Source organism: Gobio gobio (genome assembly GCF_949357685.1).
Source record: "Gobio gobio genome assembly, chromosome: 1".
Classification (NCBI taxonomy): domain Eukaryota; kingdom Metazoa; phylum Chordata; class Actinopteri; order Cypriniformes; family Gobionidae; genus Gobio; species Gobio gobio.
The window spans coordinates 13480686-13552774 of NC_137097.1; the positions used below are offsets into that span (position 1 = coordinate 13480686).

The 72089-nt window shown below is 39.8% G+C and overlaps 2 protein-coding genes across 2 annotated transcripts; both read left to right on the forward strand.

Annotated features, from left to right (window-relative positions):
- Positions 1-14832: 14832 nt before the first annotated feature.
- Positions 14833-30984, forward strand: LOC307124033 (uncharacterized protein). Its single transcript, XM_079812993.1, has 3 exons — positions 14833-14876; positions 20304-20451; positions 29167-30984. The coding sequence occupies exons 2-3, from the start codon at positions 20367-20369 to the stop codon at positions 30273-30275; spliced, it is 1194 nt and encodes a 397-aa protein (XP_079669119.1). The 5' UTR covers positions 14833-14876; positions 20304-20366; the 3' UTR covers positions 30276-30984.
- Positions 30985-45784: 14800 nt separating this feature from the next.
- LOC307131200 (uncharacterized protein) lies at positions 45785-60649 on the forward strand. The gene is made up of 3 exons (XM_079824714.1): positions 45785-45852; positions 49664-50034; positions 58629-60649. Exons 2-3 carry the CDS (start codon positions 49725-49727, stop codon positions 59930-59932), a joined length of 1614 nt encoding a protein of 537 aa, XP_079680840.1. The 5' UTR covers positions 45785-45852; positions 49664-49724; the 3' UTR covers positions 59933-60649.
- The last annotated feature ends 11440 nt before the right edge of the window (positions 60650-72089 follow it).

Here is a 72089-nt window from a genome sequence, read left to right on the forward strand (position 1 = left end):
TCGCGTGTGCGGCTTTAACATGTGCTTTTCCGAGTGCGCACACTAAACGCCTGTCAAACACGTGATTATTGAACTAAGTAGTCGTCTTACTGCGCTTATACTGTCAAATACACACAAGGTTAACATAAACACAGTCGGTTATGTCTAAAGTGAAAGTAAAATCGCATGTGTATGTATATTAGATGTGTGCAGGTCTTAAATTGACAGCAGCGCAGCCTATAGTGAACACGCTGTCCTTAAAGGGAAGTTCACCTCTAAAATAATGTCATTTACTCACTATAATATTGTTCCAAACCTGTATTCATTTCTTGATGACAGAATTTATATTTGAGCGAAATATCTCTTTAATGTTAATACAACAACAAAAGACAAAGAGAAAATCACTCACTGCTCTTGACTGATAAACTTTAATACAGTAGCTTTAATAAGAATCACTGTATATTTTATAGTGAAGTCTATGTAGCGTTTTATTTTTACATTTATTCATTCAGTGTCATATTTAAATGCTGCTGTACTGCTCTGAGCTGCCAGTGTACATTTTTATATATATTTATTTTATATTATACAATACACTATAAATGTGTACAAGGGTTTTTTTTTAAAGTAAAGTTTTAAGTTTAAGTAAGGTTTTTCAAGTCTTTTAAGTAAAATAAAGAAAGAGTATTGCAATAAAAAAGTATTTTTTCTCTTAACCTCTTGCTGTTCCTGTCGCCTAAGAATTGAATAGCAAAAAAAAAAGATGTGATAAGACATCAGAACCGAACCGAACCGAAAACTGTGGGTAAAAACGTTTTGTTTACTAACGTAACCTCGGTTCCCTAAGATGAGGGAACGAGTATTGCGTTTTGCTAAAACGCATATGGGGGAATTCCTTTCCTCGAGATATTGAAGCAAATTTTTATCCAAAAATACCTTTTATACGCAGTGCAGCTGCACAACTCTCAGCAGGAAGCAGCTGCGTGCTGATTGGTTGTGCCGCTGCAACTGCAGCAACCTATAGCAAGACCGTGGGGCGGGACGGACCAATCAGGTCCTTCCAAATTCCCGCCACAAGGGGCAACAGCATTTGCATAGCCTAGGGTATATAAGACCCACTCTCGCAAGGTTAGTCAGGTTAATCGACTGAAGCGACTCCTGAGCAAGTGAGCAAACACGGCAAGCAAAACGCAATACTCATTCCCTCATCTTAGGGAACCGAGGTTACGTTAGTAACCGAAACGTTCCCTTACGAGAGTACTCTCGTATTGCGTTTTGCTAAAACGCTATGGGGGACCAATGCAAAACGCTGTGCTTGCTTAACGGCTCTAAAGCCGACGACACCAAACCCAGGCCAACCTAAGTGGGCCCGTAGTATGATATCAATAATTCAGAATGAGCCAGACCTAAGTCGGGCCCTAATGAGAATGAACACGATATTCGTGCAATAAAGTATAGACCAGACATAACCGGGTCAGGAATAATGAGTGGCCAGATACTTCGGGCCGTATAAGGAATATGCTTATGACTTAAACAATATCCAACTCAGGCCGGACTTATCGGGCCTTAAGGGGTTAAATCTGTTCATACAGCAAGAAGCCCAGCTTGTAAAGCCGGAACATCTAAATTATAGAACCTGATAAAAGTGGACGGGGAGGCCCAGCCTGCCGCCGCACAGATATCATTCAGAGAAATGCCAGTAGACCAAGCCCACGAAGAGGCCATGCCTCTAGTAGAATGGGCTTTAATGCCTAAGGGGCAACTGAGATCTTTAGACTCATAAGCCAGTGATATAGCATCCACTATCCACCGTGACAGGGTCTGCTTTGTAACCGCGTACCCTCGGGTGCGGCCGCCAAAGCATACAAAGAGCTGTTCAGTTTGCCTGTAAGCAGCGGAACGCTCTATGTATATTCTCAGCGCTCTGACAGGACAGAGCAAATTAGCATCTATTTCATCTGACTGCGACGAAAGTGCCGAAAGTGAAATGATCTGTGCTCTGAACGGAGTTGAAAGCACTTAGGTACATATCCATGTCTTGGTTTGAGGACGACTTTGGAGTCGTTTGGCCCAAATTCCAGACACGAGGCGCTCACAGAGAGCGCGTGCAGATCACCCACTCGCTTAACTGATGCAATCGCTAGCAGAAAAGCAGTCTTTAGTGACAGGAGCTTTAAGCTCACAGAATGCAGAGGCTCAAATGCAGAGCTCTTCATGGCATCCAGGACCGTGGACAGGTCCCATATAGGGACTGAAGGGGGGCGAGGTGGGTGAAGCCTTCTAGCCCCTTTAAGGAAGCGAACAATGAGATCGCTCTTTCCTAGTGACAGTCCGTTCACTTGAATGTGATACGCTGCTATAGCAGCCACATAAACTTTGAGCGTGGAGGGGGAGCGACCCGCGTCCAGAAGCTCTTGTAAAAATGTAAGCACCTCTGACACTGCACAATCATGTGGGGTCAGATTTCGCGCTTTACACCAGTCTGAAAAGACTGACCATTTACCTGAATAGAGCCGCCTAGTTGTGGGGGCTCTAGCTTCAGTAATAGTGTTCATTACGCTTACAGAAAGGTTCTCATGTACCCGTTGATGGGCCAAACATGAAGCGGACGTCAACCCATAGATCGGGACGGGGATGCCAGATCTGCCGTTCCGCCTGCATGAGGAGGTCTCTCCTCAGCGGGATCGGCCACGGAGCTGCATCTGACATCTGACTCAGCAGTGAGAACCAAGGTTGATTTCTCCAAAGCGGGGCTATTAAAAGCACAGCGCATTTGCTCTCCCTGATCCTCTCTATGACTTGAGGTAACATTGAGATTGGGGGAAACGCATAAAGAGGAAGGTTGGGCCATTCGTGGGCCAACGCATCCTCGTGCTTGGAGAAATATATTCGGCATTGAGCATTGTCTTGTGAGGCGAAAAGATCCACTTTTGCCTCTCCAAACTTGCCCCAAATTATCTGAATTATATTTGGGTGAAGAGACCACTCTGCAGGGGACACTTTGCCCCTGGATAGCATGTCCGGGCCCAAATTCAGAATGCCTGGCACGTGAGTCGCTCTCAGCGAGTCAGATTGTGCTCTGCCCATATTAGGGCTTCTTCCTCCATTGAGTGCAGGTCGATAGATCTTAGACCGCCTTGGCGATTTATATAGGCTACCACCGATCTGCTGTCCGTTCGGATCAGGACATGGTGGTGTTTTATGTACGGAAGGAAAGCTCTTAGCGATATCGTGACCGCTTTCATCTCTAGACAGTTTATATGAAGGCACTTCTCCGAGTCTGACCGGAGATCGGCCTGCCCTCGTGAAGGGCTCCCCAACCTAGGTTGGATGCATCTGTCGAGATAACTTTCCACTTCGTAACAGTGCCCAAACTCACGCCCGTCTTGTACCAGACGGGATTTTTCCAAGGAGCCAGAGCCAGCACACAGCTGTGGTCTACCTTGATTTGCAATCTGCCCGAAAGCCATGCGTGAGCTGGAACGCGGCGATTCAGCCAGCGCTGTAGGGGGCGCATGTGCAACAGACCCAGTCTGAGAACTGGCGCCGCCGAGGCCATGACACCCAACATCCTCTGAAAGTGTTTGAGAGGAATGTGTGCACCGGACCTGAGGGAAACCGCTCGGTTCTGAGCAGAGAGCGCGCGCTGTGACGTCAGCCGCGCGCTCATCTGCAGCGAGTCCAATACTGTTCCCAGAAACGAAACTTTCTGTGTGGGAAACAATAAACTCTTTGCCACGTTGATTCTGAGTCCCAAGCATTGTAAATGGTTGAGAAGCCAAGATCTGAGGGGTTAATAGCTGTATCTCTGACTGAGCTATTATGAGCCAGTCGTCGAGATAGTTGAGAATTCTCATTCCCCGAAGTCTCAGCGGGGTTAGCGCCGCTTCCATGCACTTTGTAAACGTGCGAGGGGCTAGAGATAGACCAAAAGGTAGCACCTTGTATTGGTATGTTTTCCCCTCGAAGGCGAATCTCAAGAATGGCCTGTGATGGGGGGCTCCATTTGTATGTGGAAATAGGCATCCTCTAGATCCACAGTGAAAAACCAATCTCCCGGGCGAATGTGCGCGAGGATTTGTTTCATTCTCAACATTCTGAACGGGCGCTTCATAAGGGCTTTGTTCAAATGTCTGAGATCTAGGATGGGTCTGAGACCACCGTCCTTTTTTGGTACAAGGAAGTAACGGCTGTAAAAGCCCGACTCGCTCTGTGAGGGGTGTACGGCTTCCACCGCTCCCTTTATTAACAGTTTTGATATCTCGGTTCGAAGCACGTGACTTTTGTCGCTTCTCACCGTTGTCTCTTCCACGGCGCGAAAGCGCGGTGGTCTGCGAGCAAACTGTAGCGAGTAACCTCGTTCTATTATGTTCAACACCCATTTCGAAATGCCGGGAATGGCCCACCAGGCCTCGGCCTTCAAAGCCAGGGGCTGAATTAATCTGTGGGGCGAGTCGCTGAGTAACAGGGACTCGGTGGCCCGATAACCTTGCGCTAAGTTGGCGCTTATGAGGGAATTGTTTCCCGCCGCCTGAGTGCAGGGGGCCGGGGAAGATAAAGTATTGGTGCTTGTGTACAGGCGAGCACGCTTGAGTGCGGGCTCGTTGGCTGTGAGAATAGTGTTTCCAGCCATGAGTGCAGGGGGCTGGGGAACATGGGGAAGTGCTTGGGTGTAGGGGTACATGCTTTAATGCTGGCACACTGCCTACAGAGAAAAAGCTCTTTTTGTGACTCATATGGGTCGCCGTAAAAACGGCGTTTATGTACAGGCGAGCGCGCTTGCTTGCGGGCTCGTTGGCTGTGAATATGGCGTTCCCAGCCGCCTTGAAGGGAGCTGGGGGACGTTTTAAAAGAGAGCGAGGCGGTGCACCGGCCGAAGCGGGCACTATCCACCCTCTCTTCATACCTCTGGCTAGGACGGCTTCGGAGGCTCAGGTTTCGACACATTGCTGGGTCGTGGACCTCGACGCTCCGGCGGTCTGCTGCGGCTCGTAGAGCGGGAGCGCTGACCGGGCTTGGAAGCCGCGTGAGGCTGGCGAGCTGAAGGCGGCGCCTTGGTGGGCTGGGCTGGTCCAGCTTTAGATTGACGGCTAGCGGAGGAGCTGGAACGCTTGGGCAGGAAATGTCGCATTGCCTGCGAAGCCTTCTGTGCTTCAGTGAAGCGCTCCGTGAACCCAACCACGGCGGGACCAAACAATCCTGAAGGCGAAATGGGCGCGTCCAGGAAAGCGGTCTTGTCCATGTTCTTCATCTCCGTTAAGTTGAGCCACAAATGGAGCTCCAACACCGTCAGGCTGGCCATGCATCTGCCGATCGCCTGAGCATTGGCCTTGGTGGCGCGCAGGGCCAAGTCAGTGGCGCCGCGCAGATCCTTCAGAGCCTTGCTATCAGGAACAGACTCGTCCAAGGAACGGAGGAGTTTGGCCTGGAAGACCTGAAGCACCGCCATGGAGTGTAGCGCTGACGCCGCCTGGCCGGCGGAGGCGAATGCTCGACCGGCGAGGCTGGACGTAGTGCGGCAGGCTTTGGAAGGGTGCACGGTCTTTGACTGCCATCCTCTGGCGGAGGGCGGGCAAAGGTGTGCAGCGACAGCTCCCTCGAGGGGAGGAAGGGCTTGATATCCCTTTTCCTGAGCGCCATCGACTACCGAGAGCGCTGGAGAAAAAGAGGATTTGGCGCGAGAAGAATATGGCGCCTTCCACGATTTAGTTAGCTCCTCGTGGACTTCTGGAAAGAAGGGAGCGGGTCTTTGAGCGGTCGGTTGACGGCGGTTTTCGAAATACCACTCATCCAGTCGGCTTCTCGTGGGCTCCTCGGGCTGAGACCAGTCAATGCTGAGGTCGTCCACGGCCATGGTGAGCAAGCGCATAAGCTCAGAGTCGACTGAGGTTATGACGCCGCTAGCCGTCCGCGTCGAAGTGGCGTGCTCCGAGGCGGCGTCCGACCACCCGCTCCCGGATGCAGCAAGGGAAAGGCTGTCATCCTCTTCCTCCTCTGGTCCGCCGAACGAAACAGCAGCAGCCGCCCTGCGAGGGGAGCTGTGCTGCTCCTTGACGAACAACACGGGCGATGGCGAGGCACGCGGGGACATGCCCGGCGTGTGCTCGTGAGAGCGCTCCGGTGGCCTCTGGTCGCGACGTTTTTTCTTCCGTGGCTCCAGAGGCTGGGAACACGGGACGGGATCCGAGTCGAAGCTGGCGAGCCGAGCCCGAAGGGTCTGCAGCGCCAGCTCGTCACACTCAGGGCAGCCGCCCTGGTTGAGTGCAATCTGCGTGTGGTCTCGTCCGAGACATGACACGCAGATGATGTGCCGATCCTCGTCTGCGATGAAGCCTCTGCACGAGGCGCAGGAACGAGACATTTGAAACAACGTCTCGGCTCTTTTAGAATGTGAAACACAGAAAAGGTAATAAAGGATATGTGCCGGATGGCGCAGCTGGAAGGCAGGCTGAAGGCGGAGAATCCGACGTCCTCAGGCCGCGTGTTCCGCTGGGTGCGTGTCGACGGCAGGCTTCGATCCGGAGCTCAACGATAGCAAGTCGCTGAAGAAGAATTAATCTGACTAACCTTGCGAGAGCGGGTCTTATATACCCTAGGCTATGCAAATGCTGTTGCCCCTTGTGGCGGGAATTTGGAAGGACCTGATTGGTCCGTCCCGCCCCAGGGTCTCGCTATAGGTTGCTGCAGTTGCAGCGGCACAACCAATCAGCACGCAGCTGCTTCCTGCTGAGAGTTGTGCAGCTGCACTGCGTATAAAAGGTATTTTTGGATAAAAATTTGCTTCAATATCTCGAGGAAAGGAATTCCCCCATAGCGTTTTAGCAAAACGCAGTACGAGAGTACTCTCGTAAGGGAACCGAGGTATGTATTGAACCGTGGACTAACTGTATTGTTGCATCCCTAATTAAAATCTTGTTAACATTAGTTAATGAACTGTGAACTAACATGAACAAACCATGAAGGGCTGGATTTTTATGAACTAATGTTAACAAAGATGAACTAATGCTGAACAGAGGTGTTGTTCATGGTTAGTTCATGTTAACTAATGCATTAAATAATGTTAACTAATACAACCTTATTGTAAAGTGTTAAAGGTGGGGTAAGTGTTATTTCAAAACTGCTTTAGAAATGTGACTCTGGCCGAGTGCAATAACAAACTGATAGCCAATCAGCAGTAAGGGGCGTGTCTACTAATGACAGGGAAAAGAGAGTGCTCAGTGTCATTATTCAAAAGACACGACACACTGGATGGACATTAGCCAAGTGACGACAGAAAGAGAGAGATGGCAGATAAAAAAACAAATGTGGAAGATGTCTGTGGAACAAAAGAAGAAATCTCATCTTTCCAGCGCTGGAGAGAACTCAAGGAGCGAAGGCCGAGGTTGCTTTATGTCTTCTCGATAGGCGAGTAACATTGGTTTTGTTTTGTTTCACATAGGGCTGTGCAATATGGTCAGAATAATCATATTGCGATTTTTTTTTTTTTTTATGAATATTGCAATTGCGATTTTATTTGCAATTTTGCCAATTGTTTTTGTTTTTTTAAACATGCCAGTGCACAAGAAGTGCATAACAACACATTTCACAATGAAATAACACAGTATTAACAGCTTGATAAACAAAAATAGACAACATAAATTAAGGTTAACTAACCTAAATTCCAGTCATAACAATCAATAAACTTCAAAACCGTTACATTTATATCGTTCTGCTGGAACACATATCTGAAGTCGTGGCGTAGTAAATGTTTTTATTCACTAGTAACATTTGTTTAATAAAAAAACAAATAAATTACAGTGCATTGATTCTAAAATTGGTTGACAGATTATTTTTGACAGCATTAAAGTTGTGAAAATAATTTAAATATGTTGCTTTATATATTATATATATATATTATATTCATTGTGAAATGTGATAAATCTTAAATGAATTATTCATTATGCAAGTGGGTGGTAAAAAAAACTGAACATGAAATAAATATTTCCAGATAATTTTCTAAAGTTTGCTTTGGCATTAGTGGCAATATAAAAGCTAATTATTCAAGGGTGTAGTTTTGGCACAGTAGTCATTTCCCTTCAGAGATACATTAATAGAATTCAGACCTACTTTAATTCATATAGGCCGATTTCCCTCAGCCATTGCTCGTACAGGTTGTAAAACCTCTCAGTTCTTTCCGTAAAGAAACCTGCACTGTATGCTGTGTCTGCGTGAGACTGTTGCTTGCTTTCTACTTCAATAAGTCAAACTAACTTTACTTTTTTTTTTACTATAGCATGATCGGAACGGCTCGCGCAAATCTCATCACCCTTTTGGAGCACGCTGGTGAACGCGCGAAGAGTAGCCTATACGACGTTGATTCGCGCGCCACTAATAAACCAGGCTTCAGCCATGTTGCGCTGATAATCTGTCTTTTTAGTTAGCACGGGAACTTATAGCGATTATAAAAGCTCCGAACGCATGATGCATATAATTCATTAGTTAGCCTAATTCACTCACCACCATATTTGTTACGCTGTGTCCGTTCCACTGCAGTGAGAGAACTGCATGCGCTGAGTGATCTCTGATTGGTTAAAATCTTAAACGTGCACAAGAACGTTATAGTATTCTGAATTCAAATATAAATAAATAAATACAATCAGCCTTATGCGGCTTAGAAATCGCATGTGCTCAAAGCGCGATTGTTTTGCGATGGCGATTAATTGCACATCCCTAGTTTCACAGAACTAATATAAGCTGGCTTTTGCTTGAATATGCTCACGTGTAATGTTCGCTTGCTTGTCCATTTGAGATCGTATTGTCGTTCACTTCAGTGATGATAAAGACTCATTGATTTCCACACCGTATAAGCCTGGAGCGTCTAAACCTCCTCCACTGTCTGTTTCAAGCATCAGCTCACAAAGTGTGTCCGACAAGATAATATAATCCTAATATAAGTTTGTTTCCTCTTTTCATGATCGATATCCCTCTAATCTTGTCATAATTGTAATTTGTGTGTTAGTTAGACTGTCGTGCTCATGCCATCGAGTTGTTCATGAGAACTGTGTTTTTGGCATGGAAGGGATGACTTTTTTCATTGAACATTCGACCTGGATTACCACAGATTCGCCATAGTCATTGTATGTGTGGGGCGGAGCTTTCAAAATAGGGGCGTGTTTGTTTGGGTGATTTGAAATATCAACATCGGTTACCAGAAAGCACTTATCCCACCTTTAACCCAAACTAATTCAGATGGAGGATTAGAGACAAACAAACAGAGATCTAATCGATTGATTACTGCATTTTTCATTCATTAAATCAAGTTTATCTAAAAACAAATGTTTGGAGACTTAATTTTTTTTATTAAAAATAATTGCTCTGTTGAATATTTCCCCCTAATTATTTATTTAAACAATTTGGTGGTATATATTTTTTTTCTTAGGTGCAGTTTTGATATTAACAAAACACCTCTGAGATTATCTAATTTTAACTGGCAAGTCCTTTTGATGCAGAGTTTGGTTTTTATACTTCTCTCCTCACCCCTTTTTTAATTTGAAGTAATATCACACCAAAAAAAAAACGTTATTTTTTAGACATTAATTTGACTGTAATATATTATTAGTTGGTCAGTTGTTGAATTATGATGGTCAGCATATGAGTATTTATGAACTTTGTCTTAAATGTAAGTGTCATATTTCTGTTAAATAATATTGTATTCTATTCTATTTCTGCCCAATTATATCTCTATTCATCAGTCAGAGCAATAGTGAATGGACCTAAATGACCTGATTAGATAAAAAACACTCTAACACTACAGAGGAATATATTAATTAAAATTATACAGACCCTTGATATATTAGGCAGTTTATTTATTTAATAATTTGTAGACATCGAGATAGAAATAGAGCGATTTGAATCACTGAATCATTTGTTCAATTGACTCTGAGAGTCTAAAGCTCCGATTCTCTCTCCAGAGACTGAACTCATGTTTGAACTGATTCATGATAAAGAGAGAAATGAGCCGCTCCTTCTGTTACTCATGAGTTTATTCTGTTACTTTACTCACACAACACTGATAAATGTTAGATAAATCACTGAATCATTTGTTGTGAATCAGTCGGTTCAATTGACTCGGAGAGTCTAAAGCTCCGGTTCTCTCTCCAGAGACTGAACTCATGTTTGAACTGATTCACGATAAAGAGAGAAATGAGCCGCTCCATCTGTTACTCATGAGTTTATTCTGTTACTTTACTCACACAACGCTGATAAATGTTAGATAAAGCAATGCAATTGCATTTAATAATACATCATTCATTCTGTTTTGCTTTAAACACTTTAAAAGCTTAAAACTCAAACCTTCCTCCAGCAGAATCGCAACAGATGCAGGAGCGGCGCGGCCTTATGACATCACTCTTAGATACCAAAATAAAAGTCCCGTTCACTGCTGAGTCTAAAATCACAGAAGAGCATAGAAATTCACATAAAATGAAAAAAAAAAAAAAGTTTTAACATTTAATAACACAATGGTAATTTACATTTCTGTAACGTTGTAAGGACACATGGTAACTTGATCAAAACAAAAATACGTTTCTGCAATGTTGTGAAAAAACTTGTGAAAAAAGTTTTAATTTTAATACAGGGATTATCTGGTAAAATAGTAGACAGACATTTCTCTTGGTGTGGTGATGTGACATCTTAAAGAAATAATTACTTAGTAATAAGGAATAAGAGACAAAAACAAATTATTATGAATTTTTTGCACCGGACTGGATTATGTATAAGGATATAATCTAATAAATCTATGAATTCTTTAAATGAACTGAGGAGGGCAGCAATACGCCACTGATGCGTCTATTCTGCCGCAGAAGAAGAAGAAGAAGAAGAAGAGGACGTCATAAAGCTGCGCTCCTGCATCTGTTGTTTATTTTAAGATTTAATCTGTTTAAATTTATAGAAACCGTTCAATGTTTTACGGTTTTTACAAGCAATGTGAAATTATTTTATTTACTATTGAATGTAACATTGTAATGCTTTATCTAACTTTAATGAAGGATATTTTGAGTGAGTAAATCGCATCCACAGCAGTAACAAAAAAAGTCTAATTTCTCTCCCTCTATCGTGAATCAGTTCATCATAAACACGAGTTCAGTCTCTGGCGAGTAGAGATGGAGAAACTGAGCTTTTAGAATCTCTGAGTCTATTGAATCAAATACTTTACAAAATGATTCAGTGATTCTAATCGCGACTCGTGCTGCTCGTGTGGAACTACCCATCCCTACATACAGGTGCATCTCAATAAAGTACACTGTCATGGAAAAGTTCATTTATTTCAGTAATTCAACTCAAAAGGTGAAACTAATATATTAGTATAGCTACTCATAAAATGAGAATATTGTGAAAAGGTTCAGTATTGTGGGCTCAAAGTGTCACACACTCATCAGATAATTAATCCAAAACACCTGCAAAGGGTTCCTGAGCCTTTAACATTTACATTTACATTTAGTCATTTAGCAGACGCTTTTATCCAAAGCGACGTACAAATGAGAGCAATAGAAGCAACTAGAACAGTCAAGGGCAACAGTATGCAAGTGCTGTAACAAGTCTCAGTTAATCTAGCACAGAACACGCAACTATTATTATTATTTTTTTAAATAAATTAGACAGACAGAGAATGAATAGAGTGATAAGTGCTATTCTTGATTGGTCAGGTGCTGCTGGAAGAGACGTGTCTTTAGCCGTTTTTTGAAAATGGCTACAGACTCGGCTGCTCGAATTGCGATAGGCAGGTCATTCCACCAGGTGGGGGCGGTCCTTTAAAGAGTCATGAAACCCTAAACCACATTTATTGAGATTTTAACAAAAGTACCAAAACCTGGCTCAATGACCAAACTCGCCTGACCTGAACCCCATAAAGACATTGCCAAGAGAAAGATGAGAGACATGAACAATGCAGAAGAGCTGAATGCCGCTATTAAAGCATCCTGGTCTTCATAACACCTCTGCAGAGATTCATTTGACGATGCTGATTGATCTTCTCTACAGTGGACACACATATGCACATTTCATACTGATTACATAATCGGAGAATATTGTTTTCCACTTGAATTGTTAGAATGACAATGGACGTAGTGTAAGCATTTTAAACGGAGAGAGGTGCTACAGAGAGTTGTCTTATACAAATGCATTGATTTGCTTCAGAAGGCCTTTATTAATCCCCCAGAGCCGTGTGGAGCATCTTTATAACGGATGGATAAACTTTTATGGGCTTCAAGACAGAAACACCCATTCACTGCCATTATAAAGCTGGGAAGACCTAGGACATTTTATTAATAAAACTCCAAATGTCTGAAACTAGAATGTCATTTACACTAGGGTGACTTGAGGGTGATTCAATCATGGACTAATTTTTAATTTTGGGTAAACATTCCCTTTAAGCAAATTTACCTGCCATAAAATTGTATTTACCACCCATGAAAATGTTTTTGCAGAACAGGCAGTTATGACTTATACTTAAAAACACAAATTCTCCTTTGAGTAAAAGTTACTGTTGAACTGTTGCACTTAAAAGTACACTTTGTTTTACTTATATTTAAGCAGATGACAAATTTTATCTGCCCATTTCTGTCATATTTTCAGTGCTGTATATGTGTAACTACACCAACCTAAAGCAGTCAACTGGATTTTTAAAAATATGTAAATATCAAATCCAATATGCTGTGTTCTCAAATGCCATAGATAAAGAAAGGTTTAAAATATAAAAATGGTACATCTGGCTCTACAACACTACAACTATAAGCTGTAATGTTTCTTATTTCACTTGTTCTCCCGTCTTGATTCAAATAATGTCTTTCTTTGTGTTATTTCTTGCAGATTTCAGACCAATCTACATCCGTCTACAGTGTGAACGCCGCCAGTGCGCCGGTTACTGCATATGGAGCGGAATGAGAAGACAAAAACTGACCATAGCAGACAGCACAGGGACTATCCCAATCTCACTGTACACCCGCATATCATTCATCCTCCACAGAACCGTGAGCTACAACAGCCTCCTCTACTGATATAACTGCAGACGCTGAAGGAGCTGTGGGAAATATAACAGAGAGGGGCCCAAAATGCAACAGTCCACAAAACTTAGACCTCAAACAAACGTTCCATCGCTGCCAAGTGTGCAAGATTTTTTGAGTCCTGTATGTCCTACAAGGCCTTCTCGTTTAACTCTGCATGGAGGACACTTGGTATACAGCAGCCTACAGAGGGGTCCAACATAATTCAAGGCCAGACACAGATGATAATAAAAAAGTACTTTGAAATTAAAATGAATAAGAGTAAACCAGAACCAGAGTCCTGTGAACGCCTCACTTCAAACTGTAACGGTCTGTAATATATATATATATGTGTGTGTATCAAATGAAAGGGTGAAATGTTGATGAAGTGACTCTGAGAGCAGCTCTGCAGATGAAGTTCATGTGCTCATGTATAGCGAGACAGCAGACGCTGAAATCATCACGAGCTTCAGTTTGTGTAGTAGAAGACGAAACTGCAGCGCTCACTCACACAGACACAGCACAACATACAGACTTCAGATACAGTCTTTATGAGCTTTAATATTCACAGACACTAGTCCGTATCAATATCTGATTCATTGTACAGCCCTATGTGAGTTATTTATTGTTGTGTTATGAAGTTATTACATTAGTGTATGTGCAGTTAATAAAGGACTGCACTCAATACACTCTACACAGCTCTCTCTATGGCCACTGAACAAACACAGCAGCTGTTTCAGCAACGCACCGCTGTTTGAAAAACACGACGGTTTTGTTCAGTGTTCAGAAAATGTCCTTGTTTACAACCTCTTTTCATTCCAGTATTGTGCCGAATTCTGTGACCTTTAATTTAATTTTGTATTATTATTAATGAGATCTCTGATTGTAGTCCTTGAAAATAATCTTGAAAAGTCCTTGAAAGTCCTGGAATTTCATTTTACATGATCGAACAATGAAAAAGCTGTTATCATTGAGCACTTTTTTGTTATTTCAAACGTGTATGACTTTGTTAGACGTTGGGCGAACAGCAGATATTAATAATAATGTTCTTATTCACCTTTGAACCAAAGAAAGAATACGGTTAACATTAACACCCCCTTTGTGTTCAACAGAGGAAAGAAAGTCATACAGGTTTAGATTGGAATAATGTGAGGATGAGGAAACACATTAATACAATAAATTCAATAATTATTTATTTGTGTATCACATATAAGCAGGACATTTATTGAACTGGCAGATTTTTATATATATAATAGAAACTGGAGCAGGTGTGAAGGAGGTCTGTGTTCACTCATTAGTGGCGATTTCAGTCACTACATAGACAGCAACTCACACAAATGACCCTTGACTCTTGACTTATTGATTTCATTAAAATTCAATAAAATATTACATTTTGTATTTGGACTGAACCATTTAGCAATAATAGTTGGCATTTAAGAAATTACATTTACATTTATTACATTTTATTGCTTCTTTTTCTTATATTGCTTCTTGATATATAATTATTATTATTATTATTATTATTTTTACACATTTTTAGACTCAGATTAACTTTATTTGTCCATATTTTTAATATTGGCAAAACACACTGACTCTCATATGTTTCAACTCGGTATGATGTATGAACTTTGCTTTATTAACTCACACACTCTTTTTAACATGTTTGTTTTTATCACATTTCTTATTGTTTTACGTTTATTATTGTTTAACGTTTATAAATATAAGGATTATCTAGTAAAACAAATAGTAGACAGACATTTCTCTGCACATCTGTGATTATAAGACAGCTGAGTGTGAACGGGACTTTTATTTTGGTGCGGTGGCGTGACGTCATAACACTGCGCCGCGCTCCTGCATCTGTTATGATTCGGCTGATGAAAGGTTTGTTTCAAGCGTTTAATTTGTTTAAATCGTTATAACCCGTTCAATGTTTCACAGTTTTTTTACAAGCAATGTGTTATTCATTATTGAATGTAACATTGTAGTGCTTTAACTAACTTTAATGAAGGATATTTTGTGTGAGTAAGTCTCATTCACACCAGGAACAGAAAAGCTGCGTCTCATTTCTCTCTCTATCAGTGAATCAGTTCATCATAAACACAGAGTTCAGTCTCTGGCGAGTAGAGATGGAGAAACTGACACTTCGCAAAATGATTCAGTGATTCGATTCACGAGTCGAGCTGCTCAAACAGTCCTAAATGAGCACCAACACTAATGTGTCCTGACAGCAAACAAACTGCTAATGTTTTCATGAAAGTGTAAAATGCCATGATGTGTCTATATAGTATCTGTATCTGTAATCCATTACAGGGATAGTTCACCCAAAAATGAAAATTATCCCATGATTTACTCACTTTCAAGCCATCCTAGGTGTGTATGACATACTTCTTTCAGACATTTTTTTTCTTCTGTAAGTTCAGGGTTCCTACGGGGTTTGGAAAAGTATGGAATTTGATTTGAGTAATTTCCAGGTCTGGAAAAGTATGGAAAAAATAAATCAGAGTATGGAAAAATATTTATGTTTCCAGACTATTGTCCCTATTTCGTTTTCTAAATATAAAATTAAGAATTTCTAAATGTATATACCGTAATAAATATATAATATATACAATCGTTTTTTTTTTTTCATGGCGTTTGGATCAGTCTGCCAGCGCTGCCGATCGTTTTTACACTTGATCTGCTGGAGTTTAGGTCTGCAGTGATTGGTTGTTACGTTGTTAGGCGGCAGTTGCCATCACCTCGCCCCAGCCCCCCACCTCAAACTGCTTGACTAAAAACACCTGGAACCTGAGTTTTACATTTGTGTGGACTTCACGGAAAACAAAATGGGAAAATGCAAGTTTTCCGAGGGCTGGCTTGCAAATCCTAAATAGAAAGCCTGGTTAGCCAAAGATTTTAAATTTACAAAGAAAGCGATGTGCAAACTATGTGTCAAATCATTTGACATCTCCAACATGGGGGAGGCGGCAATTGTAAGCCATATGCTAGGCCAAAAGTATTGTCGTCTCATTACAGCATCCACCACACAATGTCTCACAACGTTTATGGCCCAGACCACATCAAGTCACGAAGCCCACAATGTAACGTTGCCGACTGATCAAAGGTGAGCATTTGAACTAGTCAGTCTAACGTTATCCTTTAATTAACTTAACTTACTATTTAACATTAGCAGGAAGTCTAGAAAGCTGACGATCTAAAGCTAACGTCTGCTTATCAATTCAGTAACACCAAGTTAAATTATGTGAATATAGTGTTGGTGAGAAGATAAAGGCCATTTCTAGAGGGAATTTGGAGCTGCAGAAGTAGTCACATCGGTCAATTTATGACTCTTATCAGGTGCGTTCACAAACAGAGTACAATTGCGTTTTCGCGTGACGCGGCGTGAGTGTTGTTTCTCTTTAACGTTACTGTTATATTTGATATTTTCTCAGTGTTACAAATTAAAGTTGTGTATTTCCATTTCGCAAAACTTCGATATTTACTAGAGTATCCAATCTGGGCCGTTGAATGAACATGTGCATCCATCAAATAAGCAAATAAGCAAAATATCGAGGGAGCACGCAATCATTAAGATTAGATTGTGTTTTGTTGTTAAGTGATCTATTATGACGAGGGAATTAATCTGTAGAAAGAATAAATATTTCTAATAAATAAATCATTTACTCACTGAGTTGGTTGCCGTTTTGGATGGCATTGGGGTGAGGAGTAAATGATTAGGACATTTTCATTTTGAGGCGAACTAATCCTTTAAATATCTTCATGTGTCCAAGATTAACAAAATTCTTATTAGTTTAGAATGACATGAGGGTAAGTAAATGATGATAGAAATTTATTTTTTGGGTAAATTAATTGCCCTTTAAAAAAAAATGTGACTGATTTTAGCATTTTGATCGTTAAAAAAGCAATATTTTAATATATGATTTCTAAGTATTTTATTTATAATTACAAGTCTTTACAAGTTTTCTGTACCTAACAGCCAATTAAGCACTGTCAATTGACTTTAGCTCTATTTTCTAATTTTCTGGTTAATTGTACATGAACGTCCCTTCTGTTTCTGTAGGGGTTTACAGTTATTTAAATGTACAAACTTACAAATATGAATAACATTGCACTGATTTAGCATTGCAGTTTGAATAAAATGCTGAGCTTTGACTGGGTTTGGTGTAGGGCTGCACGATTCTTGCTAAAATGTGAATCACGATTTTTCTCCATGGGAATTGAGATCACGATTCTCTTACACGATTCTCATTTTTTCTTATACTTAAATCTAAAAAAAATGAATCAAAATTTTAAATAAAAGTAATTAGTTACAATTAAATTAAATGTAGAAACAACAAATGTAGACAGACTAGATGTAAATCTATGCTTATTACTGTTTATTTCTATTTTTATGATTATTTAATATCTTGCCTTGTGGAGAGAGGGGTTTTGTTGTCTTATTTCGTTGTAAAAAAAGAAACCTATAAATAAAATATATTTTTAAAAAAATGTTATAAGAAAACGCTTAACATTGGTTAATGTACTAAGACAGTGTTATTAAGAGACCAAACTCAGGAAACATAAAAATACTGTTGGATAGAACTGCGTGTGCGTGGTTTGTTACCACAGTTATCTGCGAGCTTCCTCAGCGATGAAGTTCCACATTTGCGGCTATCTTTTCTTCAACTCCTCAGGATCCATCTCGACGACTGCAGGCAGATTGCGCTCGCGGTTGTGATTCTCCTGGGAGGGCGCGTGCGCACTAATAAACTAATATGGATTTGAAATTATTTTATCATCTTGAAATACAGGTGGAGAGAGCATTTTCTTGTGGTGCCCCCGTCAGCACTTGGTGCCCAACGCCCAGCGCGTGATGCGCGTAATGGGAGCGGCGGCACTGTACATGCATATATTTTTTATATTCGTTTGCACGTGACTGTTTAAAATCCGTGTTCTCCCTTGTCCGACCCGACCCGCATCCGACACAGTTGGGATGTTTTTCACCCGTTTCAGCAATATTCGCGGGTCCGCTCTGCATGGCACTTTAAATAAACTATCCGGTTTCTATAGTTCGATTACGGATATTTCACATCATGTTCGAAAAAGTGACAGCCCTAATGGCTTTTGTTATATCTTTGTGCCGCTGGGAACTTGGAGGGTATGGCAATGCTCCGTACTACAACTTCTGAGTTATGGAAGTTTGCGTGGTCTGGCGGCTGGTATTTTGTGGTGTGGCTCCCTTGTCTCTCATGGCTAACTCGTACTGTATTTTGTGGTGACGTTTGAGGTGATTGTATAGATTAGTGGTGTTACCTTGTGGTGCTGCGATGATGCAAAAGCACTATTTGCAAATAACTCTTTGTGCATCGTCTTCAGGTTTAAACCCGAAAAAGCTCCACACGGTGGAATGTGTGATTTGTGGAAGGATTTTTGGATAAAAGCGTCTGCCAAATTCATGAAATAAATTCATGAATGTGCTCCTTTTTTGTGTACCAATGTGGTTGTTACATCCTCACTCTCACCGTCGCCACAGGGATTTTCCTCACTGGGGTTCATTTTTACCTCTTACCGCTACAAATCTGACTCCGTTTAGGTCTGCCGCCTTGTTACACGTCAGTAACAGCGGAACATGGCCAATGAGGGAGAGGAGAGAAGTGGAGATTTATGATTGATTGGTTAGTGTTTTGTTATAGTGTGAGTGTGACAAGCTCTGGTGTGACCAATAACGCGTGAACGCAGCATGATCTGAGGGAAATACACGGAAGTGAATCGCCAACATTAAGAAATGAGATTGCATTTATGTTTGAATCGAGATCGTGATTTTTTTTCGATTAATCGTGCAGCCCTAGTTTGGTGTTAAATTGACTTGTACAAGCAACAGTAGCTACAATTTTCAAATGTACAAATTTAACATGATAGCCTACATAGAGGTTTTGACTCAGAGTGTAACAGACTTGCCGGTGCCGATAGCATTGTGGGTAAGTGCGGCGCCTTGTAGTGCTGTTGTGCTTCGGGAGAACCGAGTTCGAGTCCTGCCTCATGGACTTTTCCCAATCCCGCCCCCCTCTCTCTCCCACCTTACTTCCTGTCTAGCTACTTTCCTATCCTAACAAAAGGCAAAAACGCCAATACTAAATCTTTAGAATGTAACATACTTGTTAGCAGTTCGGTCTGGACTTGATCGGTAGAGGAGTAATTATGCCTGAACAGAAACTGTTCAGACCAATGAAATTGTCAGGGTGGGCTTTAGACGATGATGGACAGATGATAAACAGTAACGGAATCATCCACATCATCAAAGGCGCTTGGGTTGAATTTGTTCTAATCCTAAACGGAGAACTTGTTCGTATACATTTACCTTTACTATTTCTCTCAGAAATGATGATCGTGTTGGTTAGTACTCTGTGTATCCTTAAATTCTTTTTTTCGTTTACACTCATCTTTTTCTTCTAACGTTAGGCTACTTATTCCAGCGTGCCGGCAGACAGGGTTGTCAAGTTTTTACAACAAAACCCACCCAATTGCTAACGTTCCTCAAAACTAGCCAAAAACAAGCCCCAATAGCTTTCCAGGGGGGTTCTCCGGGCAACACTGTGTGCAGTTGAGTTCTGTTGACATTTGACAACTAACATTATGCGTCGCTCTGATTGGTTGTAGGTCTATCCAATTGAGGCCTTTCCTGGTTGGGTTGAAACACGCCCCATAATCACAGCCCAATAGAGCAGTATCAGACTCATATTCTGACTAGAATTGAGTATGACGACGTCAGGCTACAAAACAAGTTAAATATGGTTGGAAAAATCTGTAGGGAAGTCTGGAAATTTGAGTCTGGAAAAGTATGGAATTTTGAAATTAAAATTGTGTAGGAACCCTGTAAGTTGAATACAGAAGGCGATTCACCGGAAGCTAGACAATTTACTTTATAAAGTTTTAAATATGTATGTATGTATATATATATATATATATATATATATATTTATTTATTTATTTATTTTTTATTTATTTATTTATTTATTTATTTTTTACACAAAATTGACTTTTTTATGGACTTCAAAAATGACCCAACAGTCACTGCCATTATAAACCTGGGAAGAGCCAGGACTTTTTTAATATAACTCTGATTGTGTTCGTCTGAAAGAAGAATGTCATACACACCTAGATTAACTCACTCTCTCTCTCTCTCTCTCTCTCTCTCTCTCTGACTGACTGACTGACTGACTGACTGACTCTTTTACCTGAGACTGAACTTCTGAACTAGAGCTGATTGAGACTCTCAGAGATTTAGTTTTGAGTGTTTTTATTTTTGTTAATTATTCTCATCTTAAACAGGACAAACACACTGAAAAACTCCAGGAGAAGCAGCTGAGATCCACATGACACACTATTATAAAGATGGAGTTTATTAAAGAGGAGAGTGAAGAAATGAAGATTGAAGAACCATTGAGAGTGAAACATGAAGAAACTGAGGAACACACAGGTTGGTTTCATTCTCAAAGCTGAACTCAGTCATTTGATCATTATTAAAATCTCCAGCTCTACAGAAATGAGTGATATTTTTGAATAATCAGAATTGAAGCGCTTTTTTTGACATGGAACTGGTCAGACGTGTTGAGATCACATGACCAGATACATTTTTTTTCCAGGCACATTTGACCAATTCCAAACCACAGTAATACTAATAACTACTATTAAATTAGTATTTAATAATGTATAAGTGATATATAATTGCTCATGAAGGCTGGAAATGAAAAACACCTTGTATTCAGAATTATTAGGCATGTTTTCTTTTACAGATAAATTGAGCCAAAAAAGAGATTTAACTCAGACTGAAAAGTCAAAAAGTATTAAATGCCCATGAGAAGGATGTAATACTAATGCAAAACTAGACATTGCAGTTAAATACTGCAATTCACAATTTATATTGTGCAACTGGGGGAAATTAAACTGGGATATATATATATATATATGTATATATGTATGTGTGTGTGTGTGTGTGTGTATATATATATATATATATATATATATATATATATATATATATATATATATATATATATATATATATATATATATATATATATATATATATACTACGGGGCCGTTGAATGCTTGAATCTGATTGGCTGATGAACGTTCTGAGGTGTGCAATTATTTTCTGGGAGATGCACAGCGAACGTAGTTCCAGGCAGCTCTCTTGACCGCATTACAGTTCCATATCACTTTGCATAGTTAACTGTAATAACGGAAATTACAGGACTAAAAAACAACAATATGACAGACGATTTTCCTAAAGTAAATCTTAATATTTACGGTGAATATAAAACGTTTAACAACTGGGCGGCAGCAGTATTAGACAGTCCAGATGAAAACCAACAGACGGAAGCGGACATCAAAGGCAAGCTTTTCTGTCTCATTACTGAAATCACACATGCTCGCACACGCACTACAGTTTGCACAAAAAGGTGTCAGCGCTGCCCTGACCATTTGATCAGTTAGCCTATATAGTGGAGCAACTTAAAGGCTACACGTGACATTTTTTCACTAGCGAGGTAATAACAGCGCTGTTTAGAGATGCACAGAGGTAGCCTAATTCACACAAGCACTCGCGCTCTCTCTCTCTCTCTCTCTCTCGCTCTGTCTCTCTCTTTCTCTCGCTCTCTTTCTAATAACTTTATTAATAACTGCAGTAGAATGCTATCAACGGCTCAAGCCTTCGTTAACAGCTTTAAAATTACGTTTCAGAACTAGCAAAAGAGCCGTTGGATGAGACGCGGAAGAAATAGTACTACTCACAATAGCGATTTAAGTACAAAAACCGGACGAATCCCTTTAAATATTTCTTCGGATCGATGTCTTGAGGTGTGGTAATCGTAGTATAAGCGGAATAATTGACTCCGGGGCGTTCAATTATTAGAACTCCGCTTCGCGTCGTGACCGCATCACCACCTCGGGTGTGCATTATTGTTCTAATAATTGAAACTCCCGTCGTCAATTATTCCTTACACACATATATATATACACTCACCTAAAGGATTATTAGGAACACCATACTAATACTGTGTTTGACCCCCTTTCACCTTCAGAACTGCCTTAATTCTACGTGGCATTGATTCAACAAGGTGCTGAAAGCATTCTTTAGAAATGTTGGCCCATATTGATAGGATAGCATCTTGCAGTTGATGGAGATTTGTGGGATGCACATCCAGGGCATGAAGCTCCCATTCCACCACATCCCAAAGATGCTCTATTGGGTTGAGATCTGGTGACTGTGGGGGCCATTTTAATACATTAAACTCATTGTCATGTTCAACAAACCAATTTGAAATGATTGGAGCTTTGTGACATGGGGCATTATCCTGCTGGAAGTAGCCATCAGAAGATGGGTACATGGTGGTCATAAAGGGATGGACATGGTCAGAAACAATGCTCAGGTAGGCCGTGGCATTTAAACGATGCCCAATTGGCACTAAGGGGCCTAAAGTGTGTCAAGAAAACATCCCCCACACCATTACACCACCACCAGCCTGCACAGTGGTAACAAGGCATGATGGATCCATGTTCTCATTCTGTTTACGCCAAATTCTGACTCTACCATCTGAATGTCTCAACAGAAATAGAGAGACTCATCAGACCAGGCAACATTTTTCCAGTCTTCAACTGTCCAATTTTGGTGAGCTTGTGCAAATTGTAGCCTCTTTTTCTATTTGTAGTGGAGATGAGTGGTACCCGGTGGGGTCTTCTGCTGTTGTAGCCCATCCGCCTCAAGGTTGTGCGTGTTGTGGCTTCACAAATGCTTTGCTGCATACCTCGGTTGTAACAAGTGGTTATTTCAGTCAAAGTTGCTCTTCTATCAGCTTGAATCAGTCGGCCCATTCTCCTCTGACCTCTAGCATCAACAAGGCATTTTCACCCACAGGACTGCCGCATACTGGATGTTTTTCCCTTTTCACACCATTCTTTGTAAACCCTAGAAATGGTTGTGCGTGAAAATCCCAGTAACTGAGCAGATTGTGAAATACTCAGACCGGCCCATCTGGCACCAACAACAATGCCACACTCAAAATTGCTTAAATCACCTTTCTTTCCCATTCTGACATTCAGTTTGGAGTTCAGGAGATTGTCTTGACCAGGACCACACCCCTAAATGCATTGAAGCAACTGCCATGTGATTGGTTGATTAGATAATTGCATTAATGAGAAATTGAACAGGTGTTCCTAATAATCCTTTAGGTGAGTGTATGTATATATATATATATATATATATATATATATATATATATATATATATATATATATATATATATATATATATATATATATATAGCTAATAACACAAGTCTGTCAACTGTCTCTGGTTTAAGAGAAGCTCTGTGGCATGAAACTATGTTCCCACTGGCACTAAGAACCCTCTCAGATGGGGGGCTAGTTGCTGGAATTAATAGGTATTTCTTAGCTAATTTTGCACATTTGGGGAAATGTGCCTCATGGATGCTCCACCACATTAGTGGCTTTGTGTCACTGTCAGCATTTGCAGCGTGCAAGTAGCTTTCCAGTTCCTTTTCAATTGCCTCCCTCTGGGACAACCCTAAGAAGTAGAAGAGGATGTTGCCTGTTTGAAGAAGGTCCCCAATGTCTTCTTTTTTCGGGCTGGTGGCTCTGGTGGAGCTTCTGCACTTGCTGTTGAACTGGACTCCACAGTGTCAGACGCAGAATGCGTGCTAGCAAGTAGGGACTCGATCTCGTCAATAGCTTGGCTTTCACCTCCTGAATTTTGTTGTGTTCAATATAAGTGGTTTTAAACCTCGGATCAGTGAGGGAGCAAATGGTCTCAGGATCAGAATATTTGTCTTTGAAATACTCCAGAATTTAGCTTTTGATTGATTTTGTGAGGTCTGTATCTTCCTCTTGAGGTGCAAGGATGTCAGTGTTCAACAGAGAAAGCACTGGTTTGATACAAGGAACCGTGACATGATCCTCACCTGACAATGCGTCAGTGAAATCTAGAAGTGGCCGTAGTAGAGCTTTGTGAACAGACTCCAGGACCTAAAGATCATACCAGGTGGGCACCTTTTATCAGAGGCAAGGACTTTGCCTATGGCTGGCTCTTACTCCAGAACTCGAGCAATCATTTGTTCCCTGGATCCGCACCTGGTAGGCGACTTGGTAATAAGCTGGTGGTTTGGTAGATGGAGATCTCTCTGGACATTGGCAAGTTCTCTTCTCCTTCTCCAGCTGTGTGAGAAGCTGGCCACAATTTTCTTGCACACACCGATACTCATGTTCAATGCGGGCATCCCTCATGCTTCTCTCTGTGAAAAAAATTAAATAAATAATTAGCATACAATCCTTTAACCTAACATTAAAAGTCAAACTATTTCACAAATTATGGCATGCATGGCAACACTGCAGCCTTGTATATTTATTCAATTCAGTCGCTTTGACTATATTGCTCCCGTTATCTGTTGTGATGCAAACTTGTTGCTCCTCTCTCAAATTCCAAGACACAAGTGTGGCAGGTAATCCATCTGCGATGTTCTCTCTGGTGTGTGCATTTGGAAAGTAACTGGTTTGCAGACAAGCGGATTTCAGCTCCCAGCCATCAATAAAATGAATGGTAAGACTGATGTAGGTTTTGCAGGTTCGGCTCGTCCATAGAACTTTAAAATATGTTTTTTTGAAATGTAATTTCTTCCCGCTTTTTACTATTTCTCGCAAATAGCACACCACAAGAGAATGAATCGACCAGCTTTATTTGTTTAGAGACGACAGGCCTACCAGATTTCTCTGCAGATGAAGAGGGCGAGGCTAGTGTTACAACCCTGGCTCTAGGGATGCAACATAAAGGACACAAAGACAGAAATCTGCCAATCAAAGTGAATTTATTAAATATAAAAAGAAAAAAAGGGACTGTAGAGAAAAAAACAGTGCCACTGCTACTGCAGTGTTGGCTGCAAGACGAGAGATAGAGAGAGAGAAAGAGAGCATGTGTCCTAGGTTGAAATAGGCTCCCCTCAGTTGACACCAATTAACCAGTTGATTGCAGGTGAGCTACCAGGTAAACCGCAATGAAACGTAGATTAGAACACTCCCACATAACACTCCCACCCATAAAATGTTGCTATAGGATAACCTATGGCAAAATCAAAAAGTGCATGGGATAAACGAACACAACAACTTACGACCTTGACAGAGCATCCGCCAAAACATCCTTCCCACGAATGTGGCGGACTGTAAGGTCATATCTCTGCAAAAACAGACTCCATCGCATTAAGCGCTGGTTAGAGTTTCTCATGCTGTGGAGGAACACTAGAGGGTTATGTTCAGTGTACACAATAAGTGAAACACTGGATGAAACGTACACCTCAAAATGATTCAGAGCAAGGACAAGGGCCAAAGCTTCCTTTTCGATTGTAGAATAGTGTAATACGTAATATTGGGGAGTTTGGCGCATTCTTTGGGAAGGTATACTTGAATTTGAAATATTCGATATTCACAATATTTTTAAGTTTTACATCGTCGTCAAAATTCGCTAATATTCGATACATCGCCCAGCCCTAGTCAGATGTAATGTTTGTTCTGTACATCAGTGTCGGGGGAATATAATTTTCTGCTTTGTGGTAGAAAAGCTGCTTGCATGTACACAGGAAGGGAAACTATGACTCTTAATTAAATGTAAATGTAGCTTTTATCTCTCATACAGTTTTTCTGCATATATAGGCAACTGGTCCTGATAATAGTAACATACTACTTGTTCCTTTTCTGTAAGTCAGTTTTTGTGAAGGAATGATTCTCTCTTTCTTTTGCTCTGGATTTGTATCAGGTATCAGTGCTTTACTGCTATTCCTGCAGTTCCCATGTGTGCAAATGTTGAATAGTCTGTCAAAAAAGTGAATTTGTATAGCGAAATAAAGTGGAAGGAAAATTTCCTGTTAAATATTATAGGTTTTATTTTTAAACTCAGTTAATATGTTGCAAATTAAGTCTGCAAAAGTAATTATGAATGATTTTTTTTGTTAATGAAATTGCGTGTGAAAATGTTTTCAGTAGAAATATTCACAGCTTAAATACACAACCATTCAGAATTTTAGCCTGTAAAAATATAAAATTAAACATACTTTTGTGTTTCAAAGACATTTGTCATTATTTTACTTTGATACACAATCATATGGCAAAAGTAGGTCAGGCCATCCTTAAAAATATTTTGGTTTGCAGCAACAGTAAAAAAGAAAAGGGTCGGTAGGTAGGTCTATTTTTTTTTTTTTCAAGTTTCAATGTAAAAAAAAAAGTACAATTTTGGTGATGGTGATTACGTAGGTATGAATTTAAACAAATTAGCATATCATGACGTCACTGAGTCTACAACCTGTGCCTTCGGGCGCATGATTGCAAACCTCATTTTGATGCAGGCTATATTGACAACAAACAATTTGAAATCTTTGTCAATTTGTTTATTGCATGAATTTCAGGTGCATTCATTTGAAGAAATAAGAGGTAGAATCAAGATATAAAGAAGCCACTAGATTTTAATTAAAGTGCGAAAATAGAGGAATTATATAGGGGTAAATTTGACCCGCTGGCGCTTATAGGTTTAAATGCCCCGTTTTTAAATCTGGTTTTATCTAAACAATTTTTAACAACAAGGGATTGTAAATAACACAGTTTTAGTAAAGGTCAGTGACTGGGAGACTTGGATATTTTATTGAAAATCTTATGTACATTTGAAAAACAGCCATGGATAAATTTTACCCCGTGGCCGTTCTAGTGTTTAAGGCAATTTGAAAAAGGAAATTTTCGCAAAACTGCAATGTAAAAAGTTTTCGTATTTACAGGTCACCTGGTATGGTCACACATTGCTCCCACACAGGGCCTACATATTATTTTTTTTCCATTCAAGTATGTCTAATAACTAGATAGGCTATATTTTCTCCTAATAAGCAAAGTGGCGTAACTTTATAATGACGGACCCGGTGCAACCACAAATATCTTAACTATCTATAGGCCTACTGTAATTAAGACATATATTCAAGAAATGTGTTAAAACAGAAAGACGCTGTAGTTTCAGCCTTGCTCAAAGACTGAGGAAACAGGCCAGTTACGCATGTCAATCCATTCCCGACGATCTTGGTTTGCTTCTTATTTCTTAAATATACTGCCAAATAGTTGATTAAACATTGATCAAAATTAATTATACAAAACGAAATTCATTTTAAAGAAAGACTTTCTAGAAAACAAATTCAATGAAATGCTCAAAATCCATGTCTCCAGACATATGTGCATCTGATTATGTGCCTTACTAATGCTGCTCACTTTTCATAATCAACATATGAAATTAAAAGATTATAATATTTAGACATAGCCTAACTATATGGAACTAAATAGGCTACGTTTTCTTTAACCCTCTGTCCGGTGAAGTCGTCGGCGCCTTTTGATGGATTTTTTTTTCCTTATTCCAGCGGACACAACTCACAATACTCCATAATTTTTAGCCATACAGATCAGTGCAAGACATAATTATAAACAGTAAACGGTCTACTTTTATTTGTGTACACTCACAATAACAGCAAAGGCCGTGGACTCAGGGAACGGATTATTTTGCACTCCACTCCAAACGCTGTCTTCATTTCAAAAATATATTTTGTTTATTAAACGCAAAGTTTTCCATTTCAAAAGCATTTTTAAATTCAGTTCATATTTCCAACAAACGAAATTCCAAGCCAAAATAACGAAGTGGTAAAAAAAACCTTTGAGTTACCACCTTCAAATTAAATCTTTTCGCTCGTCTCTGTATGTGGCAATGCATCAAAATAACCTGACGTTTGTAAAAGTCGATCATTCTTTACAGATGATGGTATGTTTGAACAGAAGATGAGTTCTTTATTAAACTCTTAAAAAACAACAGAATATAAAATGTCACAATTTATCATAACACCTCATGTGTGCCGCTCAAGTATAAGGTGGTTTCCTTGTCATCAGTGCTTGGATAACACACACGTCTCTTACCATTAAAAATAATGGCGTGCAGTGGCTGGGATATAGGCTACATAAACCTAACCACATGTAGCATGATTTTTGGAATGATTTATCACGAAAATGTTTTAATCGCATAACATCAGTTAATGGAAACGCTGTCATTTCCCAATATTTTTTTATCGACTTTTAGAAAATATTGCAAAAGTTGAGCAAATCTGTAATGGAAACGCGGCTACTGTCTGAGTGACAAAAGACCACCTATGGAATATGACTACATGACGGAGTGCACATAACCTAAATGGACAGAGACATGCCTTCTACAGTCAACATGGAACCACAGCTGTAGTCATATTTGAAGAGCATTCTCTGGAGTGCCCGCTGAGCCCGAACTGTCAGCGACTTTCTGGCAAAGATGCAATGTGGTTCTGGGCACAGTTTTTCCAGAACTTCGTGCCAAGTTAAAGCGGTGTCGAGATTTTAGATGTATTATGGTGCCTGAACTAGTATGACTTTGAACGGTGACCACGAACATTTTGTTTACTGCAGCCGCAGCCATCATTACCAAGCGCGAACCGTTGACTCTGACAGTGAATGAGAGTATGAGACGAAGCGAACTCACAGGCCATAGTGTGACATCCGTTAACCAATAGTGTAAACATAGATGATGCCACGGGTTTTTATTTAAAAGAAAGAACGTAGCCTTCGTTTGTATGTAGGCCTAGGCAATTTATATATTTACAATACTTACTATAATATAATTAATATTATTTTATTGCTTTTGTATTAGTTGTTTGAAGAGTAAAGAAATTGATCGGTCTTAACGCAAATTTATAACCGGCAAGTCGGTCGGACTAAAAGCAAAAAAAAAAAAAAAAAATTTGAGTTGGTCCTAAATTGACAGGGTCGGTTGGGTTACGGCAAACAAGAATATTTTTAAGGATGGCCTCATTTGTATCTTCAACAAACCGTTTCTGTACAATGATGGGAATTCTTCACAAATACTGTTTCTCTGGGAAATTAAACATTAATAATAAATAAAACTCTGATATTTAAACATAAAATTATGTCTTGTGTTGTTTTTTACATATCGTTTTATTTTTATTTTGTTCTGCTGTGCTCTTTTGCTTGCAGTTGGTTTTGTTGCTTAACATGCATGTTTGGATGTCTGTTGCTTTGTGCTGTTAAATTGATGTTAACTTCTTTCTTTCTTTTTTTGCCTTAGACCTGATAGCACTGAAAGAGGAGAGCGAAGTGTTGAATGAAATGGAAAGGAAAGATCAATATAACAATCATGATTTCATTACTGGAGAAAAAACTTTTAGTCGCTCACAGACTGAAAACACTTCTTCACGAAAAATAGCTCAAATGACTGGAACTGGAAGTAATTTTGCCTGCCAACAGTGTGGAAAGACTTTCAGTAGAGAAGGAAACCTTATCAGTCACATGACAATTCATACTGGAGAGAAGCCGTTCACCTGCTGTCAGTGTGGAAAGAGTTTCAATCATAAAGGAGATTTTAAAAACCACTTGAGAATTCACACTGGAGAGAAGCCTTTCACCTGCCAACAGTGTGGAAAGAGTTTCAAACAACAAGGAAACCTTAAAGCCCACATGAGAATCCACTCTGGAGAGAAACCGTACACCTGCTCTCAGTGTGGAAAGAGTTTCACTTGTAAAGGAAGCCTTATCTATCACATGATAATTCATACTGGAAAGAAGCCTTTCACCTGCCAACAGTGTGGAAAGAGTTTCAATAGAGAAGGAAACCTTAAAGCCCACATGAGAATCCACTCTGGAGAGAAGCCTTTCAGCTGCTCTCAGTGTGGAAAGAGTTTCAATCGTAAAGGAGATTTTAAATACCACTTGAGAATTCACTCTGGAGAGAAGCCTTTCATCTGCTCTCAGTGTGGAAAGAGTTTCAATCATAAATTATATCTTAAATACCACTTGAGAATTCACTCTGGAGAGAAACCTTACACCTGCTCTCAGTGTGGAAAGAGTTTCAATCAGAAAGCAAATTTTAAATACCACTTGTCAGTCCACTCCAGAAAGAAACTCCACACATGCCCTCAGTGTGGAAAGAGTTTCAATCAAATAGAACATCTTAAAAACCATTTGATAATTCACTCTGGAGAGGGCCCCTACACATGCCTTCAGTGTGGAAAGAGTTTCAGTTTTAAAGGAAACTTTGAAGACCACTTGTCAATTCACTCTGGAGAGAAGCCCCACACATGCCCTCAGTGTGGAAAGAGTTTCAATCTGAAAGGACATCTTAAAAAACACTTGAGAATTCATGCTGGAGAGAAACCAGATTTAGAATGGAGTGAATGAGACTAGAAACATCATCTTCGCAGGAACTTTACTGATCAAAGTTTGATGAGAAACAAAACAACTGTATATGTTTAACAGGCAAAGAAATATAGAGGGCACAATCCCGACCGTTCCCAGCATTCTCTGCCGACCATCTCGCGCGCGGCTTCTCATGGGAAATGTAGTTTGTTTTAACATATTGTGAAGGTAAACAAACAAAACTATCATAAACATTAAAGCAATGATGATCATCTTTAACTTTATAAAGATTCAGCATTATTCAATATTGATAAACTGGAAATAATAAATTGCAACATCTGTATTTCCATCTCTTTGACAAGGTTTCTCTATTCTGAGCAGCTGGCGGAGGGTTAGATGGTCTTGGGTGGTAGTTACAGACCAGAAAATGAGCAGGTGTCATTGGCTGTGGTTCATTGGATTTGTTGTGAACTTTAGTTAGTTAGTCACTTTATTGTCCACAAGTGGAAATTTGTCTTTGGCTTCACCACAAAGAAACGCATTCAATATCATCACACAAATCAAATAAAAAGACATCAAGTAACACAATCCCCCTCACGCTCAGGTCCCAGTATTTAAAGTTCTGACTGCAGTGGGCACAAATGATATTTGATACACCCTTGTCCTTGCTTGAGGTTGCCTAAACCGTCTTTTTGATGGTAAAAGCTGAAATTTAATATTCAACAATCTTCAATAAAAATTCTGTGCTTTTTGTTTGACTCTGGTTTGATAAATTTCATTCAATTGTCTTTGTGGTTGTCCTCCAATTGCACTAGCAATTTTAAAGGGTTCATATAATGCCATTTTTGTACAAATTAATATGATTCTTTAGTGTCTGAATGAAAAGTTAGTCTCTCTGAGGACACATCTGTGCAACCGTATCAATTTGAACTGGAGTCGGACCCGGAACAAGATAACGTCCCCAACAAAGTTCGACGATTAAGGCTCGAACAGGACGTTTCTGAATGGTTGGTTAACGTAATGTCACTTTGATCTATCTTTGTACTGGCAGGGTAGCAGTAGGGCTGCAACAAATGATTATTTTGATAATCGATTAATCTGACGATTATCAAACCAATTAATCGACTAATCATCGATTATTGTCATCTGTTTGACGACTAATCAGTAAGTTTTGAACGATTATTCAGCTTTTTCGAATAGTTAAAACATTGAGTTATACATATTCTTACTATAATATAAAAAAAGAATCACTTCAGTTTTTGAAATGGTTGTTTAAATGAACCAATTGAGTAAACAGGTCATTCTCTTTAAGTTCTCAGGTTTCTGTCCAACTAAAATTACACACAAATGCTCTCTTTCAATTGACAAAAATAAACAAATTTATCAGCTGCATTACAGAAACGAAAAAAAAATGTATATATATATATATATATTATATATATATATAATATATATATATATATATATATACAGTGAGGAAAATAAGTATTTGAACACCCTGCTATTTTGCAAGTTCTGAAAATGGGTCTGAAATTGTCATCGTAGGTGCATGTCCACTGTGAGAGACATAATCACAAAAAAATATCCAGAAATCACAATATATGATTTTTTAACTATTTATTTGTATGATACAGCTGCAAATAAGTATTTGAACACCTGTCTATCAGCTAGAATTCTGACCCTCAAAGACCTGTTAGTCTGCCTTTAAAATGTCCACCTCCACTCCATTTATTATCCTAAATTAGATGCACCTGTTTGAGGTCGTTAGCTGCATAAAGACACCTGTCCACCCCATACAATCAGTAAGAATCCAACTTCTAACATGGCCAAGACCAAAGAGCTGTCCAAAGACACTAGAGACAAAATTGTACACCTCCACAAGGCTGGAAAGGGCTACGGAGAAATTGCCAAGCAGCTTGGTGAAAAAAGGTCAACTGTTGGAGCAATCATTAGAAAATGGAAGAAGCTAAACATGACTGTCAATCTCCCTCGGACTGGGACTCCATGCAAGATCTCACCTCGTGGGGTCTCAATAATCCTAAGAAAGGTGAGAAATCAGCCCAGAACTACACGGGATGAGCTGGTCAATGACCTGAAAAGAGCTGGGACCACCGTTTCCAAGGTTACTGTTGGTAATACACTAAGACAGTGGTTCCCAACCACGTTCCTGGAGGACCCCCAACAGTGCACATTTTGCATGTCTCCTCAATCAAACACACCTGATTCAGGTCATCAGCTCATTAGTAGCTACTCCAAGACCTGATGTGGGTGTGTCAGACAAAGGACACATCCAAAATGTGCACTGTTGGGGGTCCTCCAGGAACGTGGTTGGGAACCACTGCACTAAGACGTCATGGTTTGAAATCATGCATGGCACGGAAGGTTCCCCTGCTTAAACCAGCACATGTCAAGGCCCGTCTTAAGTTTCACCTGCTGTTGCACTTGTGCATATGGCTGTGTGACAATAAAGTGATTTGATTTGATTTTGATTGACATGCACCTACGATGACAATTTCAGACCCCTCCATGATTTCTAAGTGGGAGAACTTGCAAAATAGGAGGGTGTTCAAATACTTATTTTCCTCTCTGTATCTCAGTGAAATACAGCGCCATCGGAGATCCTGATTAATGGCGCTAATGCTGTGTGAGAGAGTACAAGCTGCCAATACAGAAGAGGAGCCGATGAGGCGAGCAGTTCACGGTATTTCTCATATTTACACACCATCGCACACACACTTTATACAGTTTGATGAAGCGACAGGCTAATTTTTGTATTGTTCTCAACTTGAGCGTCTTTTCTGGCATCTTCCTCCTGAAATAATAATTTAGTGCAGCAGCAGCAGCGTGAGAGGAACATGTGTTGAGTTCATTCAGACCTGATTGTTTCGATGTTTGGACTGAGAACTGTTACTGAGTGTCAAGTCAAAAGTCAAAGTTTGAGATCTGTGAGGGGAATGGATGGAAATCCATCTCAAGTGTTGCTGCTCACGTTTTATTTCTCCTCTTTTCACATCTTTGACTGATCAGACATGTTAGTTACATGACATTGTTAAAATATACTAAAACAGATAGCCTACTGCTAAATACATTCTATTGAGCCTATAATGAGCCACGTGAGACATTTAAAATCTAGATGTAAATGTATATAGATAAATATGAATAAAGTTTGATACAGGAAACATTACATATTTGTGCTGCTCTTTATTTTTTAAAGGTTTGTTTTAAAATCATTATCCGTTTGGATCTAATTCCATACAGTGATGTACTTATCATAAAATCAAACTAGATTCATATGGGCATATTATCCTGCTGTAGTTATTTATCTGAGTGTCATTGGTGTTTGTTTTTGTATTATTGGTGTTTTATCCATGTCGTATTGTGAGATATTACAGTATTGTCTTTCAATAGAGCAGTTTAATAGTATTTTGTCATATATCCTGACTGGAATAATGTGTCCGAAACAGTCCGAATAAAGTGAGATGATCTGCTGATGATCCTGAATGTCTTGTTGAATGAGTGTTGATAGTCTGAGGCGCATCAATATGAACAGAGCTGCTGAAAAGATTCTTTATTTCATCTCAATAGTTCCTGTTTTCACCTCATTTGTTATGATGTCTTCGGATCACCTGTGAAATGGCACTTAAAGCTCTTTTCATTGCTGTCAACAGACAACAGTGTGCATTTGTTTCTTTTTTGCTTTCAATTTTTCTTACCATTATTTATATTTGGAATTTAAATTAAGTTATTAATTATTTTCTGTATTTCTGCATATTGTATAATGTTTTTATTGAACTGAATTATGAACTGAATTGAGTGTAATCTATGAGAATATTACCAAAAAAAAATTATACCATTATATCTGGCTCAGGGCAGGGTGACTGGGATGAAATATGTACCTGCTTATGCGTCCCTGTTTCAGGCCAGGTTGGAAATGCTCAAATATGATGAAGCCGCTGTCTCATGGTATTGATTATGTATGTATATGTTAGAGACTGGACTCTTGAGTTACTTTTGCAAAAGCGCTCGTCTTTGTCAGATAATAATCTTTCTTGGATATTAATTTTTTTCTCTCTCTTCAAAACCCTAAGACTTCAAGAGTAAAAACTAACGTTTCAAAATATTTGAATGGAGTAGAATAATGTTATGGTTATGAGTTGAATTAGTAAGGCAGACATGCTTGGATGTGTCATTTAGGAAAAAAACTAACTCAACTGAAATATTTTTGATTTTTGACAGATTAGCTTTTCCCATGGCAATCACAGCACCAGTGAAGCTCCTCCCACATCAGTTGATCAATAAATGCTGGAATATTCCCATCAGGCTACAAGTGAAGACGAGCATCAAAGCATCAGGCAGAGCTGAAATCTGCAAAGCCTGAGGATAATGAGTACGCGAGTGATCCAGAACCTGCAGAATGAAACGCACTGAAGATCCTGAAGAACAAAGAGGTTGGTGTTTATTCTTCATTCATTCATGATGCTGAAGAACATTCATGTTAGAAAGATTCAAACACACAAGCACATCTAGAGAAGCATTTTAACTATCAAATGGGTACAAAAGTTTCATTTTTGGTTTTTAACAAATGTTCAGTAAATGGAGGTTTGAGAAAAGTTACAAAGACTGTGAACTGAATTGTGGAGTTAGATTGTTAAACAGTTTTTCACCAATTCTGTGTTCAGAATTTTTTGGGCGCCTCAACACTATAATAACTACAGCCGCTGTATTAGCATCAGTGGTTCACCCGCTCACTCGCGAGTTACTATTATAACCGTTAGTTACTACACCCTACATTTTGCTAGCTAAACAGCTTGGTCTCCTTATTTAAAGGGTTAGTTCATCCAATGAAAATTAAGCCGTCTGCCGGAAACTTGTTATTTTAGTTCGGTTTCGCGGTATATGACGGTATGACTGGGTGTTAAACACATTTTCTACTAATTGAGAGAGGATGCTGCAGTAGATTGACTAGAATTCCCTATTTATAACAAAGCCCCACAAAATGATGCTGTGTGGAGACAACAACAACCAATAAAACACATGCAACACACTCATTACAGACACATGCATGTTAAAATATGACCATGAAGAGAGAAAAAAATAGGGCACCTTAAGCATTTTAAAAAATCTAACCCTATATAACAACAAACTGACAAAACGAGGGAGAAACGCGGAAGAACATTTAAAAGGTCGAAGGATATTTGCAATGCATTTAAGAACACTACAGTCTCTGAACAAATGACACACGTCAGTTTAACACAGAAAGAATAAAGCAGTTACATTTTTGCCCACAAGTGGGTAATGTAGGGAATAATAGTGAATGAGGCTTTAGGGGGTGATTTCGGACTTACCATAGGCTGTGATGCGATCTCAGCTGTGCTCTCACTACAGTGAAACGTGAGCCCTCTCAAACAGTGACAAGCTGCGCCGCTTTCCGAACGCGACATATACCGGTATTGCGGTATCATCAAAATTCATATCATGACAAAAAATAAATTCCGGTATTCGGTATGAGCCGTTATACCGGCCAGCACTATTTTAAATATGGATATTTTTTTAGGGATGGGAATTTTTTTCAATTTCTCATTTCGATCATCGATAGGTCTCAAAAACGAGTACTCGAGTAATTGGGGGCGGGCTTGTGGGGGTGCAGGGCGTCTCCGTCATGGAGATATGAAACTATTTTAAGAGTGTTACGAAAAAAAATTATGTTGACAAATACAAACATCACATGTCTATGAAAACATGAACATATGACTAAAAAGAATAACTGCTAGATTATGATGCATAAATGGTTATTTTGTTTTTAGATGTTTTAAAAAAATAAACGTCTTAAATAACCCAATCAATCATATCATTGTAATTGAACTGAAACTGTAAATAAACAGCACCCTACATAGCTTTGCTAGCAGGATAATAAACTCAACCAAAGGCACCCTATATTAGATTAATCAGTGAACCACGTGCATCAGCACAAAAGGACGCGAATGCGCACGTGAACTTGGTCGTGCTAGTTTTTACACATTTTGAATGCGCTCTTCCCTTAACAACAACGCCGATACACGGGCAACTAAAGCACAGATAATTTACAAAACTATTACAATTGTGTTCTCATTATAATGTTATGTACATGACAGATTGGCTCTGCACATCTTGCACTAAATTTTATTTTTCCTGATCAAAGTGACAGGCATCACAACGCGTTTTTGAAGGCATAATGAGAAACAACTTTAAATAAAACAGGTCTACTGTTAAAAAATATGAGAACGAAATAACATTGCTGCATTAATATCATCAATGCTTTTGAAAGAGAAATAGCCTATATAAAAAGAATATAACCGTCTCCAATAACCCAGAGGCGATAATGTCGGGCATTGCATGTGAGCTGAAACTGAAGAGAATGAACACCAGTTGATAACAGCAGTGCTTTACTAGCTGGTTATTAAACTCAACCAAACGTGTCCATATGAGATTAATCAGATATAGACAACATAAAAGTAATCTTACTACTTGCATCTGCAGAAAAGGACGCGGACGCGCACATGAACTTCACCGCGCTTGTGGATTTCCTTTAACAGCTGATACACGGGGAACTAAAGCACAGATAATTTACAACATTCTATTACAATCTTGTTTTCATTATAATGCGATGTATATGACAGATTAGCGCTGTACATCTTGCACTTAACTGTAACTGCAGCAGTGCGCGCTTCAGTTTCACTTGTCTAACTCTAACCAATCAGACCTCAGTTACCGGCAAAAATGCCACAATAACCAATCAGAAAAATAGACAAATATATTTTTTAAAGTCAGGGCGATCATCGTTTTCATGATCGATCTTCACTGTCCCGTTCGAGTACTCGATCACTGTTGCCCATCCCTAATATTTTTCTCACTCAAATGCATCTCTTAATTTCAGAAGGCCTTTATTAACCCCCCAGAGCTATGTGGATCACTTTTATGATGGATGGATGCACTTTTATGGACTTCATAAAAGATGCAACAATCACTGCTATTATAAAACTTGGATTAGCCTGGACATTTTTTTAATATGACTCCCATTGTATGCGTCTGAAAGAAGAATGTCATATACAGCTAGGATGACTTGGACGAGTAAATCATTGGGTCTACAATGATTATTTTACACTGGATAGTTTTACAAACTTTCATCAGAGACAACTGGGATTCACTGATAATCCTCTGTTACATTTGAGAGACGGCATCTTTCCCGCAAGTGGGCGTGGTTTCAGCACAGACAGCGGACAGGTCCCCAGCATTTGAGAGCAGGGTATACTGCTTATTTTTTTTAAATATTTTGATAACTTATTTATTACTCAATTTTTCTGGGTGGTTAATAATTATCTGTGGTGTGACAAACTCAGAACAAATATTTTAATATGGCTTTACAGGGACTTTAATGAAAAACACAACAAAAAAACAGTAAACTAACAAACACGCTTAAATATGGGCTTTTACATTTTGCTTTGAAACTGAATCTTTTGCTGTCGTCTTGTCAGTCAGCTCCTGACTCTCGTGATGAATGAGATCTGACTCCTGCTGCTGGTCATTGAGCAGACATGGTCAGTTTTTAATTGTAGTGTCTGTTACATTTTTTCCCTTCATTTCAGACCTGATGGAGGGGAACGAGGAGAGTGAAAAACTAAAAATAAATTTTTAAAGAAAAGAAGATCCAAGAAATCCACAACCTACACTCAGTGTGGAAAGAGTTTCACAAACAAACAATGTCTTCGGCGTCACATGAGAGTTCACACTGGAGAGAAGCCGTACTCATGTGATCAGTGTGGAAAGAGTTTCACAAGGAAACAATGTCTAGAGATTCACATGAGGATCCACACTGGAGAGAAGCTGTTGACATGTGATCAATGCAGGAAGAGTTTCACAAACAAACATAATCTTGAGGTTCACATAAGAGTTCACACTGGATAGAAGCCGTTCACATGTGATCAGTGCGGGAAGAGCTTCACACAAAGACCAAATCTTTGGCGACACATGAGGATCCACACTGGAGAGAAACCACACACATGTGATCAGTATGGGAAAAGTTTTGCACAATCAGCACACCTTAAAGTTCACATGAGGATCCACACCGGAGAGAAGCTGTTCACATGTGATAAGTGCGGCAAAACATTTCTTAGGGCATCAAACCTGAAGACACACCTGACAGTTCATACGAAAGAGAAGTCACATTCGTGTTCTGTGTGTGGAAAGAGTTTTTCGCTGCTGTACAGTTTACAACTACATCAGAAAATACACACTGGTGTGAGAGAGTACATGTGCTTTGAGTGTGGCAAGACTTTTACTTTAGCAAACAGTTTAAAACTCCACCAGAGAATTCACACTGGAGAAAAACCTTACAAGTGTTCACACTGTGACGAGATTCAATCAATCGTCATATCTGAAAACATGAGAGGATTCACACTAGAGAGAAGCCGCACACGTGTGATCAGTGCAGAAAGAGTTTCTCTACTAAAAGTTACCTGAAGATACACATGAAGATCCATGCAGTGGAGAAACAACATCACCACAATCCATGTGGGGAGAGTTTCGCTCGGTTGTCTCCTTTATTCACTCGTACAAAGAACAATCACGGTCTGAAATCACAGTGAGTACTTCATCTTTATTTGTTGAGAAACAGTCTTTTCTGTGTAAGTTAGTTTCTTCAGTCACGATGAACGACAGGACATTTTGTTGGTTGATCTTATTTAATGTCTGCTGGAAATTAAACTTGTTTGTTTTGGGCAGAACTATCAGAAAGCATCTGGAAGGAGAGGACAGAGAGAATGCCAGTGATCCAGAACCTGCAAAATGAAACATCATGAGACTGAAGAACAAAGGGGTTGGTGTTTATTCTTCATTCCTCATTCATTAATCATGAGACTGAACAACATGCTGATGCTCACCAGATTTACATTGTTTCAGGTCAATAATTAAAGTACATACAACCCAAATCATTTTTTTTTTTCTAGAACTGCATTTTGGACCAGCTGCAGTTTATTTATTAAGCGAGCAGGGCAACCACCCAGTAGAGCAATACAATAATCTAGCCTTGAGGTCATGAACACATGAACTAACGGATCAGCATTTTGCATTGAGAACAATTTAGATATATTTTTAAGATGGTAGAATGCAGTTTTACAGATGCTAGAAACGTGGCTTTCAAACGAAAGATCGGTATCAAAGAGCACACCCAGGTTCCTCACTGACCACGAGGACTTGACAGAGCAGCCACCAGAGCAGAAAGAAATTTCCCTTGTGGTTATTATGGGTGGCACAATAGCGTGATATACAGTTTTACCGGCTCTTTTTTTTTTTTACAAATCTAATTTATCCAGATTTTTCTGCATTTTTCCCATTTAAAAAATCAAAGAAATCAAAGAATTCTAAAGTATCACATGAAAACAACGTGAGGGCCTATGTGAAAATACAGATCATTTTGGGTATGGGCGCTGACATGGAGGTTGTCCGTGACTTCAGTAGGTCTCCAAGAGTCTTTTTCTTTTCTGCAGGTAGCACCACTTGCTCTTCGTTGAGTGCGGCTGTCGTCTCTGTGTCATTAATATGATCGACCCTATATCGATCTACTAATTAGCCTACCAAAATAAATTATAGGCTATACATTTGTAGCGATTATGGTCACAGAGATTATAGATGAATGAATCTTCCAAATGATTCAATCAAATTAACATCCCTTCCACAAAGCCCCAATTCAGCTCCAGACCCCAGGAAATCGATCATCTATCACGAGGCTCCATTCTGCCTGGAGCTACCACTTCTATATTATAATTACTGATTTCCTATGGACTTTTTGACCAAAACTTAGACAAAGAGGACAAAAGTCTTGTTGTGATCGCAAGACAAAGAAACAAACCAGATCTCTGTCTTTTCAATGACTAGTAAATGAACTCCAAGTGACACAGCTAAAACTCCCAGGAAATGTTACATATAGGAATATATCAGATCACTTATTATTGGACTTTCATTCAAATAGCCTTCGACATAGATTGTTAGTGTGTTACAATTGATACACGTGACTATTATGCATGTATATCACTCTCAAGTCATGCAATTATGTAACTATTGAAGGAGTGGATGAAAAGGCACCATGTTTGATACCTTTGGGTTTGTATGGATATAACCTAACAGATGAGCTGAATGAAATCTTTATAGAATTGATCGTGTCCTTATAGTAAAAAATTAGGTCTAAATTTACTCTCTGCTTAAGAGCAGGAAACTAAATTACTATAGATAACCCAATTTTATGGGAGGGGTGGAGACACAGTCACCCCTGAAGCCTAATTGGCCAGAACCCATCCAGGGGATGGGCAAATATTTGAATTTAACCTCAGAACACAGACAAAGACGTCGTGTTCACGTGGTGTTTTCAAGTCGTATTCACGTCGGTGTTCACGTTCTGTTCATTGTTCAGTCAAGAGCTGTTCGCAGTGCGGTTCCAGAATCCGCCAAGGAGACGATCAGCCGATCGTGGCAGACCATCAAAGAAAATGGGTTGACAGATTTCATTCAGGCCATCTGCTCTTCTCTCACTTTCCTTTCTTTTACTTAAAGTTTATTTTCTTTCCGTTAAGTCTCGGGTTCTGTTAAGTTTCGCCGCAAAGTTTCTCAACGAGTCTCCAACAGCGCGCTTCAACTTTAAACAACGCCCACAAGACTTCCATCCAGCCGCCAACACGCGATTGGCTTCCCAAGACGTCGATCAAAGACACGACCAGACCTTCAGCGAATCAAAGACCCGAGAGAACCCCTCTCCAGCCAGGAAAAGGGAATCCCCCTTGTCAAAGACGCGAGACAAACGCAAGTAACATCTCTAGATTCCAAGCTGAAGTGGTGCTTTAGATCAAATTTAATAACCCGCCTAAGAAACGATAGGAGGATAAATTACTGATCAATGGTTTCTTCAGGTCATGTGTCATAAATGCAAATTGCTTGGGATTTCATAATTTCTCTCTCTTAAACTTATTCTTTCCTCACTTTCTTCCTTTCTGCAACCTGTGTGAATGTGCGAGTGCGTGTGTTTATGTTAGATATTAGTTTGATGTGTTAGCGTAATCAATAAAGTTTAGTTTGTATTCAAAGGTAACTGTTCTTGTGTTATGTGCTTACGAATTTAATGTCTTGAACTGACGATCTAAGTTACCTGGCTGTTAAATAGTGTTTCACTATTGTACGGATATTAATATCCGCTGCAGAGTTGATATTTACGGCCCGTTCAAATGAACGCTGGAAGAGTCATTTGCTTGGCTGTAAATTAGACTCTCAAAATTCCCTATGAATTCATTAATTCATTCATTTGAGCTACATAGACCTGTTTCCCTTTAACAGACTCCCCTTTAAGTTCTTACATATCGGTGGACAAATAAATTAAGGTGTAAACATTAATTCTGAATTATTTATAAATTATAGTGTAATTCGAGTCTTTCATTTTAATTCAAATTCCCCGTTGAGTTATTATTTTATCTGACTCATTGTCGCTACACATTTTAAATTAGGCTATTTATTAGTTTCAATATACTGCAAAATAATTAATATTCTTTAAATGTGCACAGACAGATATGGACATTAAATTGAGCTGAAATTAGCCTAAATATGTTTTTTCTTCAATGTATCTTACCTTTTGAAATACATTTTTGTTTCAAAATGTTTATTTTAAATGTTAAATATATTTAATTCAGCAACAGACAAGTATGTGACAGTTTGTTTAATTTAACTGGCGATGTGACATTAGGTTTTGGGACGAGCGCCTGCCATTGTTTCAGTAAGCCTATTCAGAATAAACGAAACAACAGATACAGTCGGAACACTCTTGTATCATTATAAATTTATTTAACATTAAATCCACAGTGACAAATTGTAAAAGAAGGCCACAGCTGCAAAAAAAACTGAACACTGTGGTTGCCGCGGTTTCTGCGGTTGCTTTCCTTCCTCTGCGGTTGGCTTGTCAATAGCGTGGTATTAAAATATTGCGGTTATTACAACAGCCCTAGTAACACTAATAGAGATACAACCATGATTGGATGATAAGAGTAAATAATTTGTAACTCTGATGAGAGCAGTCTCAGTACTATGATACGGTCTAAATCCTCACAGATACCATTTCTTTCTAAAAAGAAGCATAATCGTGAGGACACTGCCTTTTCTAGTATTTTGACAGGAAAGGTAGATTTGGTTTTTAGGTAATAGGCTTAAAAACAGCCAGCTTGAAAGTTTTTGGGACATGTGGCTAAATGTCGTATACAGAAGACAAGATAATTAACTGAGATATCATTGCTCTGCTGCAGAATTTTAAAGTTATCAACATAGTTTCTAATATTGTTACAATATTAAATCTAAAGTATGTTTACAACAATAAGTGGGTCTTGACACATTGTCTAACTCCAAAAAAGTTTGTCTATAAATGTGATTACTTGCAGATTACAAGTCTCCACAATCTAGAGTTTCATAACAAACTAGTGATTTATAACACAAATCATCTTCATAACATTAAAACAGATCATAATCGTGCACTGCAGTTGTCAAGCAGATTTGATGGAATTAAAATGACTATTGAATTCTTCAGTGATCTTGACTTTGAGCTTCACTTTTCACTTAACATTTGTTTCTCGTTTGAAATCTCACATGATTTAATGTTTCTTTTAGACCTGATGGACCAAGAAATGAAAAACAGAAGCCATCTGTCACTGCCCTCAAATAATGATTCACATATGAATCAAGGCTGAAGATTCACATGAGAACCCACAGCGGAGAGAGACCTTACACACGGGATCAATGCGGGAAGAGTTTCACTCGTTCCTCCGTTTTGAAATCACATCTGCCTTCATTCTGAAGAAGCCACACAGGAAAAACTTTCAAGGCATCGTTCAGGAGCTGGACCATAACACAACCGAGACGTGTGAAATTCAAATGAGAATTGTTTTCAGCTGCCATATTTATCAATGATCATTCATACGATGGGATGGGATTGGCGGCATATGTTGCCTTCACGTCTCACTCTATTTTTTTTGTTTTGTTTATGCTCGTAAAGCTTAATCCAGTCACATTTTTAGTGTGTATTTGTGGTTCAAGTACGACAAAAGTCCTAAGGTCTTGGCCCACTCCATCAGTTTATACAGTGAAGACCATGCAGTGTGATTTGATTAATGTATTCAGCTTCTTTTAGGCTAATATTTACCTGAATACTACTGTTAGTATAGTTTTTTCTTTAGTATACACGCTAACGATATGAACACTGTGCTCAGATCACAATACTGTACAGATTATTATCATGTATCAGGGTATTGGTCATCTAGGAGTAGCCTATTGATACTTACCAATAACAGAAACTAATAAGCTTGATCATCAGGCATAAGTCACACTTGTTAATATCCGTCCACACTAAACGTTATGTGATATAACGTTAGCGGTTTCACATCACGACTGATTTGGTAGTTAGCACATGCTTAAAAACACGACTTTGGGTGCTTAATTCTTTAATCCTTTATTCATTCATTCTGTGGTATGAGTTTATTTTGTGCCGATTCACTGATTGTGTGAGGATGAATTTGAGTGAACTTGAATGTAGAGTACATGGCATGAATATTTACATTACCAGCACATAATTCAAAACTGTTTGGAAAAAGTGTGAGACTGTATGCATTTGTGTTAATGTGCATACTTTGTATTCATCAATGTTGAAATTGATTCACGTAACAACAGCAAAGAAGCATCGCGTGTGGATGTTTATTAATTTAATATCATCCTTTACATGAGTATTGCAATGTTAAACTCCATCATATCAGCGGGATGATAATCCTCCGGTCTAAAGTGAACACCACACACCACCGTGGGTTTCCAAGCAGATGCAGAAGTGAAGTCATATCTCTTCACCGGCACAAAACGCCACAGGTTTTCTAACTTAGTTTTTTTAGGAAACCTGTGGACTTGATGTCCTGACAGGCTGGACATAATAATTTAATGACGATGATGAATTGAAATAGAAAAAACTACCGAAAATGTTTTCATCTACTAAATTTGTGCTCTTATGTCTTTTGAAACGTTTTAATCCTGAATTACCTTTTCATATTGTATTTGCATCCAAGTTTATATATTTATTGATTTTGAATTTTTTTTACCTGCAATACACCCTTTAATGAGAGGAAAATGACGGAGCACACCTTTAGAAATCTGCATGTGAGCGCATTAAATAACCTCATGCTTTGATATTTTTGTTATGTACAAAGGCAATTTCTGACCTTCAGACCTTTTTAAGTTTCTAAAACCTTTTTGAGGCTGCTGATTATGAAAGATGTCGCAGACAGAAAGCCTCTCAGTGGGTTAATGTACCTGTACCTTTAGATTAGTATTTGTCAGAGGGGCGCATGAAGAAGTACTTCAGCTTCCTCCTCAAGGCCTCTTCCTCCGGCCCCTGTCCCGAGCCTGCCTTCAAGATTCAGAAAAAGCTTTTCCCCTCTTGAACTGGTCATTTAAATCAGGGCCCGGGCTGCGGCCGTCTGACTTTCATGAGTCTGTTGTCACGTTAGTGAAAGAGGCTCTGATTAAGAAATCACATTTTAAATTTCAAATCTGCAATGTTGACATTGCGAAATCTCAGAATGAACCACATCACATTTGCTTGTATAATTCACTAGAGCACATGGCCTGATGGACAAGTGTGGACTGATGGACTTAGTGTTTGAGTGTATTAATATGTGTGATCCACATCTGCTCATGGAGACCTTATATACTCAGTGCATTGAGTGTGTATGAAACACAGAGCATGTTGATTGAGACATCTACAGGTAGGACACAAGTACAAATCATGGATTGTGGATTAATAAAATTTTTCCATTTTCATTTCCAGCCTGGAAAAGCGTTGTCAGTCCAGAGCATACATGTGTCAGTATTTAAATGCATATAAATGTCTGCCTTTTATTCTGATATTACAAATGTCTAATAATACATGAACACAGGTATAGAATGTCTAAAAAAATATGATTATCCTAGAATCAGTAAATTAGTTTTCATTAAAACTTTACATTTTAAAGCCATAAACTAATAAATGACGATAAACATGATAAAGTAGACATAAAACACCAGGAAAAAAGCTTTAGTTTGAGGGTTAAATCTAAACTGCTCAGTCTCTCTACGCTACAGATACAAACTACAGATATCCAGACCACAGTGCCTCTGTTTTTACAGCCACAAATTCAAGGCCTGTTAAAATGATAATTTGTGTTTGTTATACTATTTATGACTTTTTATGGCCTTAAATTTGAACAAAATGTTTAAGGACCCACAGAAACCATGTTATTTGGTTGTCATTAATTAAAAAATTTTATGTGAGTTTTCTATATTCTGTATATACAAGCAGTAAAAATTAAATAAATAAAAAATCTCTCAATATGAACTGTATTATTAACTTAACATTGTGTTATTAAATGTATTTCAATAATATATTAAACTCTTTAATATTATATTTTTCTATGTAAATGTCTTTGTACTTCTGTGATTTTAGACGCAGCAGTGAACGGGACTTTTATTATGGTGTGGTGGTGTGACGTCATAAGGCCGCGCCGCGCTCCGGCATCTGCTGTGATTCTGCTGAAGAAAGGTTTGTGTTTTAAGCGTTTAAAGTGACGCAGAATGAATGATTTATTATTAAATGTAACACTGCATTGCTTTATCTAACATATATCAGCGTTGTGTGAGTAAAGTAACAGAATAAACTCATGAGTAACAGAAGGAGCGGCTCATTTCGTGTTTTGTCTAATCAATTTAGGTCCATTAACTGTCACTCTGATGAATTGAGATATAATTTTGGCAGAAATATAATTCATGACAATAGAATATTCATTAACAGAAATATGACACTTAAATTTAAGACAGTTTAGTAAATCTCAAAAGCTGACCATCAGAATTCAACAACTGACCAACTAATAATATATTAGACTCAAATCCAAATTTTCTTTGGTGTGTGATATGAATATTATTTCAGAGAGAAGTTATGTTTGAAAACAAACCACTGCGTTAAAAGGACTTGCCTGTGAAAATTAGGGCGCTTTCACACCTACCTTGTTTGGTCCGGATTGTCAGACTTTTCAGTTTGGTCCGAATCAAAATTACAGGTGTGAAACCTCCCCCGGACCAAACAGACGAAATTTGGTCCGGCGAAAAGAGGTAGTCTCGGTCCGGATCAAACTGAACAAAGGTTCAGTTCGTTTCTAATGTGAAAGCATTTTCTGTATGGTTCATATTTTCAGAGCATTTACAGAAAGTTCCTGGTTATGTTTAAATATTATAATGTTATTTTTAAAGTTAATCTAGGCTACATTGATTATGAAAAGTGAAAAGATGCTCAATATGTCAGAAGACAGAAGGTCAGAAATGATTTTGAAATAAATTTTGTATGATTTTGCTTAGAAAGCCTTTATAATGTGAATTTCGTTTTGTATAAATGTTATCTTAATTTTAATCAACTTTTAATCAGATAATTGCCTGGATTTAATAAAAAAGAAGCAAATAGTCTATAGCAGACAATAATCGTGGGAGCGATCACATGCTTTGCACATGAACTGCATCTCAAATAAACCGAAACTCAGCAGCTACTTGTCTCACAAACATGAGAAATATATAAAGCTTGAAATGTCCACTTTTAAACGAAAATAAAAAGAAAGTCAAGCAATGCGCACTGTTTAATAGTGGCAACGATATGCGTCCGTTCATTCATTCTTGTCAAAGACGCTGACGTCAGACGCATGTCCGTTTACAAACCAATCAATGTCCAGATGCAGCCCACATGGATGATGATGAGTGACTGCAAGTGTGTCATGTAAAGTTCTTTAGTGCGCTCGCATGATGGCAATGTGAAACCAAACCAAAACTAACCGAATGTATAAAATGTATCAAAACATGAACTTCGGTTCGGACCTTGGTGCGGACTCTCCGGTGTGAAAACGCCCTAAGACAATCAAAGAGGTGAAGAAAACTGCATCTAAGGGTGCGTTCACACTTGTCATGTTTGGTTAGATTAAAACGAACCCTGGTGCGATTGCTCGGTTAGTGCGGTTCATTTGAACATATGTGAACACTGCCATCCAAACCCTGGTGCGCACCAAACAAGCAGGCCGAGACTGCTAAAAAATGGGTCTCGGTCTGCTTCCAAACTGTGATAAAGGTTCGGTAAGGCAAGGAAGGAAGAAGACAGGGTTCGGCGTGACTGGGACTCGGCCTTTTATTTAATAACTCAGAACTGAACATAAACAGCCCAGTCCCTCTCTCTCTCGCAGCGGCTTTATAGCTCTCTCCACGGCAATTACTGTAATCAGAGACAGGTGTTCATAATCTGCGTTAGAGCTGCTTACTCACCGCTCGGTTCCTTTCCTTCTCTCCGCCCGCAGACCTCGCGAAACCACGCCCACCTCACCACACAAACCAACTCTGGTGCGGTTCGATTGATATATGAACGTAACGCGGACCAAAGACATGTAAACGAACCAAAAACAGGACGTGATGTCACAAGATGCAACGCTACAAGTCAGCTGATTTGACGATGTGGAAAGATCGGTGTATCCAAAATGAGTTTAGGGCAAACGTGGAGCAACGAGGAGGTAAAGTGCCTCTTCAGCAGATCTTCGTTTCTGCACAACGGAGGAAATCCTGCTGCTGTTTTGAATTTTTGTTATTAGGAAAGTTTTATATTCATCAAACTAAACGGAGTAACTCAAAACCCAATTTTGCTCATTTTCAAACAGCCTTTAAAGTTCATTTAGAAGAATCTGTAAATTTTTTAATGCACATATAAGGTATTTTTCAAAAGCACTTGTGTTCATGACACATTTATTCAAGTATACATATATAATTAACAGTAAGTAAGTTCCTCTCTAGCGTTTCATTATCGTTAACATCGGACGACTTTCCTGAGGTAACGCTAGACTAATACAATGTTAAATGACCTGTTGTTTTACAAGCTGTTTTTCTTTTCGTTGAAACACTGATTGTGTGATTACACAAGTCATGGTAGGGATTTCGGTAAGTTGTACAGTATCTTTCAACATGCCTTTTGATATTCATGCATGTTTTTTGAGATATAACTTGTATTAAAGTGTTAGAGATGACTTGTGTTCCGCTTGAACTGAAGCACTACAGCGATCTGTCACGACACGCATATGAGCATCAAAATAACGTTTGTTTGAATTTCGTGATAAAATGGACAGAGTTTGAAAGACGACACTGTTTCTGTTTAGAAGTAACAAAGCAAAGTGCTATTTGTGGTTATTGGATGAGAGGTGCTACAGATCATGTTTAGTGTAGGGAAAAACTGCAGACCTGCAACCCTGGCTTGAGCTACAGATGATTCATAGGGTCAAATAGCGCCGGCTTTAATGTTGCTATTTTTAACCGTCAATAGCCACGTTTCCACCGCAGGAACTTTACCCAGGAACTAGGAACTTTGTGGTGGTACTCGACGTGTTTCGACCGCAGGAACCAGGGTCTAAATGAAGTTCCGGGTAAATATTTCCCCCTCCGAACGGCCCTGCTCGCGAGGCAGTACTTTTTCAAAGTTCAGGAACATTCGGGGGTGGGACTTGGGCGCTGTACATGCTGATTGGTTGAGCTCACGTAGCATTTTATTTCAACCAGCATTTTTAAAAGTCTTGCGACGTTCGTTCTGCGTTCAGTAAATATCAGTTTTGCTCTTTCTGTCCGATGGCGTGTGTTTGTCTCAGCAATGGCACAATCAATGTCCGTAATAGCTGATAATAACATACATTGTCTTAATTTAAATCTAGCTTTACGAGCTTTCAGAATACGCTTTAGTATCAGTTTTCGCCACTTTTCCGCTGTTTTGTTAATGACCTCTTTAGTAAACCAATACATAACCATGTTATTGATGCAGACAGTATCGCGCAAAAATTATTACTGTCCGTTGCGGACTGGGTGGAGCAGTCACGTGCAGTCCTACATCACCGGACTAATTTGCCTAATCTTCCCGGTACTTTAGACCGCAGTGGAAATGCAGACAGCAGCAGGTCTGGGGGAAAAAAAGTTCCTGGTACAAATTGTTCTGGGTAATTTCGGTGGAAACGGGGCTTATGTGTTATTGTCGCTTTATCTTGCCCTAAAGATAAGTGTCCTAAAGAAATGGGCACGTTGTTCCGGACCCTTTTGATTGACTGCACACCATCGGCCCTGATCATCGGCTGTTTTAAACAATCAGCAGATGGCCAATAGTGAAAATAATAGCTTTTATTGGCCATTACCAATCATTGACCAATACATTGGTAGTTAAATCAAGTGGAATTCTGTAATTTTTTAAGTTTAATAAAATAAAAATAAAAAAACGATCCCTCTGACTGACTGCATTACTAGTGCGATTAACTGGATTTATTTTTCTTTCTGTCAATTATTCTCATCTTAAACAGGACAAACACACAGAAAAACTCCTGGTGAAGTGACTGAGATCCATGTGACACTATTATAAAGATGGCGTTCATTAAAGAGGAGAGTGAAGACATGAAGATTGAAGAAACATTCAGAGTGAAACATGAGGAAACTGAGGAACAAACAGAGAAAGAGGAGAGAGAAGACATGGAGATTGAAGAAACATTCAGAGTGAAACAGGAAGAAACTGAGGAACACACAGAGAAAGAGGAGAGAGAAGACATGGAGATTGAAGAAACATTCAGAGTGAAACAGGAAGAAACTGAGGAACAAACAGAGAAAGAGGAGAGTGAAGACGTGAAGATTGAAGAAACATTCAGAGTGAAACATGAACAAACTGAGGAACAAACAGGTTGGTCTCATTCTCAAAGCTCAACTCAGTCATTTGATTTTTATTCAGATGTCCAGCTCTACTGAAATGAAGGATATTTTTCCCTTTAATATTTTCTATTTTATGGGGGATTTTTACAAAAAATCTAGTCAGTGTGTTAGCTGATCAGTTGCTTACACTCATGACGCACATTTAGCAAAATGTGCTGTATTTTTGTAATTCCACTAGGTGGCATTAATGTTGCATAAACTACACACTTCACCTTTAAACGGTACAGCGCATCGGCTGAGGACACACATAGAGACCACAAATAAGAAACACAATTCAAGTGTCAATTTAAACGTGTCAGAAGTGCTTTAAATATATTTTATTAAGAATAAAAATAAGTACAATATAATAAATATTAGTAGCCTATTATAAATAAAATATAAGTAAAATATAATTAGAATAAATGTAAGTATAATACAAATAAATGATTATTTTAGAAAATAAGTTGAAATAATGCCATTGATGACTTTAACAAACACACAGACTACGATTAACAGCCTCAGATTACAGTAGCAGACCTGCCAACCTTGAAGAAATTAGTACAAAAGAGTACAAAAAAGGCTGATTTTTGTTAAACATCATACAAAAATAGAACCAAAGACAGACTAAACACAAAGAGCAAGATTAATAACAAACTATTCACTAGCACTAGCAAAAGTGTTTGTTTACCAGTAGATGGTAGCAATCTTCCACTAAACTATGGCACATTTTATATTTTCACTATGAATGAAATTGAGAAAAGTAGATATTTTATTTGAATTTGACATACAATTCAAATTCTGCGCCTATTCAAATTCAAACTGTTGTCTTCCCGTGGGCCCACCAATCACGGGAGGGACCGTAAGTGGCCGGTACAAAGCGAATCGGGCAGCAGTCGAAGCCGGGGGCCTAGACGACCCGATCCCTGGACACGGAAACTGGCTCTTGGGACATGGAATGTCACCTCGCTGGCGGGGAAAGAGCCTGAGATTGTGCGTGAGGTTGAGAGGTTCTGACTAGAGATAGTCGGAATCACCTCCATGCACGGCTTGGGCTCTGGAACCACACTTCTCGAGAGGGGATGGACTCTTCACCACTCTGGAGTTGCCCATGGTGAGAGGCGGCGGGCTGGTGTGGGTTTGCTTATAGCCCCCCAGCTCTGCCGCCATGTGTTGGAGTTTACCCCTGTGAACGAGAGGGTCGTTTCCCTGCGCCTTCGGCTCGGGGATAGGTCTCTCACTGTTGTGTGTGCCTACGGGCCAAACAGCAGTGCAGAGTACCCAACCTTCTTGGCGTCCCTGGGAGGGGTGCTGGAGAGTGCTCCGACTGGGGACTCCGTCATTCTACTGGGGGACTTCAACGCCCACGTGGGCAATGACAGTGAAACCTGGAGGGGCGTGATTGGGAGGAACGGCCCCCCTGATCTGAACCCGAGTGGTGTTCAGTTATTGGACTTCTGTGCTAGTTACAGTTTGTCCATAACGAACACCATGTTCAAGCATAAGGGTGTCCATCAGTGCACATGGCACCAGGACACCCTAGGTCGTAGGTCAATGATCGACTTTGTGGTCGTTTCATCTGACCTGCGGCCGTATGTCTTGGACACTCGGGTGAAGAGAGGGGCGGAGCTGTCAACTGATCACCACCTGGTGGTGAGTTGGATCCGATGGCGGGGGAGGAAGCTAGATAGACTCGGTAGACCCAAACGTACTGTGAGGGTCTGTTGGGAACGTTTGGCCGAGTCTCCTGTCTGAGAGATCTTCAACTCCTGCCTCCGGCAGAGCTTCGACCGGATCCCGAGGGAGGCTGGAGATATTGAGTCGGAGTGGACCATGTTCTCCACCTCCATTGTCAAAGCGGCTGCTCGGAGCTGTGGACGCAAGGTCTCCGGTGCCTGTCGAGGCGGCAATCCCCGAACCCGGTGGTGGACACCGGAAGTAAGGGATGCCGTCAAGCTGAAGAAGGAGTCCTATCGGGCCTGGCTGGCTTGTGGGACTCCTGAGGCAGCTGACAGGTACCGGCAGGCTAAACGGACTGCAGCCCGGGTGGTTGTGGAGGCAAAAACTCGGGCCTGGGAGGAGTTCTGTGAGGCCATGGAAAAGGACTATCGGCTGGCCTCGAAGAGATTCTGGCAAACCGTCCGGCGCCTCAGGAGGGGGAAGCAGTGCCCTACCAACGCTGTTTACAGTGGCGATGGGCGGCTGTTGACCTCAACTGGGGATGTTGTCGGACGGTGGAAGGAATACTTCGAGGATCTCCTCAATCCCGCCGTCACGTCTTCCATTGAGGAAGCAGAGGCTGGGGGCTCAGAGGAGGACTCGTCTCTGCAGCATCGCGTGGCGGTCGGGGACAGTGCCTCTGGGATGGCAGACCGGGGTGGTGGTCCCTCTTTTTAAGAAGGGGGACCGGAGGGTGTGTTCCAACTATAGGGGGATCACACTTCTCAGCCTCCCCGGGAAAGTCTATGCCAGGGTACTGGAGAGGAGAATTTGGCCGATAGTGGAACCTCGGATTCAGGAGGAACAGTGTGGTTTTCGTCCTGGTCGTGGAACACTGGACCAGCTCTATACCCCCTACAGGGTGCTGGAGGGTTCATGGGAGTTTGCCCAACCAGTCCACATTTGTTTTGTGGATTTGGAGAAGGCATTCGACTGTGTCCCTCGCGGCGTCCTGTGGAGGGTGCTGGGGGAATATGGGGTCCGGGGTCCTTTGCTGAGGGCTGTCCGGTCCCTGTATGACCGAAGCAGGAGTTTGGTCCGCATTGCCGGCAGTAAGTAAGACTTGTTCCCGGTGCATGTTGGACTCCGGCAGGGCTGCCCTTTGTCGCCGGTTCTGTTCATAATTTTTATGGACAGAATTTCTAGGTGCAGCCAAGGGCCGGAGGGTGTCAGGTTTGGGGACCACACGGTTTCGTCTCTGCTCTTTGCGGATGACGTTGTCGTGTTGGCCCCTTCTAACCAGGACCTCCAGCATGCACTGGGACGGTTTGCAGCCGAGTGTGAAGCGGCTGGGATGGGAATCAGCACCTTCAAATCCGAGGCCATGGTCCTCAGTCGGAAAAGGGTGGCTTGCCCACTTCAGGTTGGTGGAGAGTTCCTGCCCCAAGTGGGGGAGTTCAAGTATCTAGGGGTCTTGTTCACGAGTGAGGGGAGGATGGAACGGGAGATTGACAGACGGATCGGTGCAGCTTCTGCAGTAATGCGGTCAATGTACCGGTCTGTCGTGGTGAAGAAAGAGCTAAGCCGTAAGGCGAAGCTCTCGATTTACCGGTCAATCTACGTTCCTACTCTCACCTATGGTCATGAGCTTTGGGTCATGACCGAAAGGACAAGATCCCGGATACAGGCGGCCGAAAAGATTTTTCTCCGCAGGGAGGCTGGGCGCTCCCTTATAGATAGGGTGAGAAGCTCAGTCACTCGGGAGTAGAGCCGCTGCTCCTCCACCTCGAGAGGGGACAGCTGAGGTGGCTCGGGCATCTGTTCCGGATGCCTCCTGAACGCCTTCCCGGGAAGGTGTTTCGGGCATGTCCAACCGGGCGGAGGCCCTGGGGAAGACCAAGGACACGCTGGAGGGACTATGTCTCCCGGCTGGCCTTGGAACGCCTCGGTGTCCCCCCGGAAGAGCTAGAGGAAGTGTCTAGGAAGAGGGAAGTCTGGGCATCCCTGCTTAGACTGCTGCCCCCGCGACCCGGCCCCGGATAAGCGGAAGAAGATGGATGGATGGATAAAATTTTGCTATTATATAGCCTGTTATTACTAATTTGCATGTAAATTTCACTTAATATTTATCAAATTAAATATTAATTTTAATTAATACATTTAAATTAATATAATTTAACACGACTACACAAAGCTACACAACTGCAGAGTAAAAACATTAATAAAAAACTGACAAGATTGTGACAAAGTCAGTCTGAGGCCTCTAGACAACCCAGAACATTTCTTTTATGAAGTTTAGGTTATAAAGGTATAAAGTTTAAGGTAAAAATAACTGCCATTCATTTACTAGTATCTTAATACTATGCAAATTCGATTTTGATGTGAATTCGGCCATCTGTCACAATCAGGTAACTTTTTGTCTACACCTGGTGCGCGGTAAGCAAATGAAAGCTGCTTCCTACATACAACAAATTTCCAACGGTAAACTGATCGCACGTTCTATTTCTGACGCACTTCAATCGCTGGGCGAGGGAAGATGTGGCGGACCGGGACGAGTCTGTGGACTTAGTTACCTTTTTGTGGGGGGTTTGCTTTTCAAGCAAATTTAAAATCTAAAAATAGCCTAACTGTAACCTTTACTGTGCGTTAATAAGTTACGTTAATTCATTTTATACCAGCAGGCCTAACAAAATCATAGAAGAAACTAATTATGGAGCTTTGATGTTACAGAAACGCCAACTCTATTCATTCACTGAAATTCGCTGAAAGTCCACCGCACAACTGTGCAACGTGCATGTTCACATTTTAATTATCCATAACAACCCCAAAACTTGCCCGCTTGCCTTGCACATCTGCTAATAAGCGATGGGCAAAGTTTTCCGACTGTTTCTTACCTTGTTTTTTTTTTGTTGCTGTGGATGTTATTGAGTTTGTAGAAGTTTCGCTCTTGCATTCTTCTGAACATCTTGTGCTGCCATTGCCCGATGCCATTTTTATATCACTCCGTAATCTGTCTATTTTTTAAATGCCTATTCCCAGAGTGGTAGGCTACAATGACTGGCTGTTTTAAAATATATCTAATATCATAACAAAATAACCCAAGCAGTCTCATCTACGAGACGGAGGCCTCCATTCTGACAGCTGGACTCATAGCTTGCAGGTTTGCTTAGTGGCCTACTAGGTGCTGTAACAAAATGTAACAATGTATATATTTTTTTCATTTGATTGGTTCAACCGCCACCTGCCCGAATTTAATTAAAATATAATTTTTCGTCAAGTCAGCGTATCTCTATGAGGCAGTTCAGCCATGGCATGCAAGCCTGCAGTTATCCGGCCTGCCTGGCTTGCTTGCTTGAGGCACTGAATTGAAATGAACGCACGCGGTGCGGGCGCGAAGCATTTGGCTAGTAGGGGTATGTAAGCGGAGGGTTAAAATGAAGCGCTCTGATTGGCCGAAAGCTTTTCACTCCACTTACACACAGCGGCTCAGTGGCAGAATCAACGTCATAGATTGCACTGAAACCGGCGAAATGCAACAAAATGCGTATCGTACAAGCGTACCAAAGAGTTAAAATGCGTGCCGGGTACGAAAAATGCATACATGTTGGCAGGTCTGCAGTAGGTCTGTCTTTAACAGTTTTCCTAAAAAATAAAATACTATGAAAATAGTTTCAGTTATTACTTTTTTCACTTTATTTCGTTTTGTATCAAACACATGATATTCTGTGATCGAAATCTGGAGATTGCAAATTTTTTCTCTTGGGTGAGCGATTCACCCACAGCTTAACCTGCTCATTAAATATATAAAAATTTTAATAATATTAATTTTAATATTAAAAAGTAAATTAACAAAAATTAACAGCTACCTAACAAACAACTTGCTTTGTTCTGGTTTCACTTCACCAAAAGTACCAGGGTTGGATGGATTCCCTGGGGGTCTAGTGATTAGGATTCGGGGCTCTCACCGCTGCGGCCCGGGTTCGATTCCCGGTCAGGGAACAAGTCTTTGGGGCAGTCGTGGCCTAATGGTTAGAGAGTCAGACTTGTAACCCGAAGATTGCCGGTTCGAGTCTTAGGTCCAGCAGGAATTGTCGGTGGGGGGAGTGAATAACCAGCTCAAGGGTCTCGTGGTATTGAGGGTGGAGGGCTCAATACCACGAGACTCTTGAGCTGGACTGAGGTGAGACCCTTGAGCAAGGCACCGAACCCCCGAACTGCTCCTCGGGCGCCACAGCAATATGGCTGCCCACTGCTCCGGGTGTGTGTTCACTACTGTGTGTGTGCACTTGGATGGGTTAAATGCAGAGCACAAATTCCAAGTATGGGTCACCATACTTGGCCACACTTCACTTCACTCCAGTCTAAACTAAATGATTTTATAGGTTTTTTACTACACAAAGTCTTTAAAGTCCCTGTAAAGGCAATTCTGACATTTGTTTCTAAACACATTATAAATGTTAGTAATGTATTGCTGAAACACATTACAAAGACTGTGAACTATGTAGTACTGAATTCAGAAGTTAGACCGTTAAACAGTTTTTCACCGTTGCTGTGTTCAGGATTTTCTGGGCGGGGCTAAAACGGTGGCTCGATGACGCACTGGAGCCACCGAGCCTGGCTCCTCCCCTAACACGACAATAACCAGAGCGCATTCGCATCAGTTTGCCCGCTTGATCGCGAGTTACTGTCAGTACTGTTAGTTATTACAGCCTACAACTTACAAAACAGCTTTCAAAACAAAAACGATGATCAAGAAGAGGTGGATTAATTTTGTGAACAGCTACCTTGATGGAGAGCTGAGGATCACCACCGTTTCCTGCCTCTGAAGTGACTTTACACCGGATCGTTTTACAAACTTTCACCAGAGACAACTGGGATTCACTGATAATCCGCTGCAGAACCGACTATCCCCCGCCCCGGCCTTCATCCTCCCGTCCCACCGACATCGGGTGCATCGTGATCATAGACGGTCGTGATCAGAACGTGAGTGTTGTCTTGACTCTTGTGTGCTACTGCAGCTTTCCCCTCGAGTGGGCGTGGTTTCGGCGCCGACAGCGGACACACCCCCAGCGTTTGAGAGCAGAGAATGCTGCTTATTTTTTCAAGTATTTGATAAGCTATTTTATGATTTTTTTTATGATTCAAATTTGGCTGGGTGGTTAATAACACATTTATCTGTGGTGTGAGGAACTCAGAACACATGTTTAGTTTTGACTTTACTGGGACTTTAACCTAAAAATACTGTGGATTATTATTATTAAGGCTAATTCTTACTAACCACTAATGGGGTGAGAACATTTGAGTTAATTTCAGACTCAGAGGTAGATGATTATAAACTGATTTGTGAGTTCAGGGTTGGATGGATTCAGTGTGAGTCCAGTGATTTAAAATGAATCGGTTCAAATGAGTCATTAGGTCACAAATTGGACATTAGTGGATACGTTGGGGGCAAATCCCAGCTGTCAGAACATCGCAAAAGATTTGTGTCAACACAGAAAACACTTCAAACTGGATAGGATTTTTTGTAGTTTATTGAAAGTATGGCTTATCAGCTGCACGTGCGAAACGCTTGTCAGAGAAGAGGCAACATTATAATTCACACTCAGCGGTAATTCAGGGAAAAAAATTGTCAGAATGTGCCATGTGCAACATGAATTCGGTCTTCTGACTTTTTACCATTGTGTCAATTCAGTTGATTTTGATTAATATGTGCAAGGAGAGTGTGTGAGTTTTTCTGCTCTCTTTCCCAGTTAACATGCGCCGTGTCACAAGCGCAGCTCAGTCATCTACATCACTTATAAATCACAATAACTGTTCAAATGAGGCTTTGACGGGACAAAAATCGCCTTGAGGTAAATTCTCTGTGCTCATTTTTGTGTTTTCATTTCAAATGTTTTATCAGGTTACTTGTATTATATGTACTGGGTTTCATACCTCAAGCATGCAGTTCGCAATGTGTGGGTTGTTGTCATTAATTGTGAAGCCTTTCCACACCCCTGAGGCTGACATTGTGTTTGCTGCTGCTGCCGGTGACTCTGGCAGAAAATTCTGTCAGTTACGTCATGTGAGGTATCGGTCTTTGGTACGAGTATGAGTACAAGTCCATGAGCATGATATATCAGAGAACTTTTGGATGAATAGATCAAAATTGACTGTACAATAAATTAGATACCAATACGGACTAGTGTCTGCGAATATTAAAGCTCATAAAGACAGCTGTTGAAATCTGAAGTGGGTTTGTTTTGCCGTGTCTGTGTGAATGTGCGCAGCGGTTTCGTCTACTACTACACAAACTGTTCAGCACCTGCTGTCTCAAGGGCACATGATCTTCATCTGTAGTGTCACAGTCACTTAATGAACATTTCATCGTTTCATTTGATACAACTATCGACATTTGTTTCATATACACAGGAAATCACAGATCTACACAACAGCCAGTCAAAATTAAAGTTTGGTATAACATGAACAAACAAATATATTACTATTGTACATTAGAGCATACTTTAGGTAATAAGTAAATAAATTAATAAATAATATACTGTTTGTTAAAACACAAACTCAAAGGTCTTAATTTCAAGGTAGACAGAGCTTTTATTTTGCCGGCTTGGAATGATTACATACATTGCACAGTAAAGCATACTTATTATTATTATTATTATTATTATTATTAATATTGTATTAATTTAATAGGCTATATACCATCTAACCGCCCAGAACCTCTCCATCCTTAATCAAACACATCTGCAAAATTCAACCTGCTGAGTATTCAGGACTGCTTGAAAATTAAAGGCAGGCGTCTTTCATTAAAGTTTAACTCTGCAAGACCGGACCAAAACTGCCCACCCTTGATCCTTAGGATAGGATACTATCCTGTACCCTGCTATTGATGCTTTAAATGTCTAAATTGTTTTATGTCTGTTTCTGCCCTAGATCTCATGGCATTGAAAGAGGCAAGTCATGAACTCAATGAAAGGGAAGAAGAGAGAGGCCATTATAATAAACATCATGACTTCATGACTGGAGAAAGATCGACACAGGTTAAAAAGACTTCCTCGCAAAAAAGAGCTCAAAAGACAGGAACTAAAAGTTATTTCCCCTGCCAACAGTGTGGAAAGAGTTTCAGATGTAAAGGAAACCTTAACAGGCACATCAAACTTCATACTGGAGAGAAGCCGTACACCTGCCAACAGTGTGGAAAGAGTTTCAGATGTAAAGGAAACCTTAACAGGCACATCAAACTTCATACTGGAGAGAAGCCGTACACCTGCCAACAGTGTGGAAAGAGTTTCAGTGATAAAGGAAACCTTGAAGTCCACATGAGAGTTCACACTGGAAAGAAGCCTTACACCTGCCAACAGTGTGGAACGAGTTTCAAACTTAAAGAAAATCTTAACAGGCACATGAGAATTCACACTGGAGAGAAGCCTTACACCTGCCAACAGTGTGGAAAGAGTTTCAGATGTAAAGGAAACCTTGACAGTCACATGAGAATTCACACTGGAGAGAAGCCTTACACCTGCCAACAGTGTGGAAAGAGTTTCAGATGTAAAGGAAACCTTGACAGTCACATGAGAATTCACACTGTTGAGAAGCCTTACACCTGCCAACAGTGTGGAACAAGTTTCAAACTTAAAGAAAATCTTAACAGGCACATGAGAGTTCACACTGGAGAGAAGCCTTACACCTGCCAACAGTGTGGAAAGAGTTTCATATGTAAAGGAAACCTTGACAGTCACATGAGAATTCACACTGGAGAGAAGCCTTACACCTGCCAACAGTGTGGAACGAGTTTTAAACTTAAAGAAAATCTTAACAGGCACATGAGAGTTCACACTGGAGAGAAGCCTTACACCTGCCAACAGTGTGGAACGAGTTTCAAACTTAAAGAAAATCTTAACAGGCACATGAGAATTCACACTGGAGAGAAGCCTTACACCTGCCAACAGTGTGAAAAGAGTTTCGGAAATAAAGGAGACCTTAAAGTCCACATGAGAGTTCACACTGGAGAGAAGCCGTTCACCTGCCAACAGTGTGGAAAGAGTTTCAGGCGTAAAGGAAACCTTGATGTCCACATGAGAGTTCACACTGGAGAGAAGCCGTACACCTGCCAACAGTGTGGAAAGAGTTTCAGTGATATAGTGATAAAACAAGAACGTTCGAACTGTGAACAAACAAGTATATTCTATGACAAAGATTGTCTTAGTGACTCAGTATGTATTTGTAGTAATGTTTAAATGGCATGATATTTGTGAATTTGATTATGTTTTTATCCATTTCCTTGCGAGTGCCGTCAGGATTAATCTCTGGTGCTGTGCACTTGCCGCGAGAGCCCGCCCACACGCTGTTCTGATTGGCTGTGGTTTTTGATTGATTTGTCGCATCTCGCTGTCGCGTCGCCTCTGGTGTGGACAGACAAGTTGCTTATCGCTGGAATCTTATCGCGTCGCGTGTAGTTAGGACACGGTGTTACACCTGCCAACAGTCTGGAAAGAGTTTCAGATGTAAAGGAAACCTTAACAGGCACATGAGAGTTCACACCAGAAAGAAGCCTCACACCTGAAATAGAATTGTATATTTTACTCATTGTAGTTTTGGTTTAATACAATCTATGTACCACTTTAAACTGAATCAACCTGTGTCTCAAATTTGTTGAGCAGTCTTGAATCTTTTTGAGACTTTCACTACAAGTTTCATCGGACACTTCTTCATTAAAGTCTTTAGCCCAGGCTTATTTTATATAATTTGTATTCACAGGCAGTTGGAAAGCATTAACACAGCGTGAAACCAAGTGTCTAGAGCTAGGATTACCCTAAAACATTGCTCGAAGGCATTAGACTTTGGTTTGTCAATAAATTGTGGTATAACCGTTTGAACATAATGTCTCACTTGTAGGTACTGAAAAAGTTGGAACCTGGGAGATTAAATGCAGATTGCAATTAATAAAAAGATGCAAATTGACCATGACTATAAAGATCCCCAATATATACCAGACCTGTGTGTGTGTGTGTGTGTGTGTGTGTGTGTGTGTGTGTGTGTGTGTGTGTGTGTGTGTGTGTGTGTGTGTGTGTGTGAGAGAGAGAGAGAGAACCAAAATTAAACACAGAGATCCTGACAATCAAGAACTCCACCATCAATATCATGAAGATGTTAAAGTGTACAAACAAACTCTTAAGAGCAAAAAAGGAAAAGCACACTGAACATTTATTTCAAGAAATGGAGGAGTCAATAAATAACAGTAACTTCTGTAAGAATTGGCCATTCAAAACAGAAACATATGGAAGACACACTTTGAAAATCTGTACAAAACAAACAAATCCTGCTCAAAATGAAATAAAAAACAAATTAGAAATCCTGAAAGAGTAAATTAAAGACAATCAGAACCCCCTTGCTTTCCCAATCACAGTGAATGAACTAACAGAGATACTACATGCTTTAAAACCCAACAAGGCATATGGCATTGATGGATTATGAAATGAAATGATCAAATACACCAACAACAAATTTAAAACCGCAATAATAGGCAAGGCAAGTTTATTTTTCTCGGAGAAGAAGAAAGCAAACTCACTACATTTGCTGTCTGAGAGCATTTCATTGGGAATGTGACTCGGAGGGTTTGTTAGTCTCTCTACAGTAGCAAAAAGAGTGCATGTGTTGTTTATGTTTCTGTTTATAATATTTGAAAAGAAGGTCTGTCTAGCTTTGCCTAGTTCCACATTGAAAGCACGAAGACTGTCTTTATAGATGTTGTAATGGACTACAAGTTTTGTCTTTCGCCACATGCGCTCATCTTTCGTGCATTGTCTTTTCATTCTCCAAGGTGCTTTTTGTTTGCCACTCTTTTTTCTGACTTTCACAGGAGCAATATCATCAATTACACTCTTAACTTTTGAGTTAAAAGAGTCAAGGAGAAAATCAACAGGTCTGCAGATATGCTTGGTGTTAGAGATATAGCCTTCATAAACATCACACTAGTGTTCTCATTTAAGCATCTTTTTTTGACAGAGACAGATTTAGTTTCAATGGCAGGAGAGATTGATATATCAAAGAAAATACAGAAATGATCAGACAGTGCCACATCCTTAATAATTATCGATTAAATGTTTAGACCCTTACTGATAAGTAAATCTAGAGTGTGTCCACGATCATGTGTGGGTTCGTGTACATGTTGTGTCAAATCAAAAGTGTTAAGAACAGTCATGAGATCTTTTGTTGTACTGGATTCAGCATTGTCAATGTGAATGTTAAAATCCCCAGCAATAGCAAAACAGTCATACTCAGATGAGATTGCTGATAACAGCTCTGTAAAGTCATCAATAAAAGCTGGGCAATATTTCGGAGGCCTATAAATAATGATAAGCAGGATGCGTGGAGCACCTTTTAGCACAATGGCCAGATATTCTAGAGACAAATAGTCACCAAATGATACTTGCTTACATTGAAAGACATCTTTAAAAAGAGCAGCGCCATACTGGTTCCAGTATAAACAAAATCCATTTTCTCTGTGAAGCTCAGAAGTGGGGATGCTGGAGAGAGGTGAGGGGGGCTGTTGCTCTGTTGTTACCGGAAACTGCAATATGTTGTCGTCCGGTTCATGGAGTGACTTAGACATTTCTTCCAGCTTATTGCTCAGACCACACATAAGGTGTAAAAGTTCACCAGTCTGACCCCCGATGGTCCCCATTTTTACCAGTGCCTCCACAGTCTGGGCTGAGATGTTACTGTTTAGTGCCTCGATCTGTGTCACTTAGAGCAGTTCTAATCCGTCACAGTCTATCTGTGGTGAGCTCTGAGGGCGGGGCTCAGCTGGGAGTGTGTCCATGAGAAGTGGTTGTTGTGGCTGCGTGGTGTTATCATAGTCCTTGTGGGGTGTATCAACCGCATGTCCATTCAGATGCTGAAATGAAGTCCTGTGATCGTCTATACTCTGTACTGGTGTGTGTGTGTGCCATCCAGGTTGAGTGGGTTAGCACACACAGCTGAAGGATGATGAAGGGAAAAATAAATATTGTCCTTTAGCACTTTTGCACCAAGTTTGTTTGGGTGGAGGCCATTTGATGTAAACAGTTGTCTCTGACTCCAGAAGAGATTAAAGTTGTCGATAAAGTTCACTCCCTTCATGTTGCAGGTTTTTTGCAGCCATGTATTAAGCCCAAGTAGCCGTGAGAACCTTTTTGTTCCTCTTGCTGGAAGTGGTCCACTGATGAACGGCTGAACTTTCAGTTTTCTAAGTGTTTCAAAAAGTTCATTGAAATCCCTCTTAAGGAGTTCTGACTCCTCTCTCTGAATATCGTTTTTTCCCACATGAATGATAAGATGATTTGCAGTCTTATGTTTCATCAGAATGTTCTTAAGTTCCCTGTTGACATCAGAAACTGTAGCTTGTGGAAGGCAGCATGTAGTTGTATCCCTGCTGCTAATGTTTCTGATTGTTGAGTCGCCCACTATCAGAGTCCTGGGCTCGGCTGCGCTCTGAGCTGAGGGCCGCTGTCTGCTCGACCTTGAGCGCCTGTTAGCATCAGAGTTAGCTATGGGCTGATTCAATCTGTGTTCGGTCACATTCATCACGTTTGGGGATTCCTCACCCACATTCATTAACACTTCAAATCTGTTTTCAAGATGTTTATGTATATATTGGTGGTAGGGAACTAGTGTTTGCAATCCTTGTGTCTGGGGTAGAGCATGCTACTGCGGCAATATGTGATGTTCGTGACAATCTGATGTCTCGAGTGCTTTTGGGTCTCGCTCCCTGTTTGTGCCATCGATTAGTGTGTTGATCATAAGAGTAGTTGTAATCTGTAATCAGTCTCCACCTGTTGAATTTGTTGACTGGTGTATTTTGAAAGTTTGAGGAGAAACTGCATTAGCCAGGAAGTTATTGGAGGAATGGAATGCTTGCTTGATATCATCTCGCATACTGGAAGTGGAGATGCGTCTCTTCCTTTACCTGGCAAGATGAGAGCGTAGTTCAGGATGGATTTTGTTTGATGCGGGATTTTTGAAATGACACTACCAGTGGCATCTAGGTAAAGGGTGACAGGGGATCTGTCTCTCAGATTATTAACCAGTATGTCTATTCCTATTTCTGTGTACAGGTGAGCCCCAAAAGGATCCACCTGGAAATGTTGGACATACCCAGTAGTCAAACAAGAGGCAGGTGTCACATTGTCTGATTAGGGATTGTGTGAGCTGAGTCTCCAGAAGGATGCTGTCATGTTGCTGCATGGTTTTGATGTTTGATAATAGCCTACACTTGCTCTATAAAATACAATACTACACGCACAGCTATTCAAAATCTTATCCAGTTTTACATTAATTACACATTTATTCATGTACATTATATGACTATTTAAACCTACACGACTATTCAATACTTCATACAAATATAGGTTACTTTAAATAGCCTAGCAAACAATGCACATCGACAAACAAATTTACAGTTAAGCTTGATAAGAAATCTGAATTAAAACAGTTTAAATTGATCTGTAAATTATCATTTTAAAATGAATTGAGTTCACTCATTTAAAAACCAAATTACAATAGGCAACGACTAGCAAAAAAATGTGACTATAAGTCTAGAAAAGTCACCGCCACAAAAAAGACTTGAGAAAAGAACAATTTATTCAAATAAAACTGTAAAGTAAACACAAAACGGCATGTGTAATCACAAAAACATAATATAAATACAATTCACAAAATATCTTTTAAATACACGTGTAGCGACGCCGCAGACGGACTTCACAGGCTCTTCTTTCACATCAGCAGTGACGACGGGACCAAGACCAGGCAAAGATGTCACCTCCTCAATGGAACTTTCTCTGGTGGTCGTGAGAAACAGCTCTCCATTGAACTCCCTTGTGCTCAAATTTGTGACTGTAGGTTTTTCCAAACAAAATGAGTCCCACTTGAGACTCCAAGACTTGCAGGCAAATTTTTCCCACAGACAACAAGACTCTGTGTTTCCAGCTGTCGGCCTTGGAACTCCACATTTTCTGTCCCGACGCTCAGATGCACCACCCACACAGTGACTTCACCACCCTAAGAAAATCATTCATAAAAAATACATTAATTAAAAAACAATACACAATTCACATTAGACCTATTTACTATAACTTAAAACAATAAAAAAAACATCCACAACTTACATGCTGCCTTGTGGACATTGTATTAATGTCCCCCACTGTCCTGCAAGCGAAGCTCACATCGCTACCCACAGTCAGCTCGGTTTGCCTTCCGCACAAAATATCCAGCCCTTCACCAGAACGACCTAACACAAAGAGATAATCCCAAAAAATAGAGAGAGCATTTTCTTGTGGTGCCCTACGCGCAGCGCGTGATGCGCATAATGGGAGCGGCGGCACTGATCAAACTAAATACATAAACCCATCCAAAATATTTATTAAATACTTAAGTTGTTTGGAGATTCGGGTCACTCTCAAGGTAATCCTGCAGTTCTGTGCCCGCAGAAATACATTGCGCTTATCTACACTAAACACAGCAACATTGTGAGAATCTTCCTGAATCCCGGCATTAAAATATTTATTTTTCTTCACTGTCTATATTTTTACTATAGACACATTGTGGACAAAGCCACTTAAACTGCTTTCCTTGTCTACTTTACATTTCTTTGCCTCAAATGCCATTATGAGTGATATGTTCTGTCAATAGGCAAATATGCCAAACATTTATATATCCCATCAATAGTATCAAAACTCAGACGTGACCAGACGGATCAATTAGACATCAAGACATCAACAGTTCAAATAAAGGTCATACATTCACATGAATGTCAAACACAGGACAACAGGTCAATTAAGCACCTAAACCAGGGGTCTCAAACTCGCGGCCCGCAGGACGATATTTTGTGGCCCCCTTCTTGACATCAAAGTTTAGTGTTTGTGCGGCCCGCGTGTTGCTCTGAAAAGCACGTTTTTGCTGAGTTGTTGCGTGTGCTGCGCTTGCCATGCTTGCTGCCTTCTTTGTGTGTGTGTGTGTGTGTGTGTGTGTGTGTGTGTGTGTGTGTGTGTGTGTGTGTGTGTGTGTGTGTGTGTGTGTGTGTGTGTGTGTGTGTGTGACTGTGTGTGTTTGAGAGAGAGAGAGAGAGAGAGAGAGAGAGAGCTGGCTCGCCCCCCCTCGTGCAGTATAATTGGTTGACACAGCGTGATTGACAGGAACAGACGAACGAATCTGATCAGACAGTTGAAAAGAATGTGGTCTAACAGCGCTCGTCAATGTCAAAATGATTGAGATGGCCAATCAAATCAGAGTATGCAGGGTTTACGGTCTCTTCTTTTGGCTCGTGCACACTCCACAGTCTTCACACACAGACGAGCCTGTCAATCTATCGCTTAATGCCGTTGCTGAGAGAGACTCTATTCTTTCCGGTGAAACTATATGAGCGCGGATTAGAACACGGAACCTTTGACACGGTTGACAAAAACTCTGCCACCAGACCACTAGAGAATCCGTAAGTCTTTCGTGGATCTATGTATGTATTCACTCACTCATGCAAAGAATATCGGGACTAATAATATATTTGATGCAAATTAATCCAAATATTGTTTACAAAAAGTCCCAAAAAGATTATTTCCCTACTAGAATTAGACCTAGAATTTCGCTCACTGTTCTGTTTGACCTGTTACGGCCTTGCTGTAAATTAGTCTATTATTTAAAATAAAATAAAAATCATTCATTATTTCATATTACATGATTTAATTCCTATAGACTATATTTAGTTCAAATTCAGAGGAACAGTTCATGTTCAGAAGAAACATTCATGTTGAAGAACTGTTAATAATAAAGATTGAGAAGATTGATTCAGTTGTGCTACTTTTTTTTTTTAATACTTGAAACACTTTTTATGTGGAATACTTGATGCGGCCCAGCCTGACCCAGAGTCTACCTCCAGCGGCCCCCAGGTAAAATGAGTTTGAGACCCCTGACTAAACAATAACTTGCTCAAATATTTATTATTTATTAGAGGTTCAAGCCCGTAGGGCTGAAACCGCATTGTAATTGCTAAATTTCCCTTGATGCATCATTCTCCATCTAAAACTGATCGGTCAGAGCAAACCGTAAGTCGTAGAGACATGAAACTTTCAGGGCTGGTAGTACTCACGACTACCAGCGTCACCGAGGCACGCCCCGATCGGCCTGACGGGGGTGCTACAGCGAGCAAAAGTACGAAATGGCTCATAACTCCTAAACCGTTAGGCGTGGGCTCAAGTTTTCAGGTATTTTGGCTTTTTCCAAAAACCTACTTTTGCAAACTAGTCCTAGGTTTTTGGCCCGACCGGAGCCAAACCAGTGCAGCAAGATTCTCTGGAGTCTTAATGTCAATAGTTAAAAAGGTGTCAAAATTAACCATTTCTATGGAAAACCCCATTAAATGGCTGAAAGCGACCCTCTTCCTGCCTGATTTGCATACAACTTCACCAAATCAGGTGTGCGTATGCGTCACGTGATCCTAAAGAAGCTTGCAAACTTTTATGGATTTTGGGCCATTAATGGGGGTTTAACTCTTATAAAGGGGAAAAAATGCTCTATATTATCCTATGCAAAATGACCATTAAATGACTGAAAACTGCTCTGCACAAAACTTCACCAAATTAGTGGAGCATGTGCGCCATATTATTCTAAAGAAGCGTGCAAACTTTTGTGGAGATCGGGCCACCAGTAGAGGTACTACAGTTTAAAAGTTTTTTTTAAAAACCACCGCATTTCCATGATAAACCTTTTTCCTCTCCGATGCTCATGTCAAAATGCTTGATAAAGTTTTTGTAACCAGCACCTCAAAAATCAAGTTCTCAGACCCTTTAGTTTATTTCTTATAGGCTTTGTAAGGCCCTTTTTATGCCCTCTGTTATTATTAGGGTTTCAAGCACAAAGTGCTGAAACCCTGTTGTAATTGCTAAATTTCCCATGATGCATCATTCTCCATCTAAAGCTGATCGGGCAGAGCAAACCATAAGTCGTAGAGACTTGAAACTTTCAGGGCTGATAGTACTCACACCGACTACCAGCGTCACCGAGGCACGCCCCGACCGGCCTGACGGGTGCGCGAAATTGCTCATAACTCCTAAACCATTAGGCGTGGGCTCAAGTGTCTCATATTGTTGGAATCCTTGGCTCAATACGGACAAAATGCATGCCTCGGATTGATTCGCCCTTCGGGCGCCAATTTCGAGATTCCAATTTTTTTTTTTTTTTGAATAAACTACTTTTGCGAACTACTCCCACGTTTTTTCCCTAATCGGAACCAAACCACTGTAGAAATGTTCTTTGGAAAGAGAGACTATCAATAATTATGAAAAATATATATATTTTTCAATTCATGGTCGCTAAGAGGAACCAAAATGTTCTACGTGTCGGGGGCCAGTTTTACTAAAATGACTATATAACTTGTGAACGGAACAAGATATTTTCGCTAAACTCAGGTCACATGTCTATGAAACGTCAGTCACATGACAAAAAATGCGACGAATGGCCACTTGGTGGCGCTGTACGCTGAAAAAATGTAATGAAAATGGCTACAACCACACCCAACCATTAATCTGTGGCATGCAGTGTCTTTGTCCAGGGTGCCATGATAGTCTATGAGAAAATTGGCGTATCTCAAAAAACACAGTTTGCATCATCGGCACAATGCCTTGAAGGATTTAAGAAATTTCAAGCCAGTGTTTTTCACGGGAGTCACCTCCTTTGACTCCTGAATCCTTGCAGAGTCCAATGATACCAAACATGGCAGGTTTTGCCTTATGGTTTGTGTAACAGTGTAATTTAGCGCTTACAAAACTTTTGCGATTATCTTTGAAACCACTACTCCGATCAGAGACAAAACTACCACAGGAAATTTGATAACATAGGTCGATAGCTAAACAATAATGTCCAAATGTCAAAACTATGATAGAAAGTGAAATCCAATCAATGTTGCCCATTAGTCATTTTTGTACTCTCATAAAAATACTGTAAGTGTCTATAACGGGGTCTCCAATCCTGCTCCTGGAGGCCACTGTCCTGCAGAGTTTAGCTCCAACCCCAATTCAACACACCTGTACCATCAAGGTCTTATTAGGCATACTAGAAACATTCAGACAGGGGTGTTCAGGCAACTTGGAGCTAGACTCTGCAGGACAGTGGCCCTCCAGGACCGACTTTGGACACCCCTGGTCTATAACCTCAAAATTCAGTGAGATATTTATAACAAATTTGACACACATATGTATGGACACACTCTGAGGACACCTAAAAAAAGTGGTGGAGATTGGGCAAGACGTGATGCTATAACTGCTAAAAAACGTAAAAAATTTAACAAAAAAAATATTCCTTAGGAAATTGGCTGTAAATGGTCTTTTTTCATCTATGAAGTTTATTTATTTATTTGGATCCCCATTAGCCAATACCTAGGCAGTGGCTGCTCTTTCTGAGGTCCCAACAAGTAAAAAATACATGAATCCATAACAGTAAAAAGTAAGTGAAACATACAAACCCAAAATTCATTCCAAATATCAAAACCAACTATTTACTATTGTGCCATTAATAATTAATCAGAGGTGGAAAGAGTAACAAAATATTCTACTCAAGTAAAAGTACTATTACTTCAATGAAATTTTACTTAAGTAGAAGTAAAAGTACTTATCTAAAAATGTACTCAAGTAAAAGTAAAAAGTAGTTCATTTAAAATGTACTCAGAGTAAAAGTTACTGAGTTACTTTTTTTAACAGCGGGGTGGGGACTCTCCCGTGTAGGGTTGTAATAGAATGAAGTTTTCACGATATGAAAACATCAGTTTCACAGCATCAAGGTATTAATTATTTAATAAATAAACTATATTATTAAATTATGGTTATTATTATCACCAGTTAAAATGGCATTAAATTAATGAAAACTTTTTTTTTTTTGGTTGAACAAATTCTTTATTATAACAAACTTGAAACCATTTTTTTTTTTTTTTTTTTTTTATTATTATTAACATTTCAATAAACATGTCTAATGAACTAAATAAATTATTATGAATTAGATTAACAACTTTAAGAATAATAGAGTCCTAAGAATTTTTTCTTTTTATGATTTAATACAAATACATTACCAAAACGGGGGTAATCAAATACTTATCCTTTAATTTTTTGGGCAAAGCGCTGCTGTTTTACTAAATTAAACCATGGATTTAAAAATATATTCTTAAATAATGTTTAAATTATGTAATATTATTATTGTTGTTATTATTAATTTGACAAGTATTCTAGGCCTACAATAGTAAAATATTTCGGTCACAATTTCATCTAGTTAAACCGTTTATTTTGACGGGTTTTAGTGAGGACCTATGAATATCTGTTTCAGAGTGTATTTGACAATGGCTTTTAATCAAATAAAATGATGAAAATGTTCATTAGGGGGTCTCAGATCAGCTCTGGAAATGTTCATACTGTATGTTCGTGCCCAAATATGTTTTTTGAGACGTTAAACACCAGGAGCATCACGTAGGCTACACTGTAAAAAAAATCCTAATTTTACGGAAAATAACTAAATTTTTTACAGTATTTTTTTGTAATTTTAAATTATGTTTAAAACTATGTAAAATTACAAAAAATATCAGTAAATTAATATCTTGACTATTATTTTAAGGACTATATCATTTAATGATAAATTACAGTAATTATATTTTATATAAAGGAAAATTACTGTATTATTTATAACATGTTTTTCTGTTTTCTTAAATTACATACAAATTCATGGGAAATTACAAACAATATCTGTAAATTGACAACTTGACTGTTTTTCTAAGTATTAATTCATAAATAAAAACTACAGTACATCTATTTTTTATACAGGAAATTACTATATTATTTATTTGTTTAATTATTTAATGTTATTACAAACATTCTTTAAAATATTTTAACAAATATTGTGTTCAGCAGAACAAAGAAACTCATACAGGTTTGGAACAACTCGAGGGTGAGTAAATTATGACAGAATTTTCATTTTTGGGTGAACTATCCCTTAAGCCCATAACACTTTTCATCTTCAGGACACATGAAGATCTTTTTGAGGAAATCTCTGATGTCTGTCCCTCCATTGACAGCTGCATAACTACCATTTCAAACTACACTTCAAAAAGTTAATAGATTGTAAAACTTATCCATATGAATTGAGTTACACAAAAAAAACCTCACGAATTTGTGGACCTTTATGAGGAAACTGCCAAACGACCAAACCAACATAAAAGTTATAATAGATAAATGTTTTTTTTCAACATGATTACCAATTATTTATATTCACGATTTTATACAGTATTTGTACACCCTTTACATTTTTATTTCAATGTTGTAATTTAATTTAATTCAATTTGAAGCAGATTTGTAACGTGATAGTAAAGTTTCTTAAGGGTCAAGATCAAATGATCTTCTCTTTCGCTGCATCAAGCCACTCCCATAATATCCGGGATCACTTAAATTAATGCACGACTCAGATTACAACATGTGTGTAACCCAATAAAAATAAAATAATAAAGTAAACATTCCATCACAAATAAATCGCTCAATCAAGTGGCTGTGTACACAACATTATACATTCTCATATACATATACAATATAACATTTTTATATTATTATTATTATTATTATTTAAAATTATCATTATTGCCCCTGGTTCAGTAATGAACTCTTGTAATAACGTAGCAGTGGCTGGGACAGATATTAAGTATCACCTCAAGCAGGCATGGATTTAGAAAACAGAGGCCCCTGGGCACAACATTTTCGAGGCCCCCCAGAACTCGTGACCCAAATTCACACAGCTTAAAAAAATCATGTGGGTTTTTCTTTAGTTTAAAACAAAACAAGGACAGTAAGAAAAGGGGGCAGAGTGGTGCATAATTAAAATGAGTTGCAGAGATGGAAAAAGTACTAAAATATTGTAATCAAGTAGAAGTACCAATACTTTGATGAAATATTATATATCAAGTTTGTACGATATATTGATATATTTTTTTAAACGATATGGAATGAGGCAATACCATTCATATCCATACAGTAGGTCTGAAAAATAAAACACTACATTTTCAACTTAATATCCAAATAAACCTAATTAGTAAACTAAATTAACCATATAAACTAAATTACTGATCTGCCCACATTGTCACTGTATGATAATTGAAATGAGCAGATGACATCACGGAGTGGCTGTACGGCTGAATAAAATTCTGTTGCATTATTTTCCTGTTTAACACTGTGAAGCTGCTTTGAGACAATCTGTCAGGAGAGGACGAGCGAGCCTTCTGCAAGAGAATCTCCACAAAAAGTCAAGCTTCCGTGAATGAGCGCCACTGCGTGCATGCGCGCCAAACAGACGGAGCACAAAATTCTGACTAAAATATGCATATTGCTAAAATATTTGTTG

Bases quoted from the DNA above. Each gene is read 5' to 3' on its own strand.
- LOC307131200 (XM_079824714.1), top strand. From the start codon at position 49,725: ATGGCGTTCATTAAAGAGGAGAGTGAAGACATGAAGATTGAAGAAACA. The intron at 50,035-58,628 runs GTTGGTCTCATT...TTTCTGCCCTAG, and splicing joins ACAAACTGAGGAACAAACAG to ATCTCATGGCATTGAAAGAG.
- LOC307124033 (XM_079812993.1), top strand. From the start codon at position 20,367: ATGGAGTTTATTAAAGAGGAGAGTGAAGAAATGAAGATTGAAGAACCA. The intron at 20,452-29,166 runs GTTGGTTTCATT...TTTTTGCCTTAG, and splicing joins AGAAACTGAGGAACACACAG to ACCTGATAGCACTGAAAGAG.